Below are 71,510 nucleotides of genomic sequence, written 5' to 3'. Positions count from 1 at the left end.
CTCTCCCCCATCCCACCGGGGGGGAGTGAGTGAGCAGCTGGGTGGAGCTTGGTTGCTGGTTGGGGTTAAACCACAACAACTTGGATGGGTTTTATAAAAAGAATGAATAGATAGATGGATAGAATACATGTGAATAGACGTTTCCATCTGCAGATTAATTATCTTTCGGGAGAGTCTTTCATTATCTTCCAACACCTTCTATTCAGTGGGAAACAGTGCATCCTTTAGGCCAAAATGTTTTTGTGACCTTAACAACTGCTTGTTTCAGCAAGGAAGAGAGCTGTCCTGCTCTCCGCTCCCCCAGCATCTTCTCCCCGCTCTCTTGGGTTGTGTTTGTGCTCGACCCAGAGCTCAAATTAAGCTCTTAAATCTCAACAGCTCTTAAGGGACAAAACAAGCAGACAAAACTGTTTTAATATGTGGTTCTGCCTATGGTTATCAGGGCTGGTTTGCATGCTGCAAAAGACAGAACAGTTGGAAGGGAAAAATCAATGCAGGTAAAGCAGGAAAAACCATCTAATGTTGAGATTGGTTACATGTTATTTGTAGGGACCCAGGGTGAATTTTTCATTTCTAAAATAGAAGCGGGGCATGTAAGGAGAGAATCAGCAGTTGTCAGGAGAAACTGTCTCTCAAAGGGACAATTTGTTGGTGATTGATAGATAATAGCATGAGATTCCCTGGCACAGGGGTAAGATACCAGCCATCAGTCCATCAGTCAAGATTTCCTGGGAAAGCCACAGGTCCTACAGCCACTTCTCCTAGATCCAATCCCGTGGGCCTTCAGTCTTTGACCCCTACCAAAAGTGGTTGCTGTCTAGGATCTCAGGAAAAGTGGTTTCATTAACAGAGCATTTCTGATCCTCAACAAGTCTCTTCTTCCCACTTATACTCTGAGAGATGAAGGGAACGTTGCACTGTCAAGCTGATTCGTGAGACAAAAACCCAGTAATGGCAATGGGGACTTGAGGCATGCTCATGGCGAGCCTCATGAGTCTCTAGACAGACTTGAAAACACCAGATCATATTCCACAGCCACCCGAATTTCAATTTCCAAACCAGGTGAAGTCTACACAGCTCCAACCCATCTTTTCTTTCTTTAATCAAAATGAGACTTAAATTAAAAATGATTAACCACTAATAACCTCAGTTTTTGACAGAACTACTTCAGTGAGACCCTGAGTAAAAGTAGAAAAAAGTTTTACAGTTTGGTCCAAAATGGGATGGGATCACGTCATCCATCAATGTAATATGTCCCTCTGGGATGGAGCATGATTCATTATTTGTAATTTCAGAGTATTCAATGGCTCCAAATGAGACCAGGGTCTGATAGAGAGATTTCCTAGGTCTGGCCAGCACACTGGATTGTAATCAATTAACATCTTTTGTAAAGTATCATCAAAGCTTTGGACGAAATATCCAAGTTTGCAGGGGCTCTGGTCAATGTTAATAATTGGCAATCAGGAGAGTGCAGAGGAACCACATCCATTTTAAAACAACATTTGACAGCAGTAAAGGTTACGTTTTGGTGGCTGCAGCTCTCACAGTCAAGATTCAATGACACACTTTCCATATTCTTATTATTAATAAACAAGATGCTTTTTCCTTGCTTATTTATACTCTCACAATTCTAACAGCTGAGAAATACAGGGGGAGATGCTCCTTTCGATGACACACTGCAAGTGCTATGATTTGAGATCTGTAACCCTCCAGGAATGCCCAGTTTTATGTACATGTTGTTTCATCTGCAATTTCCAAGCTTTTGAATAATGCCACCTGATAAAATAAATAAAACTGCTACCTCCAAGACTAAATTAGAAACCGCATAGAACATACCAAGGATGCAAATGCTAAAATGATCACAGGCGATAAACTGCTGGCAAATGTGAAAACTGACTTCATCTTTCATTCGTACATATTCCCTGTCTATAAAAATAACTTTAGGCTAAGCAGGCCACGTCTTGTCATGTAACAGTGATTCAGTTCCTTGTGTGTCTTGTAACATCTACAGAAATACAGCTCTGGCAAGCGGTACTTAGAGAGTCTTGGACCAGTGCCTTGTAGGAGAGGCAAGGTATCAAGGGAAAAGTAGCAGTGATGAATCCAAATACCAAGGATGGACTGTGTGATGGATGTGAGGTGGTATGTTGAACCCTTAGCACTTCTCCAATTGGCTGCTGTAATCCTGGAGATGCTGCAAAGGATCGTGTAAGGAAGTGGAGACTGGTAGGAAGCTGATGATGTATAAGGGGTAAAACTGATATAGTCTGGTTGAGATTTAAATTAGAACAATAAATACATTGCAGCCTTGCTGCTTCTCCTTCAGTTGTTGCAAGTGCTTCAGAGATGGTGCTGATTTACTCCATGTTTTGGAGACCCCACGCACACTGCTGAGACATACAAAATACTGAAGGAAGAACCTCAGAAGTCTTTGAGGGATTGAAGTGTCCTAATTTCCATTAACCAGGAGAAAAACCTCATGAGGTTCAACAAGGCCAAGTGCAAGGTCCTGCACCTGGGTCAGGGCATCAATAGAGGCTGGGGGATGAAGGGATTGACAGCAGCCCTGCCGAGAAGGACTTGGGGGCACTGGTGGACGAAAAGCTGGACATGAGCCGGCAACATGCACTCGCAGCCCAGAAGGCCAACTGTATCCTGGGCAGCGTGGGCAGCAGGTCGAGGGAGGTGATTCTGCCCCTCTGCTCTGCTCTGGTCAGACCCCCCCTGCAGTGCTGCGTCCAGCTCTGGAGCCCTCAGCACAAGACAGACATGGACCTGTTGGAGCGGGTCCAGAGGAGGGTCACGAAAATGGTCGGGGGGATGGAACACTTCTCCTATGAAGAAAGGCTGAGATTTGGGGTTGTTCAGCCTGGAGAAGAGAAGGCTTCGGGGAGACCTTATTGCAGCCTTTCAGTACTTAAAGGGGGCTTCTAAGAAAGACGGGGACAAGTTTTTTAGCAGGCTCTGTTGTGACAGGACAAGGGGGAATGGTTTTAAACTAAAAGAGGGGAGATTTAGACTAGATGTAAGGAAGAAATTCTTTACAATGAGGGTGGTAAAACTCCGGCACAGGTTGCCCAGAGAGGTGGTACATGCCCCACCCTGGGAACATTCAAGGTCAGGTTGGATGGGGCTGTGAGCAACCTGATCTAGTGAAAGATGTCCTTGTCCATGGCAGGGGCTTGGACTAGGTGACCTTTAAAGGTCCCTTCCAATCCAAACTATTCTATGATTCTATGAAAAATAGGAAATTATAATCCCAGTGTAGCTTTTCAATAAGTGCAAATCTCTTGTTGTTTTGCGAACTAGGGTATTAGTGACGCTAATGAAACATATTCTTCTCCCTGAAGTACCACCCAGCAGGGGTGCAGGACACATGGGAAAGTTTCCTACATGTGAGAAAGGGAAATGCAGGACAAGGGAGGAAAAAACATCTGTTACAGGTCGATTTTTGTTGACAGGTCTTTATATGGAACTCATAATGTTTCCTTTCTTTCTCTTTTTTCCTTTTTCCTGACAATCCTTTTTTTCCTGTCTGTTCTTGTCACCCTAAGGATCAAAAATATCAAGAATAGGATCAGGAGATGTTGCATATAGTCAATAAGAGTGCTCTGGACAGCTGACACCTCCCAGTCAGTGAACTAAACACAAAAGAGAGAAATTACATAGCCCATGAAAAAATGCCTGATCGATGATCAAGCAGGAGTCACTATTGAAACAATAGGACGCTTGACATCTTGGTCACAACTCTGAAGCTGATGCAGGTCTTTTACTTATTACCCCCAGCTCCCTCCATCTAGCTGTTGCTTAACCATCTGTATTTTTCAATTAAGGAATATTTTCTGGCACTGAGACTGCCAGGCATGGAACAAACCACATCTATACTATTTCTCTCTTACCCTCCAAAACAAAGTGGCCTCTTCCAAACTGCAACTGCATTCAGTCCCTGACCCTGGATCATGCTTAGGAGTTGTCAAGGAATGTGCTAGTTGGCCCAAGAGAATGCTAGCAATCCAATGGGATAAAAAAATCAATTTCCAGCACCTAGCAACATTCCCTGACACTTTTTAATTTACTGTTGTAGGCGAAGCCAGCGTGAAACAGGTCATGGTTTAACAGCAGTTCTGTTTATAAAGGACAAGCAGATGATTACTGGTATGAAATGTGTTGCAAACATTAAAGTGCACATCATGCATTACAAACACCTTGAGACAAGGTTTTTCAGACAGTTCTAGGAGACCTGCCGATTCGCTTATTAGTTAACAATTTATTCAACTGTCAGCAGTGACATATTAACCATTTAAAAGTGTTAAAGGACACTGTAATTCCTTCTTTGCATTGCTAAAGAGACTGCAAAGGCTCAGATATCTGATCCTAAGTAACTGTAACAGCTTCATTAGAGTGGAGTTGTGCAAATCATTTGTGGGAAGGTCAAGACCCTGTCCCATCAAGCTAGCACCCCAGCTCAGGCCAGTTGATGCTACTGATGCTACTGAGCATCCTAGAAAACTTCCATAGCTTTGTCTAAGGTACAAGAAGAAACTGGGGTCATCTGGGGTAGGTTATTTAGATATTTTTCACAGACTGTACGGGCACTGCAGGTAGCTATTCACTCCATGAAGGTATATGGAGCTGGATTTTGGAGAGACCCTGGTGAAAGGGAGGAGGAGGCTGCCTTCACTGGCAGAAGAGATTGTGCAAGGCCTTGAATTCAATGAGGACAGATTAAGAAGCAGGGGTGGAATTTGGATGAAGTATGAGAATATCAACAAGACATTGAAATATGATGCAGCAAGATGGGGACAGCGTAGGAGATAGTCACTTCAGAGGTCTCCATACTTCACATCACCCAGAAAGGGAGGAGTAGAGTGAAAATAGCTCCAGGATAGCTATGGAATGTGAGAGTTCCAGCCTGTCTCTGCCACCAAACTGGTACAGTCGTGTCTCTCGGCCAAATGGCCAGCTGAACAGTCCCCATGTTGCCCACCCCAAAGTGTTCGCACTGCGCTACTGTTTGGCTTGTCCGTCGTGGCAAGGCTTGAGGCATGCCATAAGAAATCTCTGCCCTGCAGCCAACAGGCATTGCAATGGTACAAACCATCACCAAAGACAGGTCTAGGGATGTCGCCTTTCAGACGTAACCTTATATCTCCTTGTCACAAGCAAGCAGTGATAAAATTAGAATTGGCTTGCTTTGGTTCATTAGCTGTGCCTGGGGATCTGTAGTGGTAGGGAACATTCTTCACTAATGGGCAAGGGGAGGGGCAGAGACATAAGCAGAGCTTTTTTTCCCATACTCTGTCTGCAATGTTCTCCTCTGGCGTTCACAAAGGTGGCACCTGAGTGCCTTGCAAGTATTAATGAATCTCCTCACGTCTCTTGGTTGTATTTACTGTGCATGACTTATTAAATACAATTCAGGCCATGGGAATCTAAGAGGAATTCAAAGACCCATTTGTACTGTGGCACAGTCACTTCTGTTCTATTCAGTCCTCTTGGGCACAGTTGGAGACATGAGAATTACCCATTTAAGTGTAATAAAATCAAACCCATGTAAGCTATTACTTGCTATTAAAGCTTTATGCAACGTGCAGTAAGGAAGTAAGCAAGATTCCTGTTCTTTTCTTTTCAACTTGCAAATCAAGACACGTGTATGAAGTTCTTTGAATAGTTCCAGTGAAAATCCCAAGGAAAGTAGGTCATGAGGAGCTCTCTGGAGGATGGCAAAAGGCCTCTTATGTAAGGTGGAAGTTCCCACTTGCTTCCTGGTAAACACTGAGTTATTTCCCATCTGGTTGGCACTTAGTGTGGGATGGTTTCAGTTGCACAGCCAACCATACCTCAGTCTCTCATTCACCCTGATGGTGAGGACATTTGCAAACAGCAGAACAGGGTGATTCACAGAAATGAAAGAAAGCCCATGGGAATTCGTTCACCTCACTCAGCTCTCATCATGGGACAACTGCAGCACAAGGTCATGCCATGTGAACCTCTGAAACCTTCTCCCACTTACCCTTGTGGTCATGTTCCCCAGGTGGGATCTTTGTCTCTTACCCCAACTTCTCAACTTCCTTCACCCTTCATTTTTCCTCCCAAATAGCCTTGTTTTTCATCTTGTCATCTCCTTATGATCCCTCCTTACTCTGGCTGTTCTCAGACGTTGCTCTACACTCTGTGAGGGTGATGCCAGCCCATCACCACCATGAGCTCGTGGGTGACCGGGTCTACTTAATCAAGTTGGCCCAGTCTCACCTCCCTGCTGCATTGCGGCTGTGGGCTTAGACACCCTTGGATGCTGAAAGAGTATCAGAGGAGCAAATATATCGCCTTTCTCTAGATGAGACTTGGTACCCTTCCCAGCCCCATGTCCTGCTTCTCAGGTCAAAGTGTAGGCTGATTGAGGAAGGGACCTGCTCCCCTTCCATTAGGAGTGACCAAAACACTGGAGCTTTATCCTACCTGGGATGCCAAGTTCTGCTTTCAAGCAAGTGATATAGATGAGCCATCTGAACTTTGAAAACAAGTGATGCTTTTGGTTTTCTAAGGGAATTTAGAAAAATAATTCAGTTTTCAAATCTGGGGGTCAAACCAAAAAGTTTAATTAACACTAAGTCTTGTCCTGGCCAGTGAGTATCATTTAACATTATAGAAAACTTTACACCTTCTTCTCAAGCATACTTTTTACAATGAAAGAAAAAGTAACTTTAAACTGGAATCAATTGTTAGAAATAAAACATTTCGATTTTTCAGCTTGCTTTTTTTTTTTTATTAAAGAATGCAACTTTCCCTGAGCAGTTAGGGAAATTTTTTGCTGATGAGGAAAGAGCTTTTCATGGCATTTTTATATAGCTGAAGAGGCCATTGTTGTTCTACTGTGTGCTTAACTTTTTTCACAAAGAAGATAATTATAAATATATGTACTTTTATAAATAAGCATATACGAATCTGTATTTTTCTAAATCTGTGTATATGTTCCTTACATTATATCCTAGATAAAACTGGAGTGGTGGCGTAATATATATAATGGGATGAGTTAAATGTCAGCACAGAGTGGGCGAATCTGGTGTTATTCCAAACACTCTAGCAGGGTAGAAAATTTCAAAAATTCACTGATGAATAAAGGCGAATAGCTTCAAATAAGGTTTTCTCCTTTTTAGGAACTTCTGTTCCTGAAGGCTTCAATGTTCTAAAGTAAAGGAAATTCACAGATAATCTCCACTTCCCATATTCATTTCTGCCAAGGAACTGCCATTTTTAGAAACGGTTTACCCATCCTCTTCTGGAGGTCTCCTGGTTGGATTCCACGTCTGCTCTTGCCAAGAAGCATTTCTGCTGGAATATTAATGCCAAATAAGCCTTAAGTTATTCCAGCTCTGTGTCAGAGTAACATTACTGCTTTCAATAGAGTTTTAAGGACCTCAAAAGACAGACAGCATAAGAGCAAATCAGTCTAGGAATGCCAACACTAGGTCTTCAGTCTTCCCAGTCTTCAGAGTTTTTATGCTCAAATCTAAGTACCTTAATTTGCTAGACTTGTTTTCTTCCTTCTGCAGGTTTAGGTGGTGACTTTGTCTTTGCATTTTTCAGCCCTCTCTAAGTCACAAAGAACTTTTCAAGAAGAAGGGTCTCCTTTGGTGTGACTCATGGGATTAAGGGAGATGAGTGTGTGGCCACAGCTCAAACAGCGTTTCCACCAAGAGACGTCGCTTACTTCTGCTCTTGGCAGCACAGACATCAGACTGTAGCACTCAGAAGAAAGCAAGAAGAAAAGGTCAAGGAGGCTAATTTGTAATTAAAGGGATGTAATTAAAGGGATGAGTCATTACACAAGTGAGCTGTGAACCTTAGCTCATCTCTTATCTATGTGCACACACTGATGTCTGCTAGAAGCAGAGGGATGGAGACTTGTTTCATTTGAATGTTAAACATCTGTCTGGGGCTTCATCTACTTGTTAGAAAAAACAGACTCTTTAAAATTCACGGCCCACAAAGAGGCCTCCCAGACAGTCCCGGCAAACCAGTTCCACATAGACTCTTTCCTCCTTCTCAGTATAATCACTTCTCCATGTCGCATTTCTTCTGGGAGTCATTTACCAAAAAAAAAAAAGGAGTTTTCCTGACAAGGATGCACCTGGGAACCTGCGGGGAGAGGTGCGCTGGAAAGTTCTCTATGCAGAAAGGTAGTCATTGTAAAGCAGAGAAAGATCAAAGCAACTCCCAGGAGTTGGGAGGAGGATCACAGCCCTAGGGACATAGGGATATGGTCAAGTGCAGGGTGAATGAGAAAAGATTTAAACTCTCCATTGTTTGGTTGAGGTCAGTAAGAAAGATGAAGTCATTCTGCAGGAACAAGAAGAAATCTTCTGAGACCAGCTGCTGCCTTCTCTCCTCTCAGAGATGCTTCTATGACTAAGCAGAACTGAGTTTGGTTGAAGGAACCAAAGACTTTTTTTGCTAAAAAAGTTGTTTTTCTGGCATCTTGTGCAACCTGAGATTACTAAAGGCAGCCAAGACTTCTGCAGGACACTGGCTGATTTAGCGCAGGGTTCAGGTGAAACCTGTCCCCATCTACCACAGATGCTGGAGTCCTGGTGGAACACACATTCACATCTCCGCTGGTTCTACACACTGGTGTGCAGGTGTCTCCATCTCAGCTAGAGACAAGAGCTTTAAGAGCATGTGGACCTCCTCACAGCTTAAAAGGAAATCTACCTTCATCTCTGCTTTTAACTAGTGATGTCAGACCACAAAATGAAGCAATTTCTGGGCCAATACATGTTCTGTTTTGTCACCCACAGCTGTATGGAGAGGTAGAAATAGCAAACCTGTAAACTCTTGATACAAAATCCACAAAGATGACTTCTGTCAGGACCCACTGTTTATGGACAAGCATATTTTGTTCATAGGACAACTGGAAGTTTGCCCTAGGTCTGCAGAGGATGGCCAGTCCTGCTAGACATCTGGTTATTTGAAGTTTCACAGCCTTTCTGTATTCATCATCTGGATCCTGATGGCCTGAGAAGGAGCTCCTTTCCTTCCAGGAGTGGTTACCCCAGGTGGCTGTTTGGACACAATACGGACATCCAGGAGAAGGAGATGATATCTGCTAGCAAGGCACATTTACCATGACTGCTTTTTGAACACGTCAGGAGAAGACTATCTGCTGTTGATGTCAGCAAGAAGAATGAATCCTGTAATACAGATGACGGCTTTCCTCTCTCGATCTGATGTCATTCTCTTGAAGCCCATTCAAAAAAAGCAAGCTACCTGGTTTTTATATCATCCCTTGCTGTAGGGCTGTGTTTCCCTAAGCTTGTCCTGGAGCTCATGTAGAGCAAAAGCAGACTGATGTGGCTGAGCAAGTTCTCCAGAGCTAATATCATCCAACAAAATTTTGGCTGGCTCATCTATTTAGAAGGGAAAGGGATACTTACACTAATGGCAGTATATACACATGCCTATATAAAAACATATATATATATCTGTGAAAGGAAGCAGCTCTTATTTCTAATTAACTGCCTGGCTCTCCTGGCTGTGCTCCAGGTTGAACTGACAGATGGTGACATGCCACTCTCCTCTATCCTCCCTGTATTAATGTCCTAACCAAGAGAAAATGCTTCCTCTGTTCAATGCAGAATTGCCTGAAGCCCATGGCCAGCCCTTCTACTGTGTTTTTCATTAAGTCATGAATATCTGGCTCATTAATGCACAGGTTGTTGAAGGCCTCTAGTGCAATTAAGTCTTCGACTGGCAGCAGATTTCTCTGTAAAAGCTAAATCAGGACTGACTCGTGATAAAAGCTTATGAAGAGTGGTATGAAAGGACAGCTGCAAAGCAAAGTCCCCAGTGAGCATACCCACATCTCCACCCTAAGCTCCCTGAGAAAAGGACAAGAAGGAAGTTCTTTCTCCCTCACTATTAACTCCTTGGCTTCTCATCTTGCAGTAACAGTGCTTACTCCCACTGGGCTGGCATGGAGATGCTCCCTGATTCAATTCTGGTGGACTTCATGCCTGAAGTACGTTGAAGATGAGGAAGACAGTGCACTGGGCTAACAAGGACAATTTCTTCATGAAAGAGTCATGTGGATAGAAGTTTGGAAAGGATGAAAAGGCACATTTCTACCATGCAGTGAAGCACAGATACCTGAGCTAATGCCAGTCAAGGTAACCCTAGAACTGGAACCAGTATGGCCCTACCTCTTATCTCTTCCATAGATGTTAGAAGGAGCAATTATTATCTCCAGTAGGAGACCATATCATGATGGTTGATGTTTTCATGCTCATAGACCTGTCAGCATGGTTGGAGCTGCCCTCCAGTCTTTGGATCAGGCTCTGCAGTATTATTTTATCATACATCCAGTAAGGAAAGTACAGCATGGTCCATTGTGCAGGGGATGTTGGTCACACTAGGAGATGAGGGTACTGGGCAGAATCCTGAATGTGAAGGAGAGAACATTGCATTGAATAACAAATATAAAAAGAAGTCCCAGATTCAGACCCTCATCCTCAGCTCGGAAAATGTCCAACCATTCCTATGTTAGTGTGAGTTAGGACAGTGGTCCCACTCCAGAAGCATCAGACCAAAGGAGCTGTACTGGAGAACAACATTCCCTGCTGCAGCTCCTGAGAGTTCTCTCTGACATGACCCAACATCCCCTGCCAAGAGCTCATTTTCTGTTCCCTTACTCACGCTGATGGTGATTGTGCTACAAGCATTGCAGGGAAATCCCAGTATCCATGGACTGAGCTTCAAGACTCTCAAGTTTTATTCTCAACTTTGTTACTGTCAGTGGGGTGACCTTAGGCAAATTTTTTTACTGCTTTGTTCCTCAATTTTCCAGTGTGTATAATGGAGAATAATAACACTAGATTTGCTTCTCCTCTGTCTCTCTAGCCTGCAGAGTAATCACCTTATCACTTACCAGCCCTACCAACACACCTGCTTGCTCCACAAGTGCAAGATGCCTTTCCTCTCAAATTATCTCACCAATTAACACCATGAAGATAACTTAGAGCAATTTTGCTCTCAGCTGTACTTATGTTCAAGCCTAATGCTTCGGTTTCAGACCTGATGAGGGGCTTCTGGGCCTGAGAACTCAAGCTGTTGGTCTCATAAACAATATTCCTCCCTGCCGTGAGCCTTGCCTCCTCACTAAAATGCTTTGGGATAAACTATTAAGGAATGCTAAATAAGACCAGCTATGATTGCATGGCCCTGTGCAGCTGACCCATAATCAATATGCCTATTGGCACATTTTGCAGACAGATCATTTGGGTAGCCGAGGTCACAAAGAACAAGAGAGGGCCCTAGACACATCCAATAATTGTCCCTTTTCAATCCTTCTTCTTCTGCTCTGTATATCCTGGCTCTGCCAAAGGTATTTAAGAATGATTCCTATATATATGTCCCCACTCTTTTTTCCACTTTTTACTTGTTATATCAATCTTTCTTCTGTGGGTTCGGGTGAGTCTAGGATGGTATCCATCATATGTTTCATTAAACTTCCAGGAAAAGGGGAATTCAAGGAGAATTGCACTTTTAAGTAACATATTGAGTCTGATCCTACTGTACAACTCAAGCTAGTACATTCATTTTGCATATTTGGGAACTCCAAAAACATCTTGTCCCAAGATAATACATATCTGGCAGGTTTTGCTCAGCTGTGAAGCAGGTATTGAGCAGGCTGGAACCTGCGTTTCCCACCTGTCTGTTCTTAAAGGTTAAGCAATGAACAAAAGAAAGCAAAAGCCAAAGCAAAAATAACGGTGAATAATCCACCTGAATGCTTTGCAAATATTCCCATTTTAAGATCTTCCTGTTGTCGTGCTTTTGCACTTTTTGAACACTTCTATTGAGTGTCTTCATTTTCAGGAGCATTGGCAGGAGCAGCTCTGTTAAAACACTCATAGGGGAACACTTTCAAACAAGTGAATTGCCTGGATTTACCCTGGAGACTCTCCAAGATGAATTACGCTCACCCAACCTACAAGAAGCAGCATGTTGGCAAAGCAAGAAGGGTGATTCTCCAATCAGCCCCAGGATCCACGCGACTGAGCCGTGCACTTAAAGCAGTGCAAGCACTTAAAGCAGTGCAAGCTGGCCACTCACAGCATTACTCCCCACAAACAATTTGTGAGCTACCAGTGCAATAGGCACTCTGTGAATCATTCCCAATAAAGAGACAGAGCAGAAACTGTGATGCTTTTGCAGACGTGTTTTTCTGCTACATTCAATGCCCAGTTCTCTTTCCCTCCAGTGGGTACTTCTGGATTTTTTTTCCTGCTGATTCCATCGGGAGAAAATGCAGTAATTCCACAATGTTTGTGTTAATTTGCTTGCTAGCTCTCCTCCCCTCTTGGACACCATCTGCTTCCTACTTGACTTCTATAAATGCATCACATATATTGCCCTAAACTGGCAATAATTGCAATGCAAAGGGAGAGAGCAGAGGTTACACCAGTACAAAAGGAAAGGGAGCAAGTGGAAACTGAGTTCCATTTAGTGTTGTGGGGGATTGACCCTGGCTGGACGCCAGGTGTCCACCAAGCCTCTCTATCACTCCCCCAACTCAAATGGACATGGGAGAGAAAATAAAATGAAAGGCTTGTGGGCTGAGGTAAGGACAGGGAGAGATCACTCAGCAATTACGGTCACGGGCAAAACAGACTCGACTTGGGGAAATTAGTTTAATTTATTACCAATCAAACCAGAGTAGGATAATGAGAAATAAAACCAAATCTTAAAAACACCCTCCCCGCACCCCTCCCTTCTTCCTGGGCTTAACTTTACTCCCTATTTTCTTTACCTCCTCCCCCTAGCAGGTCCCTCCCACGGGACACAGTCCACGAACTTCTCCAATGTGAGTCCTTCCCATGGGCTGCAGCTCTTCACGCACTGCTCCAGCGTGGGTCCCTTCCACGGGGTGCAGTCCTTCAGGAACAGACTGCTCCAGTGTAGGTCCCTCACGGGGTCACAAGTCCTGCCAGCAAAGCTGCTCCAGCGTGGGCTCCTCTCTCCACGGGCCCACAGGTCCTGCCAGAAGCCTGCTCCAGCACAGGGTCTCCATAGGGTCAGAGCCCCTTCAAGCATCCACCTGCTCCGGCGTGAGGTCCTCCATGGGCTGCAGGTGAATATCTGCTCCACTGTGGACCTCCATGGGCTGCAGGTGGATATCTGCTCCACTGTGGACCTCCATGGGCTGCAGGGGGACAGCCTGCCTCACCACAGTCTTCAGCACGGGCTGCAGGGGAATCTCTGCTCCGGCGCCTGGAGCACCTCCTGCCCCTCCTCCTTCACTGACCTTGCTGTCTGCAGAGTTGTTTCCCTCATATATTCTCACTCCTCTCTCTGGTTGCTGTTGTGCAGCAGTTTTTTTCCCCCTTCTGATATGTTATCTCAGAGGCGCTACCACCGTCACTGATGGGCTCGGCCTTGGCCAGTGGTGGGACCGTCTTGGAGCTGTCTGGATTGGCTCTATCAGACATGGGGGAAGCTTCTAGCAGCTTCTCACAGAAGCTACCTCTGTAGCTCCCCCACTACCAAAACCTTGCCATGCAAACCCAATACAAAGTGCAAAGCTGTTGAGCTTTCTGCCTCTGTCAATAGGCCAAAAGCAAGTTCTACCACAAGTTAAAAATGTTCATTTCTCTGTTATGAACCTCTGACATCTGCTAATAAGCCCTCTGAGCCCCTGCTCAGGATCTGGTGGGTGACTGTTTCCCAGTTCCTACCCAGCTCCTGCCACTTGTGTTTCCTTGGACTTCTTGCTTGGTGAGATTCCAGCTGCCCCTGCTGACTTCAGGGGCCAGGATGAAAGAAAAATCAAAGGCAGCGCAATCTGAAATGTGCTTTTCAAATGCTTGTCTGCCCTGTTGGAGGGTAAGAGAGCTCCCACCTCGTGGGACCAACCACTTTTAGTCCGCAGAAAAGCATATGATGAGCACATCAATTCCCAAGGAGGCTTCAAGAGAAAACAAAATCTGTTTGTGGGAGTGCAATCAGCGACTGTAAAGTGCCTTTCATGCAAGACTCAGGCCTATCAATTCCTCAAGCATCAGCTTGTGTGAAACCCGTGCTGGGGAAAACTCTGAGAGTGGTTAGGGAGACAGGATTTCCCTCCAGTGCCAACCTTTGCAGACAGAGCTTGTCCTCCTGATGGTCACAGCACTCATCCCCTTTGGGAGAAAGATGCTCCTTTAGACTGTCCTCCCCCTGCACGGCCAACTGTCTCAGCACCGCACATATGGGGTGGGCAGTGCTCTGCAGGACCTTCTCACTCTTCCTGGCCACCCTCATCCACATGATCAACATCCCTTGTCTCTGTGGTCTCTAGCCAACCAGAACCAAAAGCAAGTTGATTTTCCAGACTCATCAGCACCTCTGCAAGCACCAGGAGTGAGAAAAAGTTTAAACACTCCTTTGTCATCTCAAAAGACGCGTATTTCTTGAAAAGGTAGTGACCTTTACATCTGTTGGCCCAGGCACAGGAGATGTGCGTGCTGCCTTTTTTGTCTGTTCATTCATTGAACCCTAAAACTGGGGATGAGATGGAAAGTAATCGCATGTTCATTTTAGAGATATAAATATATATATATATATATGGGGGGCAAAATTACACCATCACCCCCAGTCTCTCTGGGTCTTGGATGGATAACCTGGGTGCAATCCATCAAGACCTTCCCAATGTCACAGCTCCATTGCCTCTAGCTAGCTTTCGGGCACAGCTCAAGGTAGAGTGGTTTAGAAGAGAAATCCCACCAGTCTTACTTCCTTCAGCCCTATGAATGCCACTGTCTTCACTGCTCTCCATACTGTTCTTCACGCACAAACAGACAAGCGGACAATCCTGCTCACTCCCTCCTCTATGAAAGCAGTCTGGCAGGGAGCACACTCCTCACTCCACCTTTAATTAATACCTGCTGCCTGAAAAGTACAGCGCTGGCTACCATCTCTGATGGTAGACCCTACAGTCCTGCCAACAGGTTTACAGCTTGCAGCTATGATTTAGGGGGGGACGTGTACTCCCAGCTGCAGCCTTAAAAGCCACGTGGGGGCTGAAGAAAAGCAACAGCACTGTCAACACAAATCAGCTGGCACATGCTATGGGCCAAATTCTCTATAGAAAACCTGAACACTGCTACTGCTCTATATCCTTTTAACAGCAGCCATTCCCTTAAGTAAAATCCCGAAAGGATCCTGGTGAAGCAAATAACACCCTGCATTTCAGGAGAGGTGGGAGAAATCCAACCAATTCTTCCAGGCTTTGGAAGAATTCTTCCAATCTAATTCTTCCAGTCTCACCCAAGGAGAATCCTTTCTTGAAGTCACGCATTTTAAAGCAGTGGGAATCGGACATCTCCTGCCCCAGAGCTTGTCTGCTGTTTAGGACATTCCCTAGCACTTCAGGAGAAAGCAGCGATAACAGCATCAATAAAAACATCCAGAAATAAATTTAAGAAAAAGCAAAAGTTGATAAACAAGGAAGGAAAAAACCTCCTTTCCAGGTGAGCAAGGAGAGCGAAGAAGCATGTGTTGACTCAGGGGAAAGCTGTGTAACACAGGCTTTCTCAGCTGCGATCCTTAGGAACTCCACAGTCACATCTTATAGAGGAAGGGGCACCTTGAACAGGAATGTCTACAGCTGAACTGCAGCCTTGTGGTGAGCAAAAGTTTCTTACCAGTCTCATCGGACAGGAGATTGAAATCTGTCTTTGGGCGATGTACTGCTCAAAAAGATTGTCAGGATCACCAAGATCATAGCTGGTGTTCCAAGCTCTGTGTAGCCTTGCTGGATCGTGTGGAAGATTTTGGTGGATCTCTGGATCTGACAAGGCTTAGGTGGGAATAGGTGATTTTTTTCTTCATTGCTCTACATCTCAGAGGTTAGGTTTAAACAGTTTTAAGCAATCTCATGATGAGCAGTGATTTTGATGATTACAGCCTCAGAGTTAGGTATTACTGGTTTTGTGAACTTCAACACGTCTAAATTTTGGCCTAATTTGCCCATCTTATACAGGGAAACCCCAGGCCAGATCTTCAGATCTTTCCACCAATGGGAGACAGGTAGATAAATGTTTTGTAGGTTCTGGACTGATCTTTTTACTCAGAGACATAAGGGACATCTGCCAGCAAAATGCAAGCAAATTTTTCTGTCAAGATTAGGCCTCCTTGACCTTCTTCAGGTGAAAAGCAGACTGTCGTGGTTAATTTTCTTCCTAGTAGTTGGTATAGTGCTGTGTTTTGGATTTAGTATGAGAAAAATGTTGATAACACAGGGATGTTTTAGTTGTCACTAAGTAGTGTTTATGGTAGTCAAGGACTTTTCAGCTTCCCATGCTCGGACAAGTGCACCAAGAGGCTGGGAGGGAGCATAGCCAGGACAGCTGGCCCAGCTGGCCAATGGGGTATTCCCTACCATATGATGTCATGCTCAGCATATAAAGCTGGGGAAGAAGAAGGAAGGGGGGACGTTCGGAGTGATGGCGTTTGTCTTCCCAAGTAACCGTTATGCGTGATGGAGCCTGCTTTCCTGGAGATGGCTGAACACCTGCCTGCCGGTGGGAAGTGGTGAATGAATTCCTTGGTTTGCTTTGCTTGCATGAGCAGCTTTTGCTTTTCCTATTGAACTGTCTTTATCCCAACCCACGAGTTTTCTCACTTTTACCCTTCCGATTTTCTCCCCCATCCCACCAGGGGGGAGTCAGCAAGCGGCTGGGTGGGGCTTAGATGCCAGCTGGGGTTAAACCATGACACAGATGTAAGAAATCCTGGTTGCAGAGACATTCACAAACATTTATCCTCCAACAGGAACAGTGCAAGCTTTATTGTGTGTGTTTTATTACTTTGTTCTAAATATTTTGGCAAATTCAAGGTGGATTCGCAAAGAGTTTCTGCCAATAAGATGGGTCTTGAAAGCCAGGGTGTGTTGACAGTTAAGAGAAATAAAAAGGGAAAGGAACAGCAAAACCAGCCATATAAACCCCCAGTTTCAGTGGGGAAATATTTGACCTGTTGTACAAGAAAACTTCTCTCCCGTGAAGAACTCCTTGCAGACCAGCGGAGATGGCAGAGACGTGGAGGGTTGGGTTACCAGACTGGTGGTAGAAATCCATCCATCTCTAGAAATCTCCTCCTCTTCACTGCTTTCCAGACATAGAAAGTGCCCATTTGAACAGAGCAACATGAACTTTATAGGAAACTAAACCTGTCTTGAGAAAGATGCTGGTCACAAAGAAAAAATGCCACATGCTTTGCCAGCATTAACAATTAAATCCATGGATGTATCTAAGAAGAGCCATGGCTGAGAATACCAAAAAGTTGAAATTTGGGTAGCTGGTGAGAAACAGGGATAGAAGGGTTTCCTAAGAAAAGCTAAACCTTCAAACATCCCCTACTCCCCATCCCTCCATGAGGACACGATAATTAGCTCTGTTTCTTGGGTAGGACAGAAAGAGGCCGAGAGAAAATGTCTAACGCAGCATCCAGCTGAAGGAGGAAAAGTACAGAGCAGGTGTCGTAATTGCACTCAGTTATTTAGCTATAGATTACCACACCAGCTCTTAGGAATAATGCTCTGGGCTGGTTTCTCAGAGCCCCACTCTGCTCAGCACAGAGGTCTTCAGCTCCCTTCAGAGCCAGAAAGATCCGTTCTTTGTCAAGATGTTGATACATGGGCAGTGTGAGAACAAAACCAGGATAAAAGAGAATTATCCTTAGAATGGAACATCTGTTCCACTTTGTTCTGCACAAGCATGAGGTGGAGGAGAATAAAGACCCCCAAACATTGGGTGTGCTTGAATTTATGAATGCTTTCAAACAACTGAATTCAGGAGATCATTCAAATAAAGAAGAAGCACCTTTCACTTAAATGTCTACATCCAGGAGAGATAAAGTAAAATTTACAGAAGTGCCTACTGGTTCTCAGTGTCTTCATTAGCAATTGCCCTATCTGAGGTGCTTCACAGAGGCTACTTACACAGAGATACTTTCTCAGGAGATGTGAGCTCAAGGACCTTCAAGAATCACAGGTCGCTAGTCTCTCTGAAATAGATGGAAACTTCAGCAATCACAAGACCTGGTTTCGCAGAGCTAGGAACCAGGGGTAGGGAGAGTGTTACTATTATAAACCAGCAACTGCACTTCACCAATGCAAAGTTAATAATAATGTACCTATTAAGTGCTGTTTGGCTCATGATATTAGGCAGCTTCTTAACATCTCCTGTGCTGAGGTGTTTTCAGAAGGTAAATAACTCCTGCCCACTACAGCTGAGGCAAAGATTTTGGATGACTGTTTGTATCTTAGACACTTTAAAAGGATTTGTATCTTAGACACTTTAAAAGGATTTCCCGCATTTCCATGTGCCTTTTGGGAGCAATTTTCTGCCTGGAAAAGTTGTGTCAGCACACATCTCCATGGCAGGAGCACAGTGGAAGCGGTCAAGACATGCAAGAGAGAAGGAGATCACAGTAGGGACAAGACAGCGGTCGTTGGTACCTCCTCACTAGCCCAAAGCACCATAACATGTTCGTCATCTAAAAGTCAAAGGTGACAAGCAACACTTCTCTTCCCCCTTTTTGACAAGAACTCTCCTCAATTTCCCTCAACTTGTTTCCTGCCTTTTGCCCTAGGGAAATCTCTTGGAGATGGAGACTGACCTAGGACTTACCTGAATGAAGTTTGGACGAGGACATGTGTTCCCAAGGGAAGCCAAATAGGTCTGCCACTCCTCTGCAGGGGTCTGCACTTATACAGACCACTGTGGTGTTTAATAAACCTGACGTGGTTATATGGAAGAGGGATCAAATAAATTTAAAAAAAAAAAAAAAACTGGAGACAAAATATATTGCCAGGAGACAACATAGAAAACAATATGTAAAGCCAGGAGGCAAGATACGTAACCCTGCTAAAGGAAGTCTAAGCAGTCATATTCATTAAGAAAAAGAGGATCTATGAAGCTAAGTCCCATTCTTAATATCTTACTTAAAATAACACCGTGAGTTTACCTCTTGTTTCCCTTTCTTCTGCACAGAAAAGGGAAAGAAAAGGTTTCACAAGCCTTTATGATAAATTGCATGTAGTTAGAGCAGGCAAGGTATTTACAAGTTGTGGTTAATAGAAATGTTTATCAAAGACAGTGTAATTACCAGTCATTTTGGGTGCCTGAAAACAGTTGTTAAAAAAAAGATGGGGAAAAAAGACAGAGGAGGAACTAAAAGAGAAATTCACAGGGACATATGTAAAAGTAAGTGGCTTTCAATCCAAACCGGTGTCTCAACTCTCTTTACATAAAGCAACAAGCGTATTATGACAGGGCAGTATGACCAAGGAAAGCAAGAAATATCTGTATTAATGGGAATAAATAACAGCAATAAAAGGCCAGGGGGTTTGGACGATGTCCCTATCCGTTGTTTGAGGACATGTTTATTGAATAAGACACTTAAGCCGCACCCTCAGCCAAGCCAAATGGGACTTATTTAAACATTTAAGAATAAGAACATGCTTAAGCGTTTTGCCAGTTGCAATCCCTAGGTGATTAAAAAGCCACCTTTGAGATGCCATCTCAGAGCAGTGCTGGGGGCTGCTTTGTCAGAGATGCCAGCTGCAAGTGAGATGTACTGCAGTGGGGCTCCCCACGAGCAGTAATTGCAGAGTCAACCATGTGCCTTGGCCAAGCTCCAGGCCAAACGAATGCCTCCTTCAACCCTAAATCCCGTAACGATCATCATGGATATGGTACACCTCACACTGCCTATCCTGAGCTGCCAGGCAGCATTGCCGTGCACTGTTAAGCAACCTTCCCATTTCACCCCTTGAGGAGGTTACATTTCGGCACAGAGGGAAAGTAATCACTGTGTATTTTGCACCTTGTGAACCCTGGCTGCAAGGCAGAGTTTGCAGTGAGCACCAGTGATTATATTCCTGATATACTCAATCATTCAGCCAATGAAGTCCTACTAGACAAATTAACAAGTAATGTCTTTATGTCATGTTTACATGGATTTCTCTTTATAACCATCCACCTGTGCAGATTTATTCCGTTCAGAGACTATCTGACTCTTTTACACCATTCCCAATGGGTGTCTTTTGAAGGTTGATTTTTTTTTTTAAAGCTGCATTATTTAATGGATATTGAGCAAATCTTTTGCTCTTGCCATTCTTTGTTTGCAAATGGGCCCAATATTTACCTCACCTGGAGCACACTGGTGTGAAGGGGTTAATATTTGCAAAGTACTTTAAAAACCCTCAGACACAAATGCAACACCTTCTTCCCAGAGAAGCCACAAAGCAAAGCTGGTCAAACAGCCTAGCTACTGCTACTGCAGCCAGGTTGAACATGGAAGCGGGAGACACCCCAATTAGTGGATTGTAATTGATGCTTTCATGGCCAAAAAGCCTCAGTTCACTGTAAAAGCAACCTCCCTATGGCAAACACTGGCTATTTCTGTGCCTGTAAATTAAACTATGCCTGGGGATATGTCCTGTGCTAGAACACTATCATCTCTCCTGATCCAGGAAATGTTTTAGTCCAGGTCAACTAACACCTTGTTGGTTTGAGAAAAAAACAAATGGAGAATTACAAATAACTGATTTGTAAAGTTTCTTACAGAAAACATTAATTGCAAACAAATCAAATCAAGGCTACACAATGCTGTATGGAAAAATACTGTAAATAGTCCACACTTACAAGTAGCACAATGTCATGGTTCAATCCCAGCCGGCAACCAAGCCCCACCCAGCCGCTCGCTCACTCCCCCCCGGTGGGATGGGGGAGAGAATCAGAAGGCTAAAAGTGAGAAAACTCGTGGGTTGAGATAAAGACAGTTCAATAGGGAAAGCAAAAGCTGTGCACACAAGCAAAGCAAACCAAGGAATTCATTCACTCCTTCCCACCGGCAGGCAGGTGTTCAGCCATCTCCAGGAAAGCAGGGCTCTATCACGCGTAACGGTTACTTGGGAAGACAAACGCCATCACTCTGAATGTCCCCCCCTTCCTTCTTCTTCTTCTCCCAGCTTTATATGCTGAGCATGACATCATATGGTATGGAATACCCCATTGGTCAGCTGGGTCAGCTGTCCTGGCTATGCTCCCTCCCAGCTCCTTGTGCACCTGGCCAAGCATGGGAAACTGAAAAGTCCTTGACTAGCATAAACACGACTTAGCAACAACTAAAACATCAGTGTGTTATCAACGTTACTGTCATACTAAATCCAAAACACAGCACTATACGCGCTGCTAGGAAGAAAATTAACTCTGTCCCAGCTGAAACCAGGACACACAATTTTATAAACATAGCAAAAAGAATAACCTATTCCTGCTGAAACTCTTGCGGGTTTTACAATGTTAAGAAACACTAAGAGGGGTCAGATGTTTTGGGTTAAATCATGTTAAAGCTGCTGGTGTTGAAGTAGAAGGAAGTGTGAGTCTGTTTGTCCCCACATATGGGAATCGCAACATCTCCAAGGCACAGCCTGTCTTTTCTTCTGCATAAAGTTGCATTATTACAAATACGGTAACTGCATATGCTTAATTTATAACCTTATTTCCTGGCAAACTCTATCAAAAATTTAATCTAATTTTTATATTCAGTGGTTATGTAAACAGCCTGATTTCGTACTGTGGCTGATGCTGGCTGTTCAGATGGAAAATTCATTCTTTCTGCCCCTCTCACCTGTTCCCATTTCTTTTGATCCCTCTTCCTTTGATGTATGTTTTTTTATTATCTTAGGCTAAAAACCTTAATTTAGATAACTCTGCAAAACTTCGTCTGTCCTGCTACAGCTTCATTTGCCAGTAACTCACTATGTATTCTTTATATTTAAGAGCAGTCTTTTCACTCAACACTTACGCAGCACCGAGTCTAATAAATGCAGCTAAATGTCTATCATTGTCCCCAAAAAATTCTGTACAGTTAGAAGTTAGTATGGGCCAGGGACTATTTCCAATAGCTTTAATGTGGTCCTCCTACTTGGGAGGGTAAGAGAATTTGTAGCATTTGCACAGCCATTTTTTGCCCGTCGGTCTCAGTGGCAAAAATAATAATTAAAAAACAAACCTAAAACAAAATGAAAAAAACCCCTTACAAGGATATTTAATTTACTAAGAGAGATATAGGCATTGTTTTTCAAAGCACACATTTGTCACTGGGTCTTTGGAATTTTTAAAAAGGTTGCCATGGCTTCAGAACTGAATGGCCAGAAGAAAACATCAGACCACATTGCCTCAGTTCCTGCAGGATTTATGTTAACCCCACTGGCACTGCGCTGAGAGGAATAGCTCACCTTTGGCAAAAATCTGTCTTTTAAGAAGGTTTCTAGCCTTGAGCTGAAGACCTCAGCGAGAAGATGTACCTGTTGGAGCTGATCCAGAGAGAAGCAAAAAGAGTCAGCAGTGGTCTAGAAAATGTGACCAGGGAGGAAAGAGAAAAAGTACTGACATTATTTAGTCTTGGAAAGAGCAGATGTGAGGCTGAAGATAAGCAAAGGTTTTGCAGAGGATAACTTAGCACCAAAAAACACAAAAAGTTGAGAAATGGGTGGAAGAAATCTGTAAAGACAAGTCTTTCATAAAAAAGCAGAATGGTCTGAATGCCACCGCCTGCTCATGAAGCCACAAAGCTACTGGTAGCCAAAATCAGGGGGATATTGTCGGAGAAAGCAGTCTTTTCTGGCTTTTTCTCCTATAATCTTTCCTTGTGCAACCACTAAGGGCCAATGTCAGAGGCAGCACATGAGCCAGATGGACATTTTGGTCCAACCGGGGACGGCCGTTCTCCCCTTCCTAAGCAGCAGGAGTTCCACAACTTCCCTGTGTAGTTCTCTCCAATGCCTAATCAGTCCTACTGCTAAAAATAGCCATTGCTTATTCATGCTAAAATCATTCCAGTAATTAATAGAAAATTAATTCAAACCAGGCTGCTATGCCCCTGAGAGCGTACGACCTTGCTTTGTGCAGTGAAGAAGAATTAGTGAAGGTCTATCCAATGTGAACCATCAAAATGGGAGAAACAGACTGTCCCTAAACTCCTGACTCTTTTTTTCTTCCATGCAGGGTTTGTGGACCACAAGGGAGGAATGGCACCCGTTACCTTTCCTATTACCTTTTTATCTATTCCCTGGCCAGCAATTATTTTGTATCATCCTTGATATTTTCTTGAAATCCTTGACATTTTCTTTGGAGGTTTTATCCTTTTTCTTTTTTTTTTTTTTTTTTTTTTTGGTTCATCTCTGGATGCTGTTCTTATAGTCCCATAAGTCTTAACCTCATCTATGGAAATATGGCTTATGCAGTTGCATTGCTTGTCCATCCCTCTATCCGTCCATCTGTCTGCCCACGCATCTGCTGGCTATCACCCTGCCCAAGTTCAAACAAATTCAATGAGGAGAAAGGTCTCAAAGGTCTAGACGTACTCTGTTTTGTCAAAATTGGTCAAACAGAGGAGAAACACCAAAATGAGGGCTCCCACCAAAGGAATCTCTGCTCCTCCAACCACTCTTAGAAGCAACAGCCAGCTGGCCAGTCAGAAAATCCATACCCTGAACATAATGTCTTTTGCCCAGCCACAGAGGAAGGAGTCATGGGAGGGAGCCAAAGGCAGGTAACGGTACACAAACAGGGAACTGGGAGCTTAGAAGACAGAGGGTACATGTGAATGGGAAGCTAGGCTTCATTAGTTTTGCTGCTCATCAGAAAAATGCACCCCTTTGGCTGTTCCCAGGCTGCAGAGCCTGTAAATCCATCTCCTCCAGTCGGGTCCTGTTGGATCTCTGTTTTAATCCCAGGCGCATTCCCGTCTCTATCCTTTGGCATCACAGTTTTTGCTGAAGAGATGGAGAAGGCGGTTGTTAAGTCGTGTGCTCAAGTGGAGGGCTGTGGTATCGATTACAAAAAATCTATGCTTGGGGTCTGTGGCACCTCTGAAAAGGTTACGGCGAAGCAAGATGTGCAATTTGTAAAGGTCAAGTAGGGGATGGGATCTCTGACTCCTGCCTGGGGATGTGTGAAGGATGATTTCAGTCCAGTGACAAAACCAGAAATGTAACTGCTGGGAACAGCTTTGAGTCACACCATATGAACATTTTTTTTTTTCCTTCCCTTTTATATGCGCATTTATTGTTGAGAATCTGACCAAACACGACCGTCTGCAAGGTAGTGGCGTATTTAGGGCTGAGTATCCAAGCTCCCGCTGTAGTCAGTAGAGATTTAGCCAACAAATGGAGCTGCGAAGGACAATTTGTCTGACCAAATTCAGGTGTCAGCTTTAAGATAAGTCAGACAACACCCCAAGCTCTCCTGACCAGATGTCCCCTGAGAATAGAGGGTGGCCTGGGTGGTATGGCCAGATACAACACCCCAATTGCAACAAATGAGCTCATCTTTAGTGGTTGATGTGGGAAGAAACTCAGAGAATCACTGAATCAAAGTGTGATACAGGCAGTTAAAAACTGGTAATCTGAGACTACACCAAAGAAAACTTTGAGGATACAGCAAGGAAAGTATGAGGTAATGATAATTTTTTTCTAACCTTCATTATTTTGACTACTTAGATACTGTCAGGATAGGAGGGCAATGCTTGAAGTTAAAAACAGTTTAATTCCCCTGGTCCTGCTTGCCAAAAAGCCTCCTAGCCAGTACTTAAAATAGGATGTAAAGCCAGAATAAAGTCCTCTCTTCAGAGCTGTTCATATACACCTTATTTAGCAAAAAAAACCTCTCTTTTCGTAATGACGCCAAGAAACTGTGGGTTGATTTTTCAAATCGATTTTCCAGCTAAACAGTTAAAACAGGAGGAAATGACAGATATTAATCAGAATTCCTATTATCTCTCCTGGTTTGTACCACTTATCTTCTGCTTTGGAACATTTGATAAAGCAGCCAGGAAAAAAACTTTTTTAATGAAACTCTTTTTGTAAGAATTTGCCAATTCATCAAAATCAAATTGCTTCACAACACTGCATCTCTCCGGCCCAATTAGTTTATAATTAGTTAATGCAAAGTGGAACAGTTCTAAGAAGAGGGACAAAGACAAGTACAATCTGAATTCCAGTATCTGTGGCTATAGCATCTGCTCAAGCAAAAGAAAACATGACTTAAAAGGACTGATCCTGTATCTCCCGCATCTTAATTGCATGTCCTAACCAGCGGAAATTGGCTATTCTAGATCAATCTTGCGTTCTCCTCCTGGGTTTGATTGCAAAATTCATCCTGGACTTAAAATAGCTTTATTATTTCTGCAGAACATTTCTTTGTCAACAAAATGGTATTTTCCAACCCAGAAAACATTTTGTCAACAAATTCACAACCAAGTCACAAAACAGCCCTGACAAATATGTTTCTTCAGGAAAATACTTTCCCCATATGTAAGACCATGAACTGAGCTCCTGTGCCGCCGTTTCTTCCCTAAGCTGTGTTAAAGTGGGGTAAGCAGTACCACCCAAGAGTGCTGGCCTCAAAATGAGGACAAAAAGGACAAAGGAGGGACCATAAGTGGCCATGCATTGAGTGCACCCACTTCCACATTGGGAGCAATTGTCCATGGTGGCCCCATACGGGGCTCGGTGTGTCCAGCCATCAGGTCTACCCTTTTCTACCTGCAGCAGCTAGACTGGAAATCTCAGGTTCTTCCCCATCAATATTCTATGGTTTCCTCTAGGCACCAGAGCAATTAAGTAATTTTCCTGATGGAAGGAAACGAACACAGACTAGGAAGTAGGGTGCTTGAGGGTCCTGGTCCGAGGTCTGATGTTGCCCTGTTGTGTGATCTCAGGAAAGTCGTCTTCTGCCTGTATTTCAAACTACCTTTTGCTACATCTGTCCACAGAAAACTGCAACGCCTGGTATGTGAGGGGGTAAGAAAGTGTTTTGTGCGGGCAAAACAAGCACAGAGCTGCTTTGTGATCATAGCACAGGCTACTGTCCCCATACTTCACCCCAAAGCGTAGGCATAGGAAAATGCACTCCTTTTTTCCTGCAAACAACTCAGAGATGCGCGAGGCATCAGCAGCAGAAGCTGGCAGGGATCCCACACTCCGAGTCTTTTACAACCAAAAGAGCTTAGCAATTAGCAAAATAACAAAAAAAATGTCAAATGCATTTTTGATGCTCTGAAGTTGCTGAGATTTTAAACAAACAGTCTGGGCTGCTCCCACACACCGAGAGGTCTGTGCACCAGGAACGTAGCAACAGCACCACCGTATGGGGATCTCCAACCCCTACAGCCCTCAGAACCTTGTCCATCTACAGTTTGCTCCATAGACAAGATTAGCACCATGGTGGGATTAATTTGCAGCAATGCATTGATTTAATGGTTGTCAGCAAGAACGTGTGTGATGCGAAGGTGAAATTTTTCTCCAAGGCTCTGAAATCTGAAATTCTGAATAGGAATAGCTGGAAGTTTGGGTCTGTGCCTGGACCCTTGTAGAAATACTCAAGGTCAAACAGGCTCCTTGCTTATTAAACCTTTAGAATGCTCGTTGGCTGTACTTGTTTGCATCCACAGATCTCCAAACACTTCCCCTGTGATGCAGGAGTCATGAGCCTTATCTGCCATTAGAGGAAGAAGAGGCACAAAGAAGGGAAGGTACATGCCAAAGGTCCCTCAGCAGCCCAGTGACAGAGACCCCAAGACCTTTCTGCCTTTGCTCAATGTTCTACTTTTAATGACAGCTCCGGTCCCGGTTGCTGGACTCTGGAAGATGTCTCAGGCAGCCTAGCGGTGCCTCTATGTGCTCTGAAGCTTACTTGAACAGTAAACCTTGATGTAAATCCTTGTAGTGTGAGCTAGACCATGACATGAAACAGTGTTAAGCATCTACAGATGTAGCAGCTGGAGCCTATCTCCGCTGGCAGTCGAGGGCAGCCCTGGAGCAGCAGGAATCGTGTTTCCTGCTGCTGGGCCAGCGTCGTGCCTGTCCATCCTAAGGCATGTGAGAGAGTAGAAAACAGCTGGGAGCTTGGTGAGAAGTACTTTAGGCTGAGATAGGGGACATACTGTGACCTTTTGTCACAAGCAGAGCAAAGCCTGCCTGTAATCACATACAAGGTTAGAAGAGGGTGCGAAGGACTAGCTACTCTGGCTCCTCCTGACTGCTAGCTATCCATCCATCTCTGCGGACATTGGTATATTTACTCATTTTTAAATCTTTCTCTCCCCTTATCTATCTATCTGGCTTCCTGTCTATCCAATCACATGCCTCATTTAGGATCCATGCTTCCCTCCTTACAGACAAGTCTGTAATGCGATTTGCCTTACTGCCATCTAATGACTCGGTCTCATTTATTCCCCACCTGTTCTGACTTGGGACAGTTCAATGCTCCTGCTGCTGCTTGCGTTCCCAGGAACACAGCTGTGCAGCCATTAGAAATTCCCACTTCGACACCTAAAATTGGTCAGTGCCCTGGTTTTGGCTGGGATGGAGTTGATTTTCTTCCTATTAACTGGTATAGTGCTGTGTTTTGAATGTAGCGTGAGAATAACGTTGATAACACACTGATGTTTTGGTTGTTGCTAAGTAATGTTTACCTAGTCAAGGACTTTTCAGCTTCCCGTGCCCTGCCAGGTGTGCGGAAGGCTGGGAGGGAGCGTGGCCAGGATGGCTATGGGCTATTCCATACCATATGATGTCATGCTCAGCATATAAGGCTGGGGGAAGAAGAAGGAAGGCGGGGACGTTCGGAGTGATGGTGTTTGTCTTCCCAAGTCACCATTACGCGCGATGGAGCCCTGCTTTCCTGGAGATGGCTGAACACCTGCCTGCCGGTGGGAAAGAGTGAATGAATTCCTTGTTTTGTTTTGCTTGAGCGCGTGGCTTTTGCTTTACCTATTAAACTGTCTTTATCTCAACCCACGAGTTTTCTCACTTTTACCCTTCCGATTCTCTCTCCCATCCCATCCGGGAGGGGGAGTGAGCGAGCGGCTGGGTGGTGCTCAGTTGCCGGCTGGGGTTAAACCACGACAGTCACTAAAATTCGTTATCCCACATCCCCACAGCCTGAGTAGATTTGCAGATATCACTGCAGACAGCACCAGCTCATTCACTGCACATGTACCAAACACCTTCCAGCCGTGGAAGAGTCAATAAGATTCCTTCTGCAGCCCATTGCAACCTCCACACACGTACTTCAGAACATCCTGAAAAGGAGCTGCAAGCCACGCTGATGTTGAGCAAGCAATGCAGCGACCTCTCTTGAGGGCCGGGCAGCCTTGGACAACAGCTTCTCTTGTTCTTGCACTTAATTCTGGCTTGAATTAAGGCATCCAAGAAGGTGTTACATGTTTGAGTTCAGAGGCTGGAGACTGCAGGATCCCCTGATGATCCGGCTATTTCAAGGACTACAATTCATTCAGGAGCTTGGATGAGTGTGTGGAACTTCATCTTCGTTTCCTCTTTGTTGGGTTCTGTTTCTGTTTTTTTTTTTTTTCTTTTCTGCTCATAAAAGACATCCCCACAAAAAAAGGCAGTCTGCAATTGGAGCCTTAATACATTATCTCTGTCATCTTGCAGGCTTCACTACCGCCTCTTCAGGCCACCTAATCAAATGGTTGCCACAGCCCAGGAAATCGGAGCAACTTTCTTTTGCCTTTAGAGATACTCAGTATCTCTGTCTGGATTTCCCAGGCACCGTTTCCCCTATTGCCTTTCTTGTCCTCAAATTTCCAGCTCGTGTCTACCGCTGTTATGCAGCCCCTCAATACGATCCGTGACACCACACTCTGTCCCAGGATCCACTACCACTTTCCCAGCCTGACACCAAGCAGGTGAACCAGGATAGAGCAAATAATTAAGTCCTCTTTCCCTCCCTCCTCGAAAGAAAGCTCCAGGCTTGTATCTGTCAGGAATCTGCAGTGACAACAGAAAATAGTATTTAAAAAAAAAAAAAAACCAACCAAAACCCAAGTAATTTGTAGATATCCTTAGATTCCCAGGGGAAATAGATGGTCCTTTTCATGCAGTTGGACAAACTGGGGATTTTATAACATCAGGAAAATAAAAAATACCATGCACACACAACCCTATGGACAACTGCATGTTAATGTATGTGTAATAATTATAATGGGACACATTTGCCATCTTCAGGATTCAAGCAGGAACTGCACACAAATGTTCAAAAAAAAAGTGAGAAGCAACAATTGATGTAAAGGTATAGGAATTACCGGGTTCTCACACAGCCTCGGGCTGCAGCCAAGCAGGACTGGGGCATGGACAGGCTCTTAGCTGTGTGCATCTCTTTCACAGCACCATGAGTCCTGGTCTTCGCTGGCAGCCTGTTAGAAAAAAATAGATGTTTTAGAAATGCTGTGAGAAAAAGAATAAAAAGAAATAATAGTACTAGGAGAGTTTGACTGGCGGCAAGTCAGGCTGCTGGGGATGAAAAGAGCACTCCCTCTTACTTACCGATGAGTTGCTTGAAGGAAGGAATATTTAATTCAAGGGCTGGGTGGATTTGATGGGGTGACCAAGTTATGCTTTCCCCTTGGCCCTATTCTTCCCTAATACAAGGAACCAAACCCTACAGGGACAATCATAAGGGATTAAAAAAGAAAGAAAGTCTTAAATATCTCTGAATAAGGAACACCAGATTCTGAGAACATATTGCCACTCCAGCTATTCCATAAAAGTTGGCTATAAATGAAATGGTCTGCAAAAATATGATGAAGCAAAAGTCAATAGACACAGAAAGAAGGTGTTATGTTGTGGTTTTGGGTTTTTTTTTCTGTTTAAACAGAAGTTCAAGAGTCCAAGGGGAAGCACTTAAGATCCCCACAGAGGAAATAAAATTTGCAAAATCATCCCCTGCACCAGATTCTCCACTGGTGTAAATCAGGGCAGTGTCATTAACTTCAGGAGACTTAGTCCAGCTGACCTTCTATCACTCATCCCACAGCCACAGATCAAGAGCAATGATCCACCAACACACCAGCACACCTTCCTTTCAATTTGAAAAAGTGCCCGGTGTCCTAAGAGCTAAACTGCGTGAGAGCAAGTCCCTGCAGGCTATTACTGCAAAGTGCTAAGTTCCTGAGATTTAAGAATAACCCTAAATAAAGCCAGAAACCGTGGCAAATTGAATGTAGCAGAAAGGCCTGTTTTCTTTTATGCCGGCGTGTACTGAGAAGTGATTAAAGGATGTGAGGGAGGGGAGAGGTTTACAGTACATGTTGATGTAAGTTCAAGTGTCAAAACCGTACCCAACCAATACTAGACAGAGAGACTGGTAGACAAAGAGAAGCATGCCACAGTGCAAACGTGGCAGATAAAAACAATACCAAGCAAAGCCATCACAAAGTCCCTTTGGTTTCAACACACATAAAAAATCTGAATTGGCCATTGTCTTTTACTAGACTACAGACAATACATACAAATATGTGCAAATGAGCACCTAGACACCTGGAAGAGGTCATTGCACTGCAATTTGGCCACATACCTTGCTACCATGTGCCACGAGTGTCACTCGAGAGACACTCACACATGCAGATAAATGGCTGGAGGTGTTTATTAAAAGAACATTTTGTCCTTGATTTAAACACAATAGCTCCACTCAGGATAGCAACGTGGGTGGAGAGCCTTGTTCACAGAGTGCAACCGCAGCCTCGCTGGCTCTGGGGAAATGCATAAGGCCAGCCTTGTTCTAAAGAATTTGGGGTTTTTTCCACTCGTGTGAACACTTTGCCCAAGGGTAGGAGGAAAGGTGGGGGCGTAGTGGTGGAAAGGAGCTGCTGGTAGCTCCAAGAGTCGCAGTCAGATAGGAGAGGCACCTAACGCAAATACCACCACCGCAAACCAACCCCTCCCTTGGTCCACAGAGCAGCCTCACTCAGGTGCCTTCACAGGGTAACCTTCTGGGCATGCCCGACTGCTACCTCCCATGGTATATATACTGCTCCACGAGGAAACAACCCATATTCAGCACGAGAGAGGCTATCCCAAAATGAAGGCTTTCCTTGTCCTCCTGCTGGGAGCAGTCCTGTGCTTGGATTCAGGTAAGACAGCATAGAGAGTCTACACCGCGTCCCCTCCAGCAGATCTTCAGCTAGGAGAAAAGACTTGCGATGGGGTTTGGCAGTGAGGGATGAAATGTCGACCCGTTGTCATATGAAGACATTTGCTTTTTGATGGGATGTCCTGGGTGTTGCATGGGAACAATGCATAGTCCCACCCTGCTGATGATGTGATCCTAGTGCTGGGTAAAGCAGCTTCCAGGAAAGATAAATCCTATACAAAACTGAATTTAATTGAAATCAAAGTTATTTAAGCCAGACCATATAGTTATGTGTGGGTTGTTTTTTGTTTTTTTTTTTTTTAAGTGGGGTGGAAGGATTATTTTTCTTCTTCCCAGGCTATCAAAATTGCAACATTTCTACAAACGTAAGTTTTGTTCCAACTTGTTTTTTGACTCTTCATTGCAAAAGTGGCCTCTGACGCTGCACAGATTGTCAGAATTTTAATGGGACAGAAAAAGGGAGAATGCCATGGTGTGTTATTTTATAAACTGGATGGGTGGGATTCGGACACTGTCAGGTTTTTCTAGCCCCACTGGGAAAAAATGGTTTTAAACCAACTTTTCCCTATTACCAAAGAACAGAAGAAGCAGATCTGAGCAGATCTTATACAGTCCTGGCCAGAACTTCTCCTCTGCCAGCTTCTGTCCGAGTGCTCTGAAATTTGACTGTCATTGCATTAAAAGTCAGATAAATGTGAGAGCAGAGTGCAGCACTACAGACAAACTGAGGTTTGGCTCCTTGCTTCTATGACTGCATCAGTCATTTATACTAGAATGGCTTGGACAGAGGGAGACCTGAAATCACTTCTTCTTCCTGCTCTGAATAACACTAATTTCTAAATAGGGCTTTTCTGTGCCCTAAAAGAGTATTTTAGGCATTAGGGTATTGACTTGAGGGATTCACGATACAAGCCTGGTGGTCATGGGGTTAAAGTACATATATATACATTAACTCTCACACTTGCAAGGCCCTCCCTGGGGCATGGGTAGGAAATAGGAACAGGTAATTGCACCATGCTCTCACTCCTCTGGGGACTATTTTTCATCAGGGCTAGACACTTGTAAGCTGCAATGCTTATTCTGCTTTTGCTTGATGCGCATAACAGCACAGCAGATGTTAACAACACTGCCTTGCATCCCCCATAGAGTGGCATGTCCATGAGGGGGTGGAAACACGTGGTGACCTGGTTTTCAGAGGGAGGCGAAAGCGCTTTGCTTTCTAGGAGGGGGTGATGGAGAGTATGTGTCAAGTTGGTCAAACGGAGACAACGGGCTGGAAGAGACCTTGCAAATTGCCTCACCCTCCCTCACCCTCTCTTCCCTTTGGGCTTTCCCTCTTTCATCCTGGCAATGCCTCAGCTAAGGCTCACAAGTCCACCTGGTAAAACGCTAATGTCTACAGAGGCAGACAAATAATATCAACATGTCCTTCTGGGGACTTCATCCCTTCATCCCAGCTCAGGAAGTGGGAATATCACAAAAAGCCTGTTCCAAACAGGAACTGAGGTAGGCATCCCAAATGCAGAGAAAGAAGCATTTGGGAAGCGCTTCCTGTGGACTGATGAGACCAGTCAATGGGACCAGCTATCCTGTTGGTCTCTTTTTGCTCCCTCACTGCCCTGACTAGATCTGAAACAGATTCAGCACCTGCAAAACTTGACTTTAACCCCAAGCAAGTGTACTATTCTCCCCTGAAAATGGAAGAAAACCATTGTTTTCCCAATAACAGAAGTACTGTCTTTCTTTGAGGACCCACAGGAATGGTCCTGTTTCCGAGTTGAAGCACTAAGTTGGGTTCCCTGGGGAGCTTCAGGTGGATTTGTCTTATAACCCCTCTTGGTCTCTTGCAGGTTCTTCTTTGCAGTGTTACAGCTGCACATCACAGCTCAGCAACTCCAACTGTCAGAAGAAAGAGGACTGCAAAGATGCGCAAACATGCAAGACAGATGTGATCAGTAAGGAAAAGTGGGGGTGGGCAATGTCTTAGTTGTGGTGTTGAAGCCAAGCATGATCCCAGACTCAGGTGTCCAAGCCAGCCCTTCCTACTCTAGATCCACCAGCTGGTGTAGGCCAGCAAAGCTCAGTGTACAGTAAGAAGAGAAAAGCCATCTGGGGAGAAAAGATGATAAAAAAGCTTTCAGATGACTTTCATGTCAAGTGGAAATGACAGAAGAAAAATGTTTATCCCTTGGTGATAACTGGTCCCTTGTTAGTGGTGCTGACCATCACCAAGACCTCTCCCCACACTGGCCACAAGAATGTGATTACAAGGTCATATTAGTACGTGCATGCAGTACCTCATAAATTCCTCAGTGTTTGCCAATAGATCATGCTAAAAATTGAGCAGTATGGCCGGTGCAGTGCCAGTGCCTGGAACAAACCTCAGGAGGGTGCAGCTGCTCAACAGGGCACTAGCTGTTAAGCGCTTGACATTGCAAATACCTACCAATGTCTTTCACCTGTACAAAATTAGGTTTATTTCTCTTTCATAACACCAAAAGTGATTTGCTTACAGGGGCAATAGTTAAGTTTATGGCTTTGAAAAGTTTGGAACATGTATTAAAATGTGAGGGGCTGAGTCTGGTGAAACATAATCATGAAGTTAGGAGGAGCATTCAATGACAGAGTTGACTTTAGGTGAATTCCATGAAAAGGATAGAATTTCACCTAGGCCCATCTGCAGCCAGTTCTGAATGCAGCCATCTGCGTGTCTCTGGGTAAACTCCTTTATCAGATTATGATTTAATTCTTCCGTTCTAGATTTGGCAAAAAAAAGGTTTACCCTGTCCAGATCTGTGGTAACAGCTCAGTTGCTTTCAAACCTGGGGCACAAAAGCCATCAGTGGATGTTCAAACTCATGTCTGTCAAGCAGTAAATGTAATACCTCCAGTAGGCATTGTCCTTGTTGGAAATGTGCAAACCCACGGCCATGCATTCACACGCAGGAGAGCCACCACATTGTATAACCCACTGGCCCTATACACTAAATTTGCACATGTCAAAGACTTGATGTCCAGAATAAATTGTGTAAAATCAGTAAATCTCATGCAGACTGTAATCTGCTGGTAACCAGCAGTTACTGAGTATCAACTGGCCACAAAAAAATAGGCTGTGCCTCTCAGAAACAAATCAAACAATAACTCTGTCACCTGTGAAATGGGGATAGCCGTGTTTCCATAACTACCCTGGGTTTTGAAAGGTTCCGTGCAACAGAGATATATGGCATATGAGCAAAGATTACCCCACATGCTTGCTCCTCATCCGTTAGTAACTTAGACTCCCCAGAAGAAGTGTTAATGGCTACTTTCATTATTAATTAAATTAATACTGTTTTAGAAAACCCTGAGAATTGTGCTGGGGAATGCACTGCCTTAAGCAAATACTTGGGGGCTGAAACCCTTCCCCCCCTGCTGACAAACTGACACCCCAAAAATACAACCTGCTACAGTAAAACATCCAGCTGTTTGGAAACATTCATTTTTTTTTCCCAAGAAGTGAACTCAGATAAGAATAACATCTCATTATTCAGTTCCATGAGGCTTGGCTTAGCTTGCATTGAGTCCTCGTAGTAATGGTCCTGCTTTCCTTCCAGGGGTCGTAGGGCTCTTCAACATCATCAGCAAGGGCTGTGACTCGTCATGCGAACCACTCTATCAGGACTTCAGCGTGGGCAACAGGAATATCTCCTGCTGCAGCAGCGACCTCTGCAATGTCAATGCAGCGGGCAGTGTGAGGTACAGCTATGGGATGGCAGCAGGGATTGCAGCCAGCGTGCTCTGGCCCTTCCTGAACAACAGACTGTGAGGAGCAAAGGCGAGTCCCATAACCACTGAAATTCTTGGAGCACCCCTCTTATGACAGGAATTGTAACCAGGAGCAAGGTGATCTGTTGGGCACTCAGCATCCTTGGAGCTGATGGCAGATCTTTGCCGTATGATAGCTTCTTCGTTACTGTTATTGTATTGCTGTAGTGCTACCAGATAAGAAAATATGTGTGCATGCTCTCTGCATAACACCTAAAATATACTTATTTCTGAATCAAGTATGAGTTTGTTACCTGTATATCACTTAGTCATGTATTTCTGCAACCAGCAGCAACTGCAGGTGGGTCAGCCGATGTTCAGTATTGGTCATTGCTGTGTAACGATCATATGTGCCGAGAGGTGCCATGGCAGAGAAGAATAGAGGTGGCATCTGTACCTCCAAACCTTGAGGGGCTTATGACAAACTCTGGAGGGCACATAGCCCAAGAAAACCCGTGAAGAGCAATCACAGCTCAAGGGGAACTTGTTTGTGACCTAGAGACCCCGTTAGCTACCATACCAGACAAAAGCCCTCCTCACCTTCCCTGCTACGTGTGCGTACAGCCATTCATATGCCTTTCCATAGCTGTAACATCCTTGGGATGGTGGGCAGAACTGCACGTTCAGGTACCTGGAGCACCGTGGCAGGCAATAACCATTGGAGTGAAATGGAAAGGGTGTCCCCATGGTCAGCCAATCCAATTCTGGGGTTGCCAGTCTCCATCCTGGCCATCCCCTGATGTAGTAGCATCCCCTGAAGGTTCTCATCTCCCACAGGCAGGTTATCAAGCTTTGTTCTCCAAGTTCCTCTTTGATCCATTCCCCATTGTTGTGGTTTAACCTGGCAGGCAGCTAAACACCACACAGCTGCTTGCTCACTCCCCCCACCCCCAAAGTGGGATGGGGGAGAGAATCAGAAAAAAAAAAGTAAAATTCGTGGATTGAGATAAAGACAGTTTAATAGAACAGAAAAAGAAGGGATAATAATAATAATAATAATGGTAGAATATACAAAGTAAGTGATGCACAATGCAATTGCTCACCACCCGCTGACCAATAACCCAAGTAGCGATCGCTACTTCCTGGACCACGCTTCCTATTTATATACTGAGCATGATGTCACATGGTATGGAATATCATACCAGGACACCTCCTAGCCCTGTCCTGAGAGCACCTCAGGAGGAGAGGAGTCTACCCTATGCCTTTCCCTAGCTCCCCTGCTCTTGTTTTCCTTCATCTTTTCCCTACATTTGCCTCCTCCCTACCTCCCACGTGGGGGTGGAATTGAGTGTGTGCCCACAGGTGTGTGCTCGCCTCCACGATCAAAGTACCCAGGGGGGAAAATGCGAGCTCTCATGTTTACTTTCTCCACTCTCCCTGTTCTGCTAGGCAACCCCACAGGACCTTTAAGACAAACATCTTTTCAACCTTGTGACAGGACCTGTGTCCCAGCCTGTGACATGGGTGTCCTGGTTTTGGCTCGAATAGAGTTAATTTTCTTCTTAGTAGCTGGTATAGTGTTGCGTTTTGGATTTAGGATGAGAAGAATGTTGATAACACACTGATGTTTTAGTTGCTGCTAAGTAGTGTTTACTCTAATCAAGGGCTCTTCAGCTTCCCATGCTCTGCCAGGTGCAGAAGAAGCTGGGAGGGAGCATAGCCAGGAAAGCTGGCCCAGCTGGCCACTGGGGTATTCCCTACCATATGATGTCATGTTCAGTATATAAAGCTGGGGAAGAAGCAGGAAGGGGGGGGTCCTTCGGAGTGATGGCGTTTGTCTCCCAAGTCACCGTTACCCGTGATGGAGCCCTGCGTTGCTGGAGATGGCTGAACACCTGCCTGCCGGTGGGAAGGAGTGAATGAATTTCTTGTTTTGCTTTCCTTGCGTGCGCGGCTTTTGCTTTCCCTATTAAACTGTCTTTGTCTCAACCTACGAGTTTTCTCACTTTTACCCTTCCGATTCTTTCCCCCATCCCACCAGGGGGGAGTGAGCGAGCAGCTGGGTGGGGCTTAGTTGCCGGTTGGGGTTAAACCATGACAGAGGGCAGATGAGGAGGGTGAGAGTGGTGTTTCCTGAAAATTTGTTGAGGTCATGAGCATACCCGCAGAGCCCTTTATTCCCTTCCTTATGATAGGAATTTCCCTTCTTCACCAACTGATCTTTTCCCCTTCCTGGGACTCCCTGCTGAAGCCAGAGTGGCTTTCTCCACTTGTCACATGTAGAAGATTTGGTTCACATCTGATGAAGGTGCAGCTTGGTGCAACCTCTGGCACTGACACAATCATCGTGTTTTGCCCACCTTTAACTGGTTAATGAATGTGGCAACCATGCAAGCTTCAAACATGTGGAAAACCATTTCAAGCCCTCTCTGTTGCTGATACAAATGAGGTGTCTGCATGCAAGGCAGACTTTATAGTTTTAACATCTCTCCTATACAGTTATAGCCCCTCTATATAGTTATACATTCTAAATTATATAGCTTGCCTAGATAGCTTAGTTTATGGATATAAACTTGAGTATTCCCACCTTGCACTGGGAGGTCCTGTGCAGTGTTTGGCAAAGGCAGCAGACAAAGTACCATACAAAGCTGCCTGAAAGAAACTCTCAAATAAGACCTCCAAGCAACACATATGTGAAGAGATCTGAAAAACAAGATAGAAAATACTCTGGAGAAGGTCACTGTGTCACATGTACCTCCTCCCAATATACAAGAAAAGAAGACAAGGCTGGTATCAGCAGAGTGTAGAGATGGGCCTGGGAGAGCCCTGGGTGGGAGCGACAAGACAGGTTGGACACATGAAGTCAAGGAGCTGTGAAGTCAGGACAGCAGTAGGTGGAGGACTAAAAGGGGAAGGAGATTGGCCAAGAGCCCCATTTTCCTCTCTCATACCCTAAGAACTATTGGAACTGCAAAGGATGTGCAGAGCCACAGGCTGAAATAACAAAGAATCATTTACCTGGTGGAGATGAGTCATCTGGAGGACCCATAGCCATGGGACAAGGGCCAGCATCAAGTTTTGGATTAAGTCAATGGGATGTCAGAAGATAATGACACCGTCTGCTATTGTGAAAGAGAAAAGTACATAAATCCTTGGGATGCAAGATGTTAACAAGCTGCTAATTGTAGGGAGCAGGGAAGGGGTTCTCCAGAAGGAAAATCCAGAATGAACCATCTTCCTCATATGAGGCAAGGGAGGGAGGATATAGGACATGTGGGGTGATTTTTTCTGGCTTTTGCAAACCTCCTGAGTCTTAGTCACTGAAAAGGGGGCTCATCCAGCTGTTCATCTCCCAACCAGGCTGTTTTCTGCATGGATGACCAGCTCCATGACGTCTCCAGTCCAGGGGCTCATCTTCTTGCACTGTAAGAAGATCTCTGACACACTACTGCCCTGTGCCCACTCTCTGAAACAATTCCCAGGCTGTCAGCCATGTCCACATCCAGTAGCCTTTCTCAACAAGGAATTTGGCTATAATAGCCCTGTCTGGAGTTTAGCTGTACAGAAACGGCCAAAGCATGTTAGCCAGCTTCAGATCCAGAGGAGTCCCCAGGGATATTGGATAAGACACAGCCTCTTCCAGCTGCTGGAGAGGTCAAACATATTCAGCCCTGAAAATAAGAGAGGTGTCAAAAGCCTTTAGCACGAATGGGGGCTCCGGTTTACCTCTGTAATAACATACTTGTCCCATGTGGCAATATTGTCTACTTGTTGGAGCACGGCATTTAGGAGTTTCTTGCTGAAGCCAAGAGGGGACTTTCCCTTGCTTTAGTGGTTAAGACTTGATGTCTGGACCCTGTAGACTGATGGGACGATTCCTCTTCCCAGTTTCCTCTCTGTACATATTCTGGAAGGAGTCCACAATTGATCGCTGAGTGATTTTCCGCTGGATATATCTGGAGATAAATCCTCTCTGTGGATATATCTGGAGTTTCTGCATGCAGTGCTGGGGGAGGGATTAGTTAGGAGAAGGTGCAACTGGGAGAGGTCATGACTGGGATAGATACAGTAAAGAACAGGGTAGGAAGCCCCTGCGGACACGACACGGTGGTAACTGGTGGAACTCAGTGCTTGCTGGCACGGCACTTGCAATAGCACGACACTGCACTCCCCATTCAGATCACCGACAGCCTCAGAAACAACCCTCTGAATTCTGGGAAGGGTTAGGAGGTGGCAAACTGGGGAGGATAAATGACTCAGCTGCAGATCAGAACCTGGGCTGGGCCAGGGCAGGACCAGGTGCTGTGATTGCACGTTGACAGAAAGGCTGGCCTCCCCTCCTGCCTTGTAAACCCCTAACAAACACAAACAGGACTCGGTCCCTCCCGCTCTGATCTCTACCCTCTGTCAGCAGCGTGCTCGGCTACTACAGATGACCTGGCATCATGCAACTATGCAAGCCCTGGCTGAAGGTCGATTTACTCTCCAGGTGCTGAAAAAAAGAGCTAAGAGTTGTTTGCTGGGTGACACACAAGCACAACATTTATTTGAAAAACAAGGCTTTTTTTTTTTTTTTGCCCAAGCAAGTTGCTTCTTGACATTGCTGGCTGGGCAGTTTTATCAGCTCTTCTATCTTTTCCACACTTATCAAAAGGCCTAAAATTGAGGACAGGCTCTTTAAACAACTCAATCCATCATGTATGTAAGAGATTTCTATTCCTCCAAGATCAAACTGCAGTTCATTTATTTAAATAATAAATAGCTGGACAATAAAATGGATGGTTTCTTTTTTTTAAGGGCAGCAGCTCCACTTTTCCAAAGGCTGCAGTTGCATTATGGACTGAATGTAAACATACAATTCTCCAGTGAGGTTCTCTCTTACAGATGGGGAAAATGTAAGGCAACTCTGACCTAGAGTAACTGCTTTAGTATGATTTTTATGGCAGGAAACGTTACAGACATACATTCAGAGTAAAAGTAAAGTGTTGCTTATATTATTGTCATGATGCTGTATTTGCTACTGGTAGTATTCATTATCTCTGTGGATAGGGATTAAGGCATACAGTATTTCCTATGGCCCAGCAGAAGTTACATTCAGTGCCTGTACCCGGTTTGAAAAATGTTGCCAAAGCCGCTGCATTCAACCCAATTTGCTGGTTAAAAACATTTGATCACACTGGAGAAAGTCTCTGGGGCAGAGAGGCCAGATGAGCTGGCATTTAAGGACCAGCAGTTCCTTGCTGTGTTCCACATTTCCTTCGTGGCCTGGGGCAAGTTACACAGCGTCTCCATACCTCTGCCTTGTACCGATGTTATCAGGTCCAATACATTCAAAGATGCTCAGATAGTGACTTTAATGGGGTCAGGGGAGAGACTTAGGCTAAAAATAAGCTTGAACAGAGTCAGCTAGCATAACAGAGCTGGCAAAGGATTGCCCGCTACCCCACCCTGCGCAGCCACATTCCTGTTCTGGATTATGCACACACTGATTGTGCAATGAGGCTTTTTGTGGTCCAAATAGACCAGAGAGAGAGCCTGCAGTTAGCTCTGCTCTGCCAGCTATTAAGCCACTGGACAGTCACTAAAAGCAATCAAAAGACCTGCCCTTCGATTGCAGAACATCCCTAAAGTAACCATACTTGCCACTCACCTGGGGCAAGGCTGGCTGAACAAGGCTGATGAAGCCAAGTTCATCCCATGCCATCTTGACTAATTCCACTCCCATCCTGCCACTTGACAACTCTGTGTGGCAGAGAGATCCCTCGCTAGCTCATTTCTGACCTTACCTTGAGCTCTATTAATGCCTTTCTAAGCTAAATCACAGGACTTCTTGCAAACCAGATGCTGCACCCATGACTACTCTGTTGACACTCTCAGTCCACAGCTCCTATTGCAGCCCTGACCTCCTCCTGGCTTCTCTGATTTCTCATCCACAAGCCCATATTATGGGGGCATCACCTTATAAAGCCACCAGTTCATTAAAACATCTCTTGCTATGTGCCCATTCCGGAGTTTGTATACACCACCCAGACTGAAATAGCCTCTATGCCCTTCATGGGCACATGTTCTCCTCTGCCAGTGCTTCCCCTCATGAATCACTCAGAGACACCGTGACCCAGTCCTGGACCCTTTCACAGCTCTGCTGGTGGTCCTCCGCGGCTGGGGTAGTTTGACTGCCTCCATACACCTCCCCTGCAACAGAGATGACAGGTATGGGGCTGAGTCAGGAAAGGAAAATGTTTTGCTCTTTTCTCTCTTGTTATTTTCATTAAAGATTGAATCTGGCCTCGAGGGAATTTGCGGAATGAGGACTTCACCCAGGGCACGTGAGTGAAAGTGGAGTGATGGGCAGGGAGGGGACTTGTTTTCATCAGGGGTCACTATACGTTGAGTTATTTGCAGGGACCCATCTGTCTTCCTGGGTGCCACACACACGGGTGCCTTCTGTCCAAACTAGTTGTGTCTTCTGCTCTGGATTTGCATGCAGCTGCATCCTTTAAACTTGCTTTCTGCAATGTAGCAAGGGTAACATGTTTGCCTGCTCTCACAGATAAATTCAAGAGAAAACGATGTCATCTCTGTCTGTAACATCCAATGTTTCTGTAGTGAAGAGAAAGGTGTTCATCCTGCTTAAAATACTGACGTTCAGGCAGAGACTAGGGTTTTTGACACCTATACAACTGTAGTAATTAAAAAGAGAGGAAGGTGTGGCTAAAGTTTCAAATAGTCAGTTGAGATGTGATAAATCGAATAGGTCTGACCTATTCTGTTCCTTTACATGAGAAATGAGCTTTAGAAGAATAAAGGAAGGTTAGACTTGACGTAAGAATTTGACTATTTAAAGTTTAAATGGGAACATTTAAAAGAAAACAATTAAGAAAACAACCCTCTCCCCTCTTTCTCTTGCATGCCATAGAGGCAGAGAATGGCAATCCTTTGCCAAGAGGGTAGTGCTCATGTGCAGTCACTGCTTCTGGACTGGCTCCAATCGCCTTGTGGTAAAATGGCAGAGCATTTCACAAGAGTTCTCACACCCATATCCTATCAAAGACAGCTGTTTTCCTGCCTCACATAATCCCATGCAATTAATTTGTCGTCTTTGTTGTTTTTGCAGCAAATGCTCTGCTACCAGGTTACTCTTCAAATGCAGCAGCTCTATCCTGCTTCTCCTCATCCGTCCCCCCAGGGAGGATGGAGAAAAGAAGCATTTGCCTTTGTTGTGGAGATCTATTGATGCGATGACTTCCAGTGTCCATGGAAAGCAAGGAGTCTAAAGCCAGAAGTGCTACATGAGCTGCTCCTCAACCTTTAATTTATTCAGGAAGTGATGATCTGAAGAGCTGGCATTTGATGCAAAAACAATGAAGGAGATCAATCCTGGCATGCAGATATACCCCGCAAATGAAAGTTATTAATCTCAGAAAGCTGGGGCACTCGGAGGGTGAATGGAAAATTGTCCCAAATTCCCCACTCTGGAAGTTTGAGGACAACATTTACTCATCTTGCTAATGTAGAAAGAGCTGCTGTCCCAAAGCCCAGGGAAGTTCTGAAGGCCCAAGTCAAGAGCCCGACGGAAGCCCAAAGAAGCCAACAGAGAAACCTCATTGTCATCCTTGGCACCTGCGAATACAGAGGCTGCAAGCAGCACAGCTGGAGGTAAAGGTGAGCATGTATGGGCACGAGAGATACGGCATTTGTTTTACTGCCTGGCACCAGGGATTAGCATTAAAGACAGCAAAGAACAGAGACATTTTTGTGAGTCTCACTGTCATTCCCTCCCTGTACTCAAAATGGCCTCTGAGGAGACAACAAAAATACTCCTTATCCCTCTTATCTCCTCCTCCTTCCTGGTCCACCCAATGTCCATCACAAGCACCAGGACACTGCAACCAAACCAATGGCCTTCCCTCACCCAGACTATACCCTGCTCCTACCTCCCTCTCGTCTCAACCATGTTCTAACTACACCATTTTAACAACTACATCCATGACCTAGTTTTGTACAGATTTGTGTCTGGAGGCCAGTCTTGTCTGTCGCTTCCCTTAACATCTATGAGAGCTGTAGTCACCTTTTGCACAGACAGGATGGCTCTCTGGTTCAAAAGTCCTTGGAGACATTCAGATGGGCAGAAAGGGCACCTGTATGTATGTATACAGCGTGACAGTTGTCTTATCTCAGTTGTCTTCCCTTCCAAGTTTTCTGCTGTTGAGTATGGCTGTATTTGGGAATCTTTTCTCCTTCTGCTAAGAAATCCCAGGTCTTTTAGTCTGATATACTGTCCATTCTCATCTTCGTGTTAGCCTTTGTATGGGACTTGAGCTCCCTCGGGCACAGGTGATGAGAAATGCACCCAGTATTGCAAGTGTGGTCTTGTTGGTGCCTTGCACAATGACCTTAGCCCTGCACTGTTCTCACTGACACAGCCCCCAATCACGACCGCTTTCTTCACGCTTCGTCAGATGTCTGACTTATATTCGGCCTTTGATCAACCGATACTCTCCTGTCTTTCATCTCTCCAGTCATTTACAGGTGACCTCCTAGTTTACTATATAACTTACTTATTACAGTATATGGTCTTATCAGTATATGACTTATACCCAAGCCACCTGGTTGTTTACGATATCCTGATCCTTCTTGGCACTGCCGATGCTTCCCAAATTTGTATCAGTAAATTTCATTAACTCCATCCTATTTAGCATCTTTTTAAGGTCTTTACAGAAAATATTAAACAAGAGTACGCCAAGACCAGTTTCTGAGGAACCGCACTACTGACCTCCCCCAGGCTCACATCCCCCTCCCAACACTTGAAAAAACTTTCAAGCCTTCCACTTCCAATCCTTTAAAAAGTTCTCACTCAGCGTATATTGACTTCATTTCCATCCATGCCATCTTAATAAATATTCCTGTATCATATTGTTTTCTTATTTTGCTGAACTCTTGAAAATCAGACTTTATTAATGTGAAATCAAGGAAGATCATTATCTTGTTTTTTAAGCCTTTTCATGTTTTTCATTATTCTCTCCTTCAAAAATAATTCTTAATCCTGGCATGCTCTCAAGGTCAGACAAACGACTTTTTCCCCTCCTCTCTTTAATTTAGGTGGTAAATTCTGACTACGTGGTACTGTCTTGAACTTGATCAATTTAGGAACAGTATTTGGGAGTGGACTTGGACCTGTTGTTCTGTATGCCAGTTCTCTAAGAGTTCCGGGATGGAAAATATCCTGTCCTGCTCTGTCCCAACTTGAATCCATTACACTTTTTTATTCCACCTCAGATGCAGTTATTTCTATTTCTGGACACCTGTCTCCATGCTGTCTTCACCTCCGAAGTCAAAAGCACTTTCTAAATTGAATAAGTAAGAGGTTTAATTTAATATCCAGTTTTCATCTATCACATCTTCATTACTTACTTTTGTCTCTCAATATAAGGGCTGAATAATTTTAACGTTTAATGTTTTTCCTGACATCTGAGTCATTTTGACTATTGCAAATTTTTACTTTATATATTTCTTAACCGCTGTCATGTAATTTTGTCTGCGGCTCAGTTTTTGCTTCCATTCTTTTATGCTTCCCTCTCATTCCTAGTATAATCTTTGAAATGGTTATTCACCCATTTCAGGCCACAGTTATTCTTCTGTAGATGTTTTTTCTCCATTTTTCCTCTTTGTTAGGGAAACAAATTCCAGGACAGGTTTCCGAATCTTTGATTTCAGGCAACCACAAGCTTCATGCCTTTCATCCACATCCTTGAACTCACAGTTCACTCACCCTTTCTCTAGCCACCATATATCAACATTTATCTTTGGTATCTGTTTATCTTAAACTGAATTAATCCAAAACTCAGCTGGATCAGGGGAGAATATTGTTCCAAGTGTGTTAAACTCCTGAGCCCAGCCATAGAGCATACCATCTCAAAAAACATCTCTGCAAAGAGGGGAGATATGGGGAAGGAAGGGAAGAGACAATTGGTCTGTGTTGTAAGTGGCTAAATGGAGCTGAAGCCAGTTTAGATCAAAATGAATCTGAACAGCTGAACTCTGGGCAGGCAGCTGAGCTCTGGAAACATGAGGATACCCAGAAGTAACACACCTAGGGAAGGCAAATGGAGAGAGCGTGGCTGTGGTCATTTCAGTTGGACACATGGATGAATGAGGAAGGAGCCTGGTCCTACTCAGAAGGATAGGCACAGTTCTGTATGGAGATGGCATTTCTTTCTCCAATTTGAGCAAGAATGTCCTCTCATTTGAGACACTGACTCAAAAGAAGGGAAGGCAAAAAAGATATTCATGACAAAGACCTATTTGGGAAACATTGTCCTCTTCAGTTGTCATTTGCAGGCATGTACCAAAGAGATGCGCTCTTCATGAAGCATGAGGGAAGGGTGGAGAATATTAATTACTGAGAAGACTGGACACCATGCATCACAGCCATTCTCATTCTACATCTCCAGGAGCATCCCTAACCTTACTCATGAACAAGTGGGCAGATTTTTAATGGTTGATCCTTTATTATTAAAATCACAACAGATTTATTATGCTGCGTTTACTACATGCCAGGGTCTGAAATGCAAGTAGCCCATGAGTAGTTTTTAATTGCTCACTGTTCTCCTTGTCAAAGAAGTCTTGTTGGTGCCCCATCCAACTTATTCTGTAACCACATTCAGTCACTGTTATTCATGCAGTAGTAGCTTCAAAATGCCTCTCTATTTTTGTCTTCAGCAACTCTTTTTTCTTCCAAACTAGCCACGGAAGTAGCCTCATCAGAAAAATATCCAACAGATATCCAACAGGATTAGAGACAACCATATATTCAGTTCCACTGAGCAACATATTGATGTTAGGCGGAAGGAAGACATATACTGGGAACATAGCCAGGAAGTCCCTAATATAAAGTCACACGAAAGAAAATGTATTTGCTAACAGGCAAATCTTTCTAATGGTTGGGAAAGCGAAGCACCATTTCTACATCTGTAGCCTGAGCCTACGCAGAAGCTTCCCCATCAGAGCCCAGAGCAAGCTTCTTCCATCAGTCATTTACCTAGTGCAGCTCCACCCTGACAGCAATGCTGAGAATGTAGATAGAAAGAGGTCAGTGGAATTTTTCCACCACCATGACATGAGCTGTTATTACCGCTTTACCTGCAAAATAATTTCATAGTTCCACAAACTAGAGTCCTCATCTATGAACTAACAATATTCATACCAGCCATGTCCTCAGGTGCTGATCTGTTCTGAAGATACTTTGAAGGCAGCAGCCTCCAAAAAAACCTGCAGTCCAACAGAAGTGTCTGAGCCATTGCAGTGCCCTGTCAACATCCTGACTGTAATCTCAAAGACATCTGGAATGAGCTGCTCTTCTGAAACCCTCTTCTCAGCAGGTCTCAGAATGTCCTTTTAAATGTCCTTTTAAAACCCATTTTAATGTCCTTTAACCCATTAATGTCCTTTTAAAACCCATTCCTAAGGACTCATACGTCGATGTTTTCCTCTTCCACTGGCCACTCAGCTCCTTATCAGAGATAGTTACGTTTTGTGGGGACGTTTGACTTTGTACCTTCCAAGCAAACAAACACTGGAGTGGGATGCACCTGACAAAACACACACATTTACTATGGAGAGGTCTCCAGGTGACCTAGTCCTGACCTTTGAAAGGTGCCTTTCAAAGGTGGTGAAGGGCAACAGGTAATCCACAGTGCCGCTCATTTTTTGGTGTGGTTTTTGTCTAAAGCAGTTCTGATGAATTGTGTCTGCCTGACTGCAAAAAGAAAGACGTATGGTGATTCACCCGGGAGACATCTATGTTATAGAAGGAAGGCTTTGCTTAAGTCAAATGACTCCCACTCGGGATTTTGTGTCCTGCTTCAATTTGTTTGTGACTGTGCAAATTTTTGAAGGTTATTGTCTTCCGCATTTTCTGTCAACTGGTGCTCCCACAACTTTTGGCCCTGGCCACATAGATCTCAATGATGGGGACTGGCTTCTTTGTTATGCTATTGCTTTTATTATGCTGGATACCCACAGCAACATGCACTATAAGCTATTCTTATTCTTTAGCAAGGCTTACTATTTAGATTAGCTCATGGTAAGGCATCTAGGTCCGTATCTGGTGACAGGCATTGCTGCCAACATGGGACATGAAGCAGTAGCGTGAGGGACAGGCTCCCTGATACAACTATTAGTCCTGCCAGTCAAAGGCACTGCGGATGATATTGAAGCGTTGACAAAGTGATGTCAATCACTTCAATGCTCAGTCGCAGACTCAGTTACAGTCCCTGGTTTTGACAAAGGTAAGTGACATCTTAAGTTAATGGGGAGAACTCCATTTCCTTTCTCCCGTCCTCTGCACAACCAAAACCTAGTTGATAAAGAGGGAAAATCCCCCTGCTAAGGGGAGGGAGGTACCAGGCCCTGTAACTGGCCAGTCTTTACATGTTGTCCACTCCTGCACTACTGCAGAAGGTTGCTCAGAGATTGACAGTGCCATCAGCTGATTAAAGTGTGAACCAAGACATCTGAGACTCCTAACCAACAGCAGCCCCCATGAATACTCCCAGCACCCTTCAGCCGTGGCTCTAAATCATCCAACTTTCAGATGGAAAATCACATGGTCACAAGATCCTCTCACATGCTGGAACATGCACTTATGGGTTATAACGGAAAGGCTTTCACATATGGTTCGCAGCAGCTATCACCAGGACAGAACGGGGAATCACAACATAACAATGAAAGCAAGAGACTTTCATTTGAGGACACATCCAGGCTACGTCTACACTGGTCTTTAAAAGGAGCCAGGATCCATTCTCTGATCCTGGTGACAACTGTCACAGCTCATGCCTGCATAACTGAACTTTCTTATCGCTCCAACCAGAACGTCCTCACTGGAAACATCCTTGGCCCATGCTATGCTTCAGAGTGCGGCTGGGCATTGCCTGGGACAGATCCAGTGGGTTCAGGCTGTAACAGGGCCAGGGACCGTGCCAAATGCTACACATCCTAGGCAGTCCTCAGGTCCATGGTAGGACTGATACAGGTTAAAAAAACCCTGCAATGCCTGATTTGTGGATATCCATCCTTCTGAGGTGCAGTCCAGAACCACGTTTTGGACATCTTGCATGTCTTCTGCAAATGCTTGGGGGACCTATGTTCCCAGGGCTGACCAAACACAGCTAGCAAGGTGATGCCTGAAAGGATTGTCCTCAACCCTGCAGCTAGAAGAAGAGGAACCTGCAGATGTAGAGTCCATGTCTCTGGAATCCCCTTTTTTCTCTCAGAGCACTGAACAGAGCTCACTTCTTTTTCTAAAAATACAGCGGGTGTCGAGGATTTCCTCCCATCTGCAGAACTGCACCTGCTTTTTAGCCTAGAAGTTAGTGTGCTTAAGCCAGAATTGGGGAGATGTGAATACAATTTCCTTTTCTGCTTGGAGAGGTTCAATTTCCCATCTCACGTCTTCAGACAGGGTGTGCAAACCACCAAAATGAAGCACAGGCATGGGAAGAAAGGGTTAAGAGCTCCTTACAGATTGAGTCAGCGCTGGGACTCTGGATTGCTCTTTGATACTCCCCTATGTGAAGACACGTGTGTTTTGTATCAAACAGCCCCTGGAAGACCTAAAGAGCTCCTTCAGGAAGGGTGCTCACTAAGTCATGCTCACACTTTCACCCTTCTCCAGCTCAATGAAACCTGCATTCCTTTCTGACAAGTGGCAGAGTTTCATCAGGAGGGTGGAGAGAAACTCCACCCGAACAAGCCCATAGTCTTGTTATTAGTGCACACCCGTGAGAGGTGGGAGCTTCGATTAGCTGAACACATCATCAAGCATCACTGCAGCCATGGTCACAGACAGCATGTTTTCCTGCTATGAGTCACAGACGAAGATGGTAAAGCCCACAAACACAGTCATCCAAATGGTCCCCAGCAAAAATCTACCCTCCCTGAATCACAGGAGCTGAACTGAAGTTGGCTCAATACACTGCTCAGTAGTCTCTCTATTTTCCTCTACCTCAGCTATCACCGTGATATCTGGAAACCTGATAGAGGACTCCGTCTTGCAAAGCAGCTCCCAAGAAAGACATTGACATCAGGTAGACTGATGCCATGGCTACAATGCCACAGCCACAGTGTCAAACACAGTTGTTTGATGCTCATCTCATGACAGAAGGATTCATTCTGCTTATATCTGGGACTGGAGTGGCTGTTGCTGGAAGACAACATCTAGCCAAGAAGGCCAACGGCATCCTGGTCTGTATCAGCAATAGTGTGGCCAGTGGAGGAGGAAGGTGATTGCGCCCCTGTACTCGGCACTGGTGAGGCCGCACTTCGAATCCTGTGTTCAGTTCTGGGCCCCTCACTACAAGAAGGACATGGAGGTGCTGGAGCGTGTCCAGAGAAGGGCAACGAAGCTGGTGAAGGGCCTGGAGCACAAGTCTGATGAGGAGCGGCTGAGGGAACTGGGGTTGTTTAGTCTGGAGAAGAGGAGGCTGAGGGGAGACCTCATCGCGCTCTACAACTACCTGAAGGAGGTTGTAGTGAGGTGGGGGTTGGTCTCTTCTCCCAAGTAACAAGCAAGAGGAAATGGCCTCAAGTTGCACCAAGGGAGGTTTAGGCTGGACATTAGGAAAAATTTCTTTACTGAAAGAGTGGTCAGGCCTTGGAATAGGCTGCCCAGGGAAGTGGTTGACTCACCATCCCTGGAAGTATTGAAAAGACGTGTAGATGAGGCGCTTAGGGACATGGTTTGGTGGGCATGGTGGTGTTGGGTTGACGGTTGGACTCGATGATCTTAGAGGTCTTTTCTAACCTTAATGATTCTATGATTCTATGATTCTAGTTCTGGCTTGGGCAATGCAGGAGAGAAGGTGATAAAACAGAGGTGGTTCAGAGAAGGACCACTGGAAGGATTAAAGCCCTGGAGGACAAACCTTCCAGAGAAGGAGTCAAAGAGCCCACTAAATTCTATCAAAGGGATATCCTAGACAAAATGCTTCTCCATCGGGGAGAGGAAAATTGCAACAGTGAGCAATTAAGTTTAGTAGAGGGGTGTAATGGGAGCTACTGGCTGTAGAAGCTGTATAGATCAGAGTAGAAATATTTTTCACAGGGGTTATTTTACACATGGCTGATAACAGACCACTGGAACAGCTTATCAAAGCTTGGTGTACGCTCCCTGTCACAGGACATCTCTACAAAATTTGGTTTCTTTTTCACTCAAACAAGAATTAACTGTAATGGAAGTTAGATCAGATAGTTATAAAGCACAACGCCTGTGAACATTGAATTTATGTCATCTGCCTTTCCTTGCATATGTGATAAGCAGAGAGAGATTATATCTACCTAGATTACTTTATAAATAAGGACAGTCTCACAGGGACAGGCGGGTAGTGGTTTTGGATTGATACCACTGAAAATGCAGAGAGGTTTTTGGCACGGAAGCCTTTCTCCCTACACACCACGCCTCGTTTATATTCTCAGATCTTCAGACCTGAAGCGACATTTCAACTGGAGTCCCTTATGGCTCCTGTCAGTCAGCATTCAAAACCTTGCTCGGGGTTTATTCCACCACTGACAAAGACAGATGGGAATTTAGGTCCTCCTGAGTCCTACGAGCTGTCTAAGGCTGTCCTAACTTCTATATCAAACCACTTCTTTCACATATTTATCAAGCTCCATCTTAAAGCAGGTGGGATTTCTACCCTGCCTTTGCTTTTAGAAGGAATCCAATTTCTCCTAGCGTTTAAGACCCTACCTCTGATTGCCAGTCTAGTTTAACTCATGCTAGTCTTAACTCAGCTCTAGTCCACTGCGACATTTTAGCTTAAGGAGTTTTCTTTCTGTAGCTCTGTTTTCGATCCTTTCAATGTATTTCTGGGGAAAAAATCATGTCTCCACTCAATCTCTGCTCTGCCAAACTAAAAGGGGCCAGTGTTTTCCAGTGTCATTTGGACTGGATCCTGTTCTCCCAGTCTTCCCATTAGTTTCCATCTGCATTTTTTTTTTCTGTCAGTATCCCATTTTCTCTTGATAGGGACGATGAAATTCCAGGTGAGAAACCACCAGGGCTTCATGCCAGGGTGCTAGCACTTCCCTAACCACCCTGCTAACAGCCTCCCTTACACCCCAACACACAACTTGACATCACCTGTGTTTGTTTGTGTTTGTTTGTGTTTGTTTGTGTTTATTTTCAGGGCTCTATCTTACCAGAGGTTCCTAGTTATCTTTAGATCAACTAATACCTGTAGGTCTTCCCTTTCCTCTGCATTTTTACTGGCATGCTCCCAACTTCACTATCCCTGAAGCCTGGCACTGCTGCACACTCAGCCAGTCTGCAGAAGCTTTAACAACCCCAGCTCTGGTGGTTTCCCGATGTTCTGCCTTACGGCCAGATCTCCAACCTTTTGAAGCCATTAGACAGAATTAAGTGGCTTTGCAGTGGCCAGAGGCAAATTATCCTACCATGCTGATGCATCCCATGTCCAGACACCTCAGTGATGGACACCACCAAGCTGGACAGACTCATTTCGTTTCCTATTTATATTGCTATTCCTTTAACCATACTGATTTATTCCAAGGCTTTCTCAGTATGGAATGCCTTTCAAGCACGGGCAGATCATTACAACACACCTGTGTGGACATCTCCAGTTCTGCAAGCTACACACAATCTGCCAAGCAGCCTTTTAATGTTGTGAATGCTAGAGTGCCAACCCCGCTGTGCTTACCTATTGAGGCATAACCACCTCGAATGCTTAAAGCACTGGATCTTTTCCAGTTTCATGGCTGTTAATTAAGATATTGCTCGAATGTGCCTTGAACTGCCCAGTTACAAGAAAGGATCTGGATGTAACCAGGTCTGGTGGCTTTCATAGAGCAGAGTCTTTCCGATATACCCAGGGAAGTATGTTTACGTTGTTTTTCTTCATGTACCTGGTCTCTGACAGCACAGCAAGATAAAATAAAGATAAATGATGGCTTTCACTCTCACAGCCAAGCGAGCGTTAGGGTGCACGTCTTTCCCTCCCTTTCCCACGGCACAGTACTGATCCAGCTGCCCCAGCTCAGTCAGGTTTGTGTCATCCGTGACTGTGGAAATTTTCATTAGCAATGCTTCTCAAGTTACTGAGAACCCTTTAGGGAGCAGCACTTTCCCAAAAAGCCCCAATTCTCAAACTGGGAAAAAGGATAGGCTGCTGGGAATGGTAGCAATGCCCACGTGCATCGCTGCAACAAGCCTGTGACAAGCAAATCCCCAGTCATTAAATCAGCTTGTGCACTCACCTTGTCTCCATCCCTGAAGCCTCCGAGTGCTTCACAGTGATTCACAAACTTTTCTTCTTTGGCTTATTCAGCTGTTTTATGGGAAATTGCGTAATGCTGGCACTTTTCACTCTGGATCACAACAAAAACAACAAAAAGTCTATCAGCTTTTCCTATGAAATATAAAATGCCATTGGCTCAGTCAAAAGGGAGGAGCAAAGCATTTCACCCTAACTTCAAGTTTTTAGGCTGTTTCCACAAATATTGTTTAAAATACAAAAAAAAACAATTTATGATGTTTAAAAGGGTTGTCTTAAAATGCATAAAGTGAAATTTTCTATCAGGAAGGTGCTGCAATGGGAAAATTGATCCATTTCTCCATGTTGGGTTTATTTCCCAGCTTCAAAATAAAATTTGGTAAATAGTTTACAAAAGAAGGCACAGGGACCTGAAACAAAATGACATATCCAAATCCCAGACTTGGAAGCACCATCTCCCATGGTCACCTCCACTGGCTTTTCAGTGACTCCCATGCCCAACAGCTCAGCACCAGGGCTCAGTTAATAACTAAGCCCTTGGGAGCCAGAAACCGGGCTTGCTTTTGCACTGGATTTGGGAAAATAGACATGCTTTGGGTAAAGCCAGCCACACCAGCTTCCCGCCTGCCAGCCTGGAGAGCAGTAGGCATGAAAACATGGCACAGGTTTTGGTGAGGCTGAGCCAATACGTGTGGAAGCCCAGCCTGCTGCCGCTTGCATCTTGGCTGTTGTTGCCCAATGCAACACGCATGACACAACCCAGCTCTCGGCTCGCGGAGCCAGACTTGAAGGAACAAACATACCTTGTCACATGCCCCATCCAAGCACCGGCGTGGGGCCACCCCTTGCAGTGCAAGCTGTGTTTTTCCTTTTCCATGGGACCAGCCCCAGGACATAAACCTGAAGAAGAGACGACGTATGGCAGGAGTCTGCTCGTTGCGGTGACATCACCTCCTCGGGGAACTTGTTCCTCTACAAATCCCAATCCAGACTGGAGCTGAGCTCTCCCCTGATCACCCTGAGGGAATCCGCCCACAGGATCAACAGGAGGTGGAGGGTGGAAAAACATATAAAGCTACCTGGGAACAGCTCTCCTTTACTGTCCTGGCTGCAAGGATCTGCTCTCAGCATGAAGACACTTCTGTTTGGGCTCCTGCTTGGCCTGGCATACGTGGAGTTGGGTAAGACCTCTGCATTCCCAACACTGCAGGGACCCCCTGGGAGGGGAGGGGAAAGGCATCAATGCAGAAAGACCTGGTAATCCCCAGGTAGGGGAAATAACACATTTATGTGTTTAAGAAGGTCAACGGAGAGGGTGAACGGGGAAAGGGGATATGCGTTCCTGGTGGGGAGAGCCGTGATGCCTGACAGAGAGCAGTGCATATCGTTCGGACCCATAGGTGGTCGCCTGTCACCCGTCTCTTCTCACACCGCACCCCGGGGTGGAGGGGACCGAGACGCTGCTTTATAAGACTAAGGTGTAAATGACAGCCACATGGCACAGGGCAGTGCAAGCATGGGCAAGGACTTGAACCGACAGCCTCTACTTAAGCTGCCAACCTGTCCCCTCAGGGATGGGATGGAGTATGTTCAACCCGAGCTCTTGCCATCCCTAAAACCTCTCAGCTGGCTGCTGGAAGCTCTGAAAACCAGAGGGTGAGGCTTCAGTATGGTTATGGGCGAGGGTTTGAGAAATAACTCTAAGGATTTTGTAAAGGTTCATTAAACCACGGGTTCCAAATTTTTCGCTAATTTCTAGAGATTAGGATATAGGCAATTCTCCTGGGTCTGTTTAGGTTTGGTCTCTGATGGATCTGGATCTTGGGCAAGCTGGCAGCAGGGTCTGGTTCGCTGTGTTCTTACTCCATCTATTTGTGACCCACTGCAGATACATCCTTGGCCTGGGACAGAGTCATCCTTGGGGTGACACCAACCCAGTGAGTTTTAACCTACAGCCCGTGGGCCCCAGAGATACTCAGGCTGCTTTCATGGGACTCTGAAAGATCTCAGAGGAAAGGCAGCCTGGGCAGGGGTCGAATGCCTCCATCTGGAGGCATGGCTACATGGGGATCTTTCAAAGGGTTACAAGTGGAAGAAGGCTGAAAGGCATACACCTTGCAATTCTTTATGCATGGGAGTATTTTTGGTCTCTTCTTCAGGCTGCATTGCTTTTTTTAATCCCCTTACCCTCATTACTCCTTCTACCTGTCTCTAAAGCAAACCCAGCTGCTGGCTGAAGGACATGTTCTGGGTCAAACCCACCACAGGGCTAAACCTGGACAGGTGCAGTTACTTCTATACAGCAACTGCAATTTTTTACATTTCAGTACCTGCTGGGTATTTTTTTCTTTCTTTCAAGACATTTCACGGGTGGAAATATTATTATTATGTGTTATAATATGTATGTATTATATTATAACATAGGTATTATGTTATAATATATATTATAGATATTATGTGTTTCTTTTCCTCCTTCTGGTCTAGTCCTGTCCTGGATTTAATGGGGTGGCTGAGGAAATGACAGAGCAGGTTTCCACCCACAGGTCTTGGAGCATTTTATGGAAACAGAGAGACATCACCGCCCTTTGCTTTCTGGTTGAGATGGAGGCAGAAATGGCTCTTCTAGGATGATCCAGTGGGAGGCAGCTGGTTTAGGCACAGCTCTTGCAGCTGAGGAATATGTCTGTGACGATTCACCTTCCAGAGGTTTGAAATCAAGGGGTAGAAAGTACTGTCGGGCAGTGATGGATGGTGAATTATTGGCCTCAGATCAGGACACAGCACTGTCCTCTACGTTCAGTTCTTCTCTTCTGCTCTGGTCCTTATGGTTTTGGACTTTCCTCTTCCACTGCAACCTTCCTACAAAACCAGTGTCCTCTGAGTCCTCCACCCAGAGTCAGTGAAAGATAAGGGGGCTGATGGTTTTCTTCCTGAAACCTGCTCTTAACTGGAATTAACTCCCCCAGAGCCCATGGCATTGCCCTGCTCACCTGTGAAAACGATGAGGTTTAGAAACCAGCTCAACCCAAAGGTTGCAGATCAGTTTCTCAGATGCTTTAAACTAGCACTGCTCCATCCACACGTGAGCCAGTCCTACACACTCACAAACATCCCTATGCTTGCAAGGTTGACAACGTTGTGTTTTCTCTCTCAGTGTGCACTATATGTTAAAATACCAAACAACCTCTCATGGGTCATTTGGAAGGGATCTACTGAGGTCCTCAGCTCGGGTAAACGGGGATGGCTCCACCGTACCTGTTTACAAAGGATATGGCCACAAGAACACCACCACTGCTCACATTAAAAAGCCCTTCCTACCTCTGCAAAGAGGACGAAGAAAGCTTTTGCATCGTGTAGGCTCTATTGCACAGCTGAATTTTCCAAAGGAGGTGCTAAGAGAAGTAGATGCCCTGCAAATTCTTTCTAGAGTCAGATTTTCAAAACAACTGCCTTCAAAAATGTTTATCCTTATCACAAAGGCCCAGACGTTTCTCTCTAACAGCAGATGCTGCAGAACTATAACAAGAAAACATCGTCTCTCTGCAATTTTACCAATAGATGGCAGTGGACGCATTTGGGTGGTTCTTCAGCTGCCGTATTAGTGGAAGGCAGGTAGGATAGAAAATATCAAACCAGGCTGGTTTCTGTCATCAAGCCACAGCAGCATGACTCCGAAAAATATGCACACTCGGTATCTGCCGGCTGTGGACGGACAGGTCTCGTACCGAGACTTTTGAGCAACCGCTGTGATCAATGCTTGCATATGTAAAGGTATCCCTGTGTCGGCAGGCAGCCAGCAAGAGCTTTGTAGCATCATCCCGTTTAAAAAGCAGCAGTAGCCCCTGATGAAAGTGTTTTTTAGGCCATATTCATCCCTTAGGATCTCTGGTACAGCTCTGACTTTTAAATTCTGCTCTCAGTTACTAAGGTCTGCAGAAATCCCGCTAAACAAGCACGAAGGAGCTGTCACTGTGGGTGGAGGGACGGGGGAAGTGCCAGTCTTTTGGTGCTGGTGAATGCTGCTCTCAACAGAAGGAGTTATTTTGCTCTCTGTTACAGCATCTCTTACAGGGGATGCAAAGATCCTATCAAAGCTGCTCAAGCAATAGGTCCCTCTAGATCCCTGCTCTTTTTGGGCTGCTGAACCCCCAAGGTAGTGATCACACTCAACTCCCGCAACACCATCCTTGTCCTTTGGTGCTGGGGTTTGGTCTTTCCCCCTTGACATGTCCAAGCTTTGCCACTGCCTCCAGCTGTGCTTAGCTTCTGAGGCCACTGTTTCTTGGTCAAGGGGGGATGGAGCACTGACCATCACATAGTCCCCACCACAGAGCAGAGAAGCTGCAGACTTGCCGTCTGTCTTCGCTGCTGCGACCACCTCAAACCCGTTCTGTTCCCCTCTGCAGCCCACTCCTTACGATGTTACACGTGCAAGGAACCAATGGACATTGCTGAGTGCAGAACAACCACCCTGTGCCCCCCGAAAGCCAACGTGTGCACAACAACGCTGCACTCCGTAGACACAGGTACGTTTCTTTGCTTGCTGTGAGTTCTCCTGAGGAGAGATACATCCTTCATGGGCCAAATTACCTCATGAACTTAGAATCATAGAATCATCGAATGGTTTGGGTTGGAAGGGACATTTAAAGGCCATCTAGTCCAACTCCCCTGCCATGGGCAGGGACATCTTCAACTAGATCAGGTTGCTCAGAGCCCCGTCCAACCTGACCTGGAATGTTCCCAGGGATGGGGCATCTACCACCTCTCTGAGCAACCTGTGCCAGGGTTTCACCACCCTCACAGTAAAGAATTTCTTCCTTAAATCTAGTCTAAATCTCCCTTCTTTTAGTTTAAAACCATCACCCCTTGTCCTATCGCTACAGGCCCTATTGAAAAGTCTGTCCCCTTCTTTCTTACAAGCCCCCCTTAAATATTGAAAGCCTGAAAGAAGGTGTCCCCGGAGCCTTCTCTTCTCCAGGCTGAACAACCCCAACCTTTCCTCATAGGACAGGTATTCCAGCCCCTGATCTTTTTTGTGGCCTCCTCTGGACCCGCTCCAACAGGTCCATCTCTTTCCTGTACTGAGCAGAGTAGAGGGGCAGAATTACCTCCCTCAACCTGCTGGCCACGCTTCCCTCTCCCCCTCCCAGTCCCAGCGTGGATTATCCTTTAACTTCCCTTTAAGAACCCAGGTGGTGTTATCCAACCTTAGAGTGGGCAGGAGAGAAACCTGTCAGATTCAGAGCCTCATAGTGAAGCATACAGGACTCATCCTGCTTGTTCGGTCTGTTTTGCTTTTCCTACCCCTATGCCCTTATGGACCTTGAACCTATAGATGTGTGCAAACATATCGCAGAAACCCAGGGGCTCTCTCCTTGTTTGTAGATGCTTTCACCTAGCACCAACTGTCTCACCAGTGACCATGCCAGAGTTACGCCTGTGCTTCTTGGCACTGCCACCTTGCAGAGCCATTGCAGGAGCAACTCACCTGAACAAAATACACAGGCACTTGCGTCCCTTGTCCACGCTAGAATAACTTTAGAAGGAGCAGGAGGGAGAGAGGGAGGAGGCAGCAGGGAGAAACAGTGGACCTGTTCCTAAAAGAGCAGTCTGGATTATAGCCACCCATGGATTAGAGATGCTCAACCCCTTATTTGCTTTTATTTACCTATAAACACTTTACTTTTAATTCCCCTCCATTGTACAGTTGGTGTTTCTCAATGCCAGCTGTCTGCACCTTCCTTTACCATTTTTTCCTCTCTCTTATTCTTCTCCCCCTCTCCAATCTCTCTGTTTCAGGTTACCCCTTTTTCGGCAACATCACTGTAACCAGAAGCTGTGAGGAGGAATGCCGCTCCTCTGACGGGATAGGGGCAAAAAAACCCAAATCGTGTTGCTACACTGACCTCTGCACCGATGACAACAGGAGCAGCAATGGGGCAGGAAGGAGCTCTGCGGCGCTGGGTCTGATGGCCATGGTTGTTGGCACGTTCCTCCAGTGCGCTCTGTAATGCCACAAGTGCCCACGCTCCAGCCAAAACATCCCCACTCCTCTCTTTGCCAAGCTGCCTCGTGAACTCTTAGATACCTTGGGAATAACCTTCTTCGCTGACGTGTGGCTTCACCCATCTTCAATGCTGTGAATTCAAGTGGATTCAAGCCAAAAGTTTGGGTACCTGGACCTAAAACCCTCAAATTTCCAGTTTCCAGCTGCTAAGCAGATGTTCCTCACCTTCAGCTGCTTCTAGCCCCAGGACCCACATCTCCCCCTACAGCTTTTCTCTGTGAGGAGCAGTATTGGATAAAGCACTGTGGCTCTGCACAGCAGAAGGGCCTGGAAGGTGCCATCAAGGCTGGTGCTCTGGGATCACCCTCAGCAAGAGCAGAGGCTGTATGCACCCTGGATGTGGACAGTGCTTTTTTCCCAGGTCTCCTCGAGCTTCCACACAACCTGTGTCCGTGAGCTTCTGTTGTATTCCTGTGCACAACCCCCAAAAATCCTGCAACCCTTCATCAGGAGCTTGGTTTATTTTCTTTCCATTTTTGGTGCCATCTCTCCAGTCAGAGCAGCAGATGGATGTTGGTCCCCTCTCACTACCTGCTCAGCAGAGAGTGGTTTGCAATTGCAGAGAGCTGGCAATTAGTTCTGTCTAGAATAAGCTATGGAATGAGTTCAGAAGGGCTCAGCCTTCATGTGTTGAGATGGAAGGTATTTCTGGAAAGCTCAAAACATGTCCTGGACTAACAGGCCAGGGCAAGTTAGACCTGCAAAAGCAAATCTGGGAGTTTGGCTAGCCAAAACCTTCATCAGCCCTTTGCCTGAGTTTGGGTTGCAATCAGAGCTCCTGGATTTCCCTTCCCATATGTTTTACAGACCATTTCAAGCAACACATTCAGTTACTCTGCCCTCCCCTGTCCCTTCACAGCAGGGACCACAGGAAAAGAAATGTAATGATTATCCCAGACCCTCAACTCTGGGAAGAGTCAACGGCTCCACTTACACTGGTTAAGAGCACTACTGGGTCCCAGCTGGGGATTTGCTCTCTTCTCCCTTGGAGCAGCTGTAAGATTGATTTTGATGCCCTGTCTGCTGTAAAACCAGATGGAGTGGAAGCGGATACAAATGAGCCAGGCATGCCCAGCTCGCAGCCCTCTCTGGTGGGGGAGAGCTGGGGAACTCGCCATTTGCTCTGTTCCTATTGCCAGGGCTCATCCAGGGGACAATTTGCAAGAGCAAAGGCAGAGTGGAGCATGGGTCCATCCCATGCACCATCCTTGTGCGTTCACGCCATCCCTGCAACCTCCTCTGTGGCCAAGTCCATTTTTACTCTGTTTCCATAAGACAGCAGCCAGGGAACTAAAGGAATAAGCAGAGGGACTTTTTTTCTTCATCGCACAGAGGTAATGGTTTCTTAAGGTTTGTCTCAGTACCATTTGCAAGAAAACTTTGACACGGCATTGCATTCCTTGGCAGAAGGCCCTGTGCAAACCTGGGGCTCGGGAAGTTGATAAGCCCTTTTTTTTTCTGGAGGTGAATTGCTCCGTGCTTCACTAAAACAGCCACAGCTTCCCTGAGACACCCTTTCAATGCTGAGGTCTACGGGGAGGAAAAATGCCATTGAGAGGCTAATGATTGGGAGCCACTCAAATACTGATATTACACCCACCCTTGCAGACACAGAGCACCAGCTTCTGCTTCCCACTCATCTGTTCTCTGTTTCCCTGCTCCAAAAACAGTCTGATGTGTTGGGCCAGAAGCAAACCACCATCACTGCCATCCTTAGGTCGTATCACCTTTTCCATCCTGGGTTCAAGCTCTGGAGTAGGTCACTGTCCCCAGTGGCCTTTCCACGCTGGCTGCAGGGTCCTGTGCTGTGCTAACGTGGGCTGAACTTTCCTCCATCACGCAGATGGGGCAGGGTCTGGATACAGAGGGACTGGGAGGGTGAGGGTTCCCTTCTGGGTGAGAATCTAGCAAATAAAGTTGGATCCTCCAGTTTTCAGCATCTTTCTTGTGCGCTCAGCCCTTGCCCGGGAAGGGAGCATGGGGCAGCACGGGCTGCAGGCGGGGCATGTCTCTGGTTGGTTTCCTCTAGATCCCCAAGTGCCTTATGCCAGAGAGGGGAAAAGCTACAGAAGGGGACAAGCAAGGGAATGCAAAAATACTCCTTGGAAGAGCTAGATTTAAGGCTATCCCCATTGGAAGAGGAAGGGGGGAAGGGTGGCAGAAGGGCAAAGTACTGTCCAGTGGTTACTGGAGGCTCATCTGGGGCATGCACAGAGAGAAATGGGGGGTTTGCTAGTGCAGCTTCTCTTGCAGCAGGCAAAGGGAAAGAGGCTGAGCTCAGCACAGCAAGGCAAGCAGGCAGCTGGGAGCATTTGGGGTCCACTCTGTGTTGCAAAGATGCTGCGGGTGGGGACCACTGCCCTCCTTGTATCGTTGGCTGTGAGCATCCTGTATCACACTGCGCTGAAGCTCTCCTGTCACCTGCGACTTGTCTGTTAATGTGGCTCCATCGCCAGAGCAGCGAGCTTCTACTGTAGCCAAAACAGAGTCAAAGGCAGGGTTTAGCTTCAAAGCACTTGTAATATGTTCCTAGATTAGGCGAGGTGAAAAGCCCTTCACACAGAGTGTCAGGGGTACAAAATATCCTTGTGCACTAATATTCGTCTGTTCACACTGTGTTAGCCCTAAGCCACAGGCTGAACAGTCGTCACTGAGAGCCCTTGCGAAGTTTGATTTGCTGCTGCTTTGGTTATTGCTTTTATTTGTTCTTGCTATCTGGTTCCTAGGAGTTAAATCCAGCAAGCACCACTGCCCCAGCAAACGCAGGACACTGCCAGGGGATTCAAAGGAGTTGGCAGACTTTTGCGTCACTGGGTCAAGTGGACAAATGGAGGGAGAAGTTTAAATATAGGCTGAATAAAATAGAACAGAGAGAGATGTGTCTCCAAAGGGCCATAAAAAGACTTGCAGTCTCTCGGCCCTGCAAGATGAGGCTTCGCAGCAGGTGGCATGCAGTGCTGCTGTTGCTGTGTTGAAGGATTTTACCTGTCCCTCTGGGGGCTTGTTCTTCCCAGACGTCATTCTGGGCATGTCCAGAGACTTTATCTCCAGACTTGAGGGCACTCCTCGATGCTTTGTGCTTTATCTGGCCAAGAAGTTGCCTCTTCCATCACCTTCTAGCCCTTCTGCAAATGTGGGGCAGCCCTACAGATGTGCAGCCCTACAGATGTGCAGCCCTGATCTACATCACCTGCTTTCAGTTGCAAATCTGCAAATGCTTTCATCCTTCTAGAAATGAAAGAGTAAAGCACAACAGAGACCAAACTGTCAGGGAGGTGTTTGCAGACCCACACTGGTGAGGATATTCAAACTGGTATACCCTGTTGAATCCCACCTCCAGCCAACCATCAGGGCAATATGTCTGCCTTGGTGGCCTTTCCTCCTGAGCTCCACAAGTCTTGAAGGTGGAGTGGATATTTCAAAGGATAGTTCCTGCTCTGGAAACACAGTGCACAACCAGCCTTGGCTTGGGCTGGCTCAGGACCCAGGTTCAATCATGCTGCTTTGACTTGGGCAAGATTCCCACGAAGGCATCACTGGTGCTGTGGGAGAGCAAAGCTATAAACAGCATGATTAATACTTAGAGGACCGGGGTTTCCAGTAGGGATCATTTGCAGTTGCTTTCCACTAGTTGTAGCAGGACACTAGTCACATCATGGATAGCCGTGAGTGGTGGTAATTATCCTGGCATGCCCTGATTGCACGCTGGCTCAAGCTGCAGGTTGGGAAACACCAGGAGCTCTTTTGCTGCTTTTTTTCTTTTAATTACATATATTTGGTCTTCTTTGGAAGGGAGAGGGGGAAAAAAACTATGCAGCCCTCTTCGAAGGTGCATTAATCCAGGTGGGCATGAAAGAAAAGAGAGGAGACTAGGGCAGAATTTACTGCAAAACTCCAAGAGAAGAAAAAAGAAGAGAATATTTTTGTGGTCCAGACATTTAAGGTAAAACAGAGCTCTGATGTAATCAAATACAGAAAGAACTTGTAGTTCTTGCTAAAAATACCTGCCTAGAATATAAATATACATTAGCATGTAGGTGCAAGACTTACGGAGATATCTGCTACAGTCTTATATTTACAGATAAGGATTTAAATGTTTAATACTGCACATTCAAAAGAAAGTCACTTCATCTGAAGTAGTTATTAATTATAGAATGCACTTGGCAGGACTGAAGTGCAGCAGGAGTGATATCATTTTCAATATCACTCCCAAATTATTTCTCATCTAAAACCTATCGTGCACTTTTTTTTTCCTTCTTAAAATAGATCTATTTTTCCATACTAGGCAGTGTATGACTTGGAATTGCTGCTTCTGACACGCCGGCACATCCTCTTTCTGATGTCTTCATTGCTCTCCTGCACTACTCTCGCATCCCTAATTCCAGGGGAACATAAATCTGAAGCCTCTTTATTCATTACGGCTCCAGGTCTGAGAACAAGACAAATTCCCTAAAAATGAGGTGAAAGGAAACTTTTGGGTTTCTGAAGCAGATATGCTGAGGGAGCAGGGAGGCAAGCACAACATCGTGGTTGGTATCTCAATTTAGCAAAGTCATTTAGGGTCACCTGAACTTCAGAGGGATGCTCAGAATCTTGTAAAAGGATGGGGAAGATGGCCTGTGTGTGCGTTAGCTGCCTTCCCGGCATGCCTTCATCCCCATTCCCTGGGGCTCCCCAGGGAGTCTAGAGTTTGCCATGAGGTTTTAAAAAACACAAGGTGTGTCAATTAATCATTCTGTGCCCTATCTGAGGCTGGTCTGGATCCTCACGCCCTTCCCCAGTCAACCCCTATTACACAGCCAGGGACTGTCACGTAGCTCCAGGCACGGTCCTGCAACGCATCTTTAGTGCCGACTGAGCTTTAAGTTTCTGAATACACCTAATAAATGTGGGTAAGGACATTGAGCCTTGGGGTGAACCAATTTTGCACTAGTCCCTCGTGCGCATATTGTTGCAATCCATGCCGATCCATAATGTAAAAGGCAACCGAAAGTCATAGCACATGAAATCCATTGGTCAGAGTCCCGAAAATCTAACCCAGTCACCTGAACAAAACCACTACGTGCTCCCTTTGGCCAGCGGGTCTCTGAATACAAGGTGCGAATATATTTTTCATGTCTTCAGGCCATTCCTCCCCATTGCAAGGGCAATTTGATGTGCCCTCAGTCACATCAGCAATGGCACACCAGCACTGATGCATTGTCCGACTCTTGTTTTAGCGCACAGCCTTGCCCTGGACTCACCAGTGTTTGGAGCAGTAGAGCTCACTCCTGCCTTGTTGTCAGCTGTGGTTGGGACTGGCCTGAACATCCCTTCATCTCCTTGCAAAAGAAATTGCTTTTGCCCAATAATCTGGGAATGAGATACAAAAGACCACCTGGAAAAGGAGGTGGAGTGATGTCAAGGTGCTCGTGTTGGTGCATTTGCTTCTGCAGTACTTTTGGACTTGAGAGGAGCAGGGTGAGGAGCACCCTGATGCTTGGGAGAAGTTTTGCACCTTCTTTGAGCCCTGCTGCTATGCACGCACCTTTGCTGCTTGGCTGGTTCCCCAGACGAGGCACAAACACAGGCTGGGACACAATGTTTTTCCACTTGCCTATGTGAAATCCTGGGGGCGGGTGGCACTTTGCCAGTCGAAACTCTCCTCCTGGCAGTGGCAGGATTTCAGAGGGTGGCTGTGAGGCAGCAGTGATGGGAGATGCTTGCAGAGGGATGTGCCACCACTCCCAGCAAGCAGCACCAACCCACAGTGTGCAGTGGGCTCCACGTTCCCAGTGGCACCAGGACGTGTTCGCCATGAGCTGATGCGAATGGCAGAACAGCAAAGCATCATTAACAACGTGCTTTGATGTAGCTATTTGTCATGGAGCCTCTGAGGTCTTAAAAAGGGCTGAGCTGTCTTCAGTCACAGTGAAGGTTTCAGTAGAGTCTCTTCCATCTGAATATTTGTTTTCCTGAAACCCACAGGGACTTCACAAACTCTTGCCATGCAACGAATTCAAACCAGCAGCTGTATGTTGTTACCTGTGCACGCACAAATCCATGATCAGATGAGCCATGTCCTTATAAAGCTGGGCTAAAAACATGCCAGAATTTGTTTTTAATCTTTCCTGGCTGCTGCCCATCTCCTGGCTCTGGGGAGAGAAGACACAGGGGAAGAGGTGTTTTTAGTGTAAAGACAGCTGTCGCTGTGTTCGGGGATGACATCCAAAACTGAAAGAGAAACAAACACCCAGGAGATAGAGACAAACTCTGACACACTTACAGCAGAGGAGGAAAGCCATCCTGGTGAGGAGGGGAGAGTTAATAACAAGACATTTGACTTCTACCCCAGAAAAGATGGGATTTTAAACAAACTACTGTTGGCCACCAGTCATGGCCAGCTTGGGAAAGGGGTCTAGTTTATCTTTGCCTTTGGGGAATGCAACTAGGAGGTGTATTTTTACCTGCTGATGTTCTCAAACCATGATAGGGTTTTCTGCAAGCGCAATTCTGCTGTGCCAGCTCTGTGCAAAGACTCGTGGGCCAGTTGGGGTTCCTCATGCATAGGAAGCAAGTCTAGGTGTCTCAAGGGGCTTTTATTGCTAACCTCAAGGAGCACATGTAAAGGGTCTCCTAAGCTTATAAGACCCAACCCATATCCTTACTTCTTCTTATCACTCCTTTAAAGAAAAAAATTCATCTGAAGTATATGCATGCTTGTGGCTTTGCTGGCAGTAGGTTGTTCCAGACCCTCACTGGTGTGATGGTCAGAAACCACATTTGTAATAAAATATTGCTCTTGCTTCTCCCTGCTCTGAGGTGGTATTTCTATGGGCAGTGGTCCTGTCCTAGATGTTTTGTTAGGCTAAACAAGCCGGCCTGTTCTGATCTACTCTTGGAAGATCAGCTCTCCAAGCACAATAATTTTCATTATTTGTGACTGTGTCATCTTCAAGCCATGGTTACTTTGGGCAATCCAAGCTATGTGCAAGATCTCATGAGCTAGAAGGCCACCACAAAAAGTATCCTTAGAAGATCTATTGTTTCAGTGGTCTCCTGGGGTGCAGCTGGGTTGGATAAAGGAGCTGAGAGGTGTTTTATTCAGGCAGTCTCTGAGCTACAAAATTACCCCTTTATGAAGGCCATTCATGAATCCTTATCCAATGGAAAAACACAGATGAGAGTCTCCTGGAGTCTTCTTGTTGTGCCAGTTCTCCTGAGTGGGGCAGGGAAAGCAAATGTTTTTCATCAAACGAAAAATGGGGATGAGCAGGCATTTCTGTCACCTAATCAGAGCACGCATGTGCACACAGTACCTCTCATCCGTTGGCAGCACGAGGATGCATGCACAGGGCTGAGCTTCAGCTTTTAGGGTCCCTCATCAAAATCCTCTCAAACTCCTTAGAAAAAGGTTGGCAGACATGCAACATCTTTTTCACATGTAATAAAATGCAATTGCTGACAGGCTGTTGCTTCAACAAGCCACCAGGTCTATGGGAGAGAATTATCAAGTGTGTGCAGTCAAGACTAACTTTCTCATCAGGGGACGACCATTGGGTCACACAAGTGCGTCTAAACCCTATAGAAAATGCTGTGGCAGAAGATAAATAGCAGCAAAGTGTAAATGGATCTTCATGCGTTGAATTTTTTTTTTTTCCCTGGAAACCTGTCGGGGGTAGCAGAGTCAGGTAGAATAGAATAGAATAGAACAGAACAGAACAGAACAGAACAGAACAGAATAGAATAGAATAGAATAGAATAGAATAATTTCAGTTGGAAGGGACCTACAATGATCATCTAGTCCAACTGTCTGACCACTTCAGGGTTGAGCAAAAGTCAAAGCATATTATTAAGGGCATTGCCCAAATGCCTCTTAAACGTTGAAAGGCATGGGGCATCAACCACTTCTCTAGGCAGTCTGTTCTGATGTTTGACCACCCTCTCTGCAAAGAAATGCTTCCTAATGTCAAGTCTAAGCTGAGGTGTTCAGGTCCTCTTATTTATTTTATCCAGACCTTTTATTCAGACTCTCTCTTTTCTGCACTTGCCCTGGCCCCATGGATGTTTCCATGCAGCCCAGCAACCTGTAGAGCTCAACCATCCTCCACCCCAGCAGCAGGGAGCTGGGTCCCCCACCCTGCAGTGCTTGGGGGAGGACAAGAATGTTCTCTTCAAGCTGAGAAGTCAGAGAGACCGGAGCCAGGGTGGTGGGATCCATCCCACAGAAGGCACAGCCATCTCCCAACCTCTGAACCATGGTGCCAGTGGTGTTTGGGGTAGGAGCTATGGCGGGTGTCTGTGTGTTTTGGAAAGGCTAGGGCAGCAGGAGCCCATGCATGTGGGACTCTACGCGTGGGTGGATGGATGTGCCTGTGTTGTTGTTTCTCCCTACTTGCTCAATAACTTCACTTGTTTACTTTGGCATGATCTTGACAGCTCTGGAGGCCAAGGGAGAGTTAATGGCGTTTATGGTATCCTGTAATCATGCAAACCTTGAAATAACATGTGACAACATGACTGGTTTATTAAGGAGGAGTAGGTACATCTAAGATTAATGAGGCTTTTAGGAGTTTGTAGTCAGGCACCAGCTAGCTTTCAAGCACTACCTATAACCCCCTAGAAGTTTGCAGCTAATTGTCTCCAAGATCCTTGTGCTTTGTTTTTGGGGAGAAGGAGTGATAAAGTCACCTCCTCCCAGCCCCAGCACTCAGGTAGAAAGAGCCCCAGGAAATGTCTCTGCCATGTCCTGGGTGCACCCAGTCCCAAGGGACTGACCATGCCACAGGGATTGGTAGCAGCAGGTTGCTGCACGGGCTGCACTAACCCTCTCTGCAGCCCAGGAAGGTCCAGCACAGAATGGGATCATAGAATCATAGAATCATAGAATCATTGAGGTTGGAAAAGACCTCTCAAATCATCGAGTCCAACCGTCAACCCAACACCACCATGCCCACTAAACCATGTCCCTAAGCGCCTCATCTACACGTCTTTTAAATACCTCCAGGAATGGTGACTCAACCACTTCCCTGGGCAGCCTGTTCCAAGGCCTGACCACTCTTTCAGTAAAGAAATTTTTCCTAATGTCCAATCTAAACCTCCCTTGGCGCAACTTGAGGCCATTTCCTCTCGTCCTATCGCTTGTTACTTGGGAGAAGAGACCAACACCCACCTCGCTACAACCTCCTTTCAGGTAGTTGTAGAGCGTGATGAGGTCTCCCCTCAGCCTCCTCTTCTCCAGACTAAACAACCCCAGGTCCCTCAGCCGCGCCTCATCAGACTTGTGCTCCAGGCCCTTCACCAGCTTCGTTGCCCTTCTCTGGACACGCTGCAGCACCTCAATGTCCTTCTTGGAGTGAGGGGCCCAAAACTGAACACAGGATTCGAGGTGCGGCCTCACCAGTGCCGAGTACAGGGGCACGATCACCTCCCTGCTCCTGCTGGCCACACTATTGCTGATACAGGCCAGGATGCCATTGGCCTTCTTGGCCACCTGGGCACACTGCCGGCTCATGTTCAGCCGGCTGTCGACCAGCACCCCCAGGTCCTTTTCCTCTGGGCAGCTTTCCAGCCACTCTTCCCCAAGCCTGTAGCGTTGCATGGGGTGGTTGTGGCCGAAGTGCAGGACCCGGCACTTGGCCTTCTTGAACCTCATACAGTTGGCCTCGGTCCATTGATCCAGCCTGTCCAGGTCCCTCTGCAGAGCCTTCCTACCCTCCAGCAGATCGACACTCCCGCCCAGCTTGGTGTCATCTGCAAACTGACTGAGGGAGCACTCATCTTTTTCCTGATCACAGGAGGAGGCATAGAGCCAAACTTTTCCTGTTCCTCATTTCATAGCATCGCTTCTCTCCTTGAAACTCAGTATCTGCCCAAGTCCTGGGCAAAATCCTGCCATGCGTATAGGTCTGGAAAGATGCAGTGGAGTTAGCCACCACCACAGTAAACAGCTTTTAAAGCAAACCAGGTCCATGGCATACCTACAGCTCTTGAAATGCGACACTGTTATTTCTAATGTTTTTTTTAATTCCTCATGAGGTTTTATTACGTTCTAATTTTGGTACTGAGATGTAGGTTTCCATTATAAATAGCTGCATATTCTAATTCAGCCTGATAACTAGGACAAGGATGCACTGGGCATCCAGACCTTAATTTGGGGGGGATGAAGACCGCAACATTTCCAGCCGAGCTTCAGGCTTTCTGTGAGATCCTTCTCTCAGGAAAACCAGTACCTTTGCATCTGGAAAGTGTCCTGCACTCCCTGGATATAAATCAAATGGGAGCACTGGTTAGGACTCATTGCCAAGCCAACAAATCATAGAAACAAGGCTTTGAAGCTCTATAGCAGCTTTCCCTCTGAGGAGCTCAGAATCTGAATTTAAACAAAAGGGCTTCAGCATCAAAATTGGTGATAAATATTCTTCCTATTTTATAGTCAGAGAAGCCATGCTGTAAGCCTGTGCATCCTTGTATGTGACACTGAACAAAAGCCCTTTGCAAAAACGAAAACCAAGGGCTCTGTGTGGTTTGTGAACAATTTTAAATGACTAATTACTCCAAAGAAAATCAGAACTAGGTTGCAAACATGTCCCAAAGAACAGAAACAGTTCTGTTTGCAAGAAATATTGTTCACCCATGAATAAGGGAGAACTGACGGTTCAGGGCATCTATGAAGGATGGCTCAGTTCCCATCCCACCCTCATCCTACTGTAGCCTGGGGAAAGGCTCTCAACTTACTGTTGGCTTTGGATCAGAACTTCAGTCTACATGTTTGCCAGATGTGTGCTGATGCAAAGCGATGCTACTGCTCATGCTGCTGCCTTGGGGGTGGGGAAGGGGAGGACAGATCTATGGGGTCTGCTCATGTGTAAAATAACGGCAGCTAGTGAAGAGATTAGCTGGATTGGACCCCAAACCAGCCCTGCTTTTCCCAACGGGTTAGACCACAGAATGCAGAGTTCCTTTCCAACTTCATCGGTTTTATAATTCCAGATCTGGATCCATACTGGGGGTAACTCCTTGTTTTCTGCTTTACTCTCAAAATGCCTTTCACTATACACCAGTTGCTGTCACTTAGAGCTGGGTATCTTTCCAAATGTCAGCAATAGTCTCTATTCTCCCACTTCAGAGGACTACAGAGCAGTGGCTCTGCTGTACCCAAGTCCTTCACAGTTTGTTTGCAAAAGGGAAGGTAAAGTTGCCATAGGGAGCATAGATTTGCAAATGCATAACCACTGACTGATGACACAGCCTTACCCTTAAGGGCATGAGTCATATTTACATAGCCATTAAGTGAAAGATAATCTTCTTGCTATATAACCATGGGTATTCTTCTCTGATTGAAATAAGTCATCTAGATTTGTTTTAAAAATAAGTTTCCAAAAGAGCTTCCTCGATTTTATGACTGTACATAACTGCTTCCCTGCCTATGCACACATGCAACTCTGCTTGCAAACTGTGACACTCACTCTTGGTACAACTATCGAGGGTTTTTTCCAGGAGGATGATGTAGAGCTGCATTGTTGAAGGTGGCTCTCTCCGGGCTTGATCAGAAAGGTGCATGGAGAAACACAGCAAATGAGAACAGCCATGAATAATAAATAAGCAGTAAATGAAATGAGGTCATGCTGTCCAACTCAGCGGTCAGCAGAGAATCAGAGGGATGCTCTTCCAGTGGGGACGGCACCAGCACAGCTTAAAATTCAGACTGCGGCTCACGTTGTCGGCAGCAGCAAAGTGCATGTTTATGCAGGGGCATAAAAGGAAACCTCCATGCCTCCTCCTACAGATATTACTGAATGGCTCTGCAAACTCAGTGGGAGGTCACAAATGCCTTGGCCTCCTGAAATGCCTCCTCTAAGAAAGAATTAACAAACACAATAGATTCAAATTACTCTGTGAGATTTGGAAGCATGACGCAGGTCCGGGCTTCTGGCAGGGATGTTTGCTGTCTCCCAGTTTCCTTGCCTGTGCTCTATCATGCCGTCATGAAGCTGGATTTTAACTGGAGGGCTTCCAAGCAGAGCGTTCACCTGTCCAACCAATGCACTCCCTTTGCTGTGCCACTGGGGAAAGAGAGAAAACACAATATATTCAGAGAAATATGTTGTAGGTAGCTTAGCTCTGCATACAGTGATGTTGTGTTTCTCGAGAGTCCTGGTTGATACCTGCTGTTCCCTGGGGAAACCTGTCTTAGATGGCTCCAAGGCCCAGGGAAAGGGCTCTCGGGCTGGTAGCTGAGGGAACGAGCTACAGCCAGATTGATCTACAAAAGTTCATCGCTGAGCTGAGCTAGGTAGAGAACGCAGATCACCTTGGGAGACATTCACATTAACAAAAAATTTGGTAGCAACTCATGCCAGCCCCGTACAAGCGTCAGGAAGGGGTGGGATGGATGTCTACTGCAAAGCCAGTCTCTCTCCGCTGACCAACGAGCGTCCTACCTGATTTCCTCAGACAGCTTTTAGACAGGTCAAATTATCCATGTCTCCCTGAAGTTCTCCTTGCCTCACATCTGTGACATGAACCATTGCCTCTTCCAGCATTTTAAAACACTTGCTGGGATATTTTACATAGCTTTTTTTTTCTTTTTTAAAATAAACAGCCCACTTTCCATTTCTGCCATTGTTGCAAAAGGTTGGCAAAGAAGTTCCATGAAGTGTTTACGCAGAGCTCAGATATGAGGTATGCTAAGCTGTTCTTTGTTGTTTCCAGAATCGAAAATTCCCAGGTCTTTTTACTCTCAAAACGTTTCTAAACAAAATTAATAATTTTGATTTTTCACTGGGTTGGGCAAGGTTGGAAAACTTCCACTCTTCTATTCAAAAATATCAATCAAAGACCAAACATAATTCTAGGAATTACTAGGGAAAATATTACCCAATATATTAGGAAGTTCAGAATCTTTTGGGGAATGGGAAAAAAAAAATGGTCTAACTGGAAATTACATGAAACAAAACTTTTCTTCCTACTCATCTCAAGCTACAAGCTGTTGTGCAGGAAGATATGTACGGGCTTGTGAAGCAGCAGCGTGTAAGCAGACAGGCTGCTGTTGCTGTTGTCTCATTTTGGGTGCCAATAGCTCATCACTGCAAAGTACCTGGTATTACATTCCTGCCCTGACAGTATTTCTGTCCCAGTTCAAACACCACGTGCTTTGGCAGATCAAAAGGCATGTTGGCTGCGCTATTAGCCCACATGGGTGGTGTTGTTGCCAGCAAGTTTCATGACATCTCTAGAAATGCTGCTAATCCCATGGTCACGTGTAACACTGAGTGGGCACTGCTGGCCGGCAGGGATGGTGCTGTGATGGGACAACGTGGTGCACGCCCATGTACACTCCTAGTAAAGGAGAGAAAAGTAAATGAGAAGGAAAAATGTCATTTAGCTTTCTGGTTGAGGAGCTGAGATACTAAGAAAAATCATAACAAA

The 71,510-nt window shown here is 45.5% G+C and overlaps 2 protein-coding genes across 2 annotated transcripts; both read left to right on the top strand.

The window, feature by feature from the left end:
- The first annotated feature begins 30,916 nt into the window (after positions 1 to 30,916).
- On the top strand, positions 30,917 to 35,044 carry LOC142079803 (prostate stem cell antigen-like). The gene is made up of 3 exons (XM_075144550.1): positions 30,917 to 30,981; positions 32,852 to 32,956; positions 34,595 to 35,044. Exons 1-3 carry the CDS (start codon positions 30,930 to 30,932, stop codon positions 34,804 to 34,806), a joined length of 369 nt encoding a protein of 122 aa, XP_075000651.1. The 5' UTR covers positions 30,917 to 30,929; the 3' UTR covers positions 34,807 to 35,044.
- An 18,118-nt stretch (positions 35,045 to 53,162) lies between these two features.
- Positions 53,163 to 58,044, top strand: LOC142079802 (secreted Ly-6/uPAR-related protein 1-like). The gene is made up of 3 exons (XM_075144549.1): positions 53,163 to 53,214; positions 56,440 to 56,559; positions 57,833 to 58,044. Exons 1-3 carry the CDS (start codon positions 53,163 to 53,165, stop codon positions 58,042 to 58,044), a joined length of 384 nt encoding a protein of 127 aa, XP_075000650.1.
- The last annotated feature ends 13,466 nt before the right edge of the window (positions 58,045 to 71,510 follow it).

The sequence above is a fragment of the Calonectris borealis genome, chromosome 2, assembly GCF_964195595.1.
Source record: "Calonectris borealis chromosome 2, bCalBor7.hap1.2, whole genome shotgun sequence".
Classification (NCBI taxonomy): domain Eukaryota; kingdom Metazoa; phylum Chordata; class Aves; order Procellariiformes; family Procellariidae; genus Calonectris; species Calonectris borealis.
The sequence above is the reverse complement of the archived record's forward strand: the minus strand, read 5'-3'. Positions and strand labels throughout refer to the sequence as shown.

Coding starts and splice junctions, on each gene's coding strand:
- LOC142079803 (XM_075144550.1), top strand. CDS start 30,930: ATGAAGGCTTTCCTTGTCCTCCTGCTGGGAGCAGTCCTGTGCTTGGAT. Junction 30,982..32,851: donor AGTCCTGTGCTTGGATTCAG/GTAAGACAGCAT, acceptor GGTCTCTTGCAG/GTTCTTCTTTGCAGTGTTAC. Junction 32,957..34,594: donor ATGCAAGACAGATGTGATCA/GTAAGGAAAAGT, acceptor CTTTCCTTCCAG/GGGTCGTAGGGCTCTTCAAC.
- LOC142079802 (XM_075144549.1), top strand. CDS start 53,163: ATGAAGACACTTCTGTTTGGGCTCCTGCTTGGCCTGGCATACGTGGAG. Junction 53,215..56,439: donor CCTGGCATACGTGGAGTTGG/GTAAGACCTCTG, acceptor TCCCCTCTGCAG/CCCACTCCTTACGATGTTAC. Junction 56,560..57,832: donor GCTGCACTCCGTAGACACAG/GTACGTTTCTTT, acceptor TCTCTGTTTCAG/GTTACCCCTTTTTCGGCAAC.